Here is a 72,089-nt window from a genome sequence, read left to right as displayed (position 1 = left end):
CATGAACATTATTCCTCCAGGCTCTCCTCCAGGATCTCCTATCCTCCACCATCCCCTATCTTCCACCATCCCACATTCCTCCAGGCTCTCCTATCCTCCGCCATCCCAAGCCCACACCCACTGCCCCAGTGGCTCCATCCAGCCACCTCATTCTCTGCCATCCCCTTCTCCTTTTGCTGTCAATCGTTCTCAGCATCAGAGTCTTCTCCAGTGAGTTGTTCCTTCTCATTAGGTGGCCAAAGTAATTGAGTTTCAATCATCGAAATAAAGATGCAGAAATGCTTTCAAGGCACTGGGGATGCCCTGGAGAAGGATGCCATCGAGTAAAGCACCCCCAAGCAACCATGGGTGAGGAATCACAAGGGCACAGTAAATGCTTCATGTAGAAAAGTGCTTTGAAATGGGGACTTCTAAAGGAAAGAATGGGAAATCAATCAGCTTATACAGAATATCTCCCCTAAATGAATCCCTTATGCAAAAAGGATATATTTGTAAATAAGTTTATGCAAGATATGCAAACACTGTGTGTAACTGTATCTTTATAATGAAAATGTATATCTTCCAAGTAATAAGTGCCATGTTTGCTCTGCATATTTCCTACACCACAACAATGTTAAGAAATACGTTATTAACAAGGCATGCCATATGGTGCAAAACAAACAAAATCATGTGTGCTATGACTTGGAAGTGAAAGAATAGCTCAGCTTCTGTTCCCAAAAAATCACTTTCCATTTTATGGTATCTGAGAACTGGGCCAAAGCACATGGGCTAAAGTGAGCCTGGATGTTATGGCTGCACTTGGGGTCTGCATTGCTTACTATCTCTGCATTCCCCCTGAATTTCCCTTCTCCCTTTGCATGCATCACTTGTCCCCTTGACAGTTCTTCACCATTCAGAAGTTTTCTTCTACTTTTCCTCTGCATTATCATCTTCTCCATGCTTATACTATTCTGGCTTTCAAAATCTGTACTTCTAGTAACAGTTGATGCATCTGATAGAGCTTTTCAAATGCTGCTGCTCAATAAAGGACCTCTAGCTTGTCTCTCAGAATCAGGAGTAATTCACAGGGGCATTGCTGGGTCTCTCAGAAGGTGGCCAATTGGTATCTCAGCATTCCTTTATCATTCCTGGCCATGAAAGAAAATGTGCCTCATTATTAACCTGATAAAGTTAATAAGGTAAGCTGTCCCGAGGCTATGCGATGGGATGGCATACAAATACTCTAAATAAATAAACAAGCAAACAAAGGGCTCTGTCACCACTGGAAAAGGCATTTGTCCCCATCTCCTTTACTTGCCCACAAAGATCAGCTCATAGACTGCTTCAGAACATTGGTTTCTAAGGGGTTCAAAAGCAGACCTGGGTAAATCCAGCCCCTGTGCTGCTCCTGATGAGAAGAATGTAGAGTGAGTATCATGCCATGGAAATGATTTTTTGTCAATGGAATGGCATCTTATGCAACAAGCTGTGTTGAAGAAAGCATGAGACTCCAACTGGGTTCACACAAAATGGCAACTCATCGTGGGTAAATAACCATGGTGGGTTGCCAAGCCATGGGAACACAGAGTGCTTCCCACAGGTGGCAACAAGCCACCCTGCCAACTGCAACTTCTTGTAGGGTTTGTGGACCCACTATGTTGCTGTGGCATACAAACCCAGCCAAGTGACCCCACCATTTGTGCAGTATTTTAATATTTAACATTTAGTCTCAATTTTTATACTGCATTTTACCTGGTATTGCTGCTGTACCTCCGGACTGATTTGCTTGCAGTTGCTGTGGGCTTATTGTTGCACTTTTACCTGGGGTTCTTGTTTTGTTGATTATTAGATATTGTTTTGTTTTTTGTTATATGTCTTTTTAACTTTGTTACCCACTCAGAGAGCCTTTTGGTTATTGGGTGGTATAGAACTGAAACAAACAAATGAACATACTTTGCATTGCAACGGAGATTGCCAATAATCCCTCATGCCACTGTCCCTATCTAGGGCCCAGGACCAGCATCGGCACCCTGCATGGATGGTATCTGCGTGTGGAACGACAGTTGTTGAATAAGTAAACCACTTGTACATATAGGATGGTCCTGCTTCTTTCCCGGATCTGTGTTCTCCTTTTTTGTCCCTTCTGCATCTTTGTTTTTCCAAGTTCTACCAGTGCTTTCCATGCATAATCATTGATCCTGCATAATGGCGCCTAAGCAGGGACCCTTGGATGTAGAAGACCCCATTCTACATCCTGATTACCCTAATGGATAATCCAACTTTGTAAGGAGGGTGATTTGTTAGAGAGAGGGAACAAGGGAACAATATCTGTGCCAAAGCAGAGTCTAAGCATCATCGACCACAAAATAGTCATAAACCAGCATGAGCAGAGGAAAGGGTTTTCTTTTTTAAATGCACTTTATCTGAGATACTGCAGGCATCTTTATAACTGTGCCATCTTATTACCAAACATACTTTTTTGTAGAGGGGGGATGAGGGGACAGAAATATGGCATTACTGTAAGAGGAGCAGAGAAAAGAATTTTCACCTTGTTCTGAGTCAATTAAACTTTCCTCATAAAGGAACTTTTCCTCCAACCAGTCAAAAGAAACAACATTACTCCAAGAGTGCTCATGTGGGTGCATGTTTTCCTTGGTGTATATATCTCTCTCCACTTACTCCCCACTGCCACTTTCTTCCCTCCCTCCTTGTTCCATTATTTCAGGTACACAACAGCTTTGCACAGCCACAGGGCAACATTTATTCTCTTCCTTCAAACTTACTGTGTGACTGGCACTGAAGTTACTGCTGCTCTGGGCTTTATACATATTCACATTCTCCCCTCTTCCTCATGCAGTTTGCCTTTCAGAGGAATATTTTTTAGAAATTACATATTTGAGCATACTTTGGGATTCCTTCAGTAGGCATAAGCCTCAAAGAATCATAGAATACTAGAGCTGGAAGGGCCCATGAAGGCCATGGGGTCCAGCCCCCCTGCTGGTGCAGGACACCAGTTTACACCATCCCACTCAGATGGCTGTCCAGGTTCTTTTGAATGTCTCTAGAGTGGGAGAGCCCAAAACCTCTTTAGGCAACTGGTCCCACTGTCATATTGTTCTGACAGTGAGGAAACCTTTTCTCATACCTAGCCTAAACCTGGGTTGTCGCAACTTGACTTGATTCTTGCATGTCACACAGTCTGGTATAAGTGAGAAAGTACTTATAGAGGCATATCATGTCTTTCCTCAGGCTGAATCCAGTTCTCTCAGTTTCTCCTCATATGGCAGTGTTTCCAAACCCTGATATTTTTTGTTGCCCTCCTCTGGACCCTTTCTAATTTTTCTGCATCTTTCTTGGTGCCCAGAACTGGACACAGTATTCCAGATGGGGTCTGACTATTGAGGAGTATCTCCTTGTTTCTTAGTGGCTAAACTTTCTTCCAAAAATCGTTAGCACAGGACACCCAAATTGGCTATTTTAATTCAGAGTGAATTTTTCTGCAACAAGGAAAGATGCTACTATATGATCACTTCCATAAAATGAGAGCATCCTCCATTCCAATAACATGGCACTTATGTTTCCTTTGTGAAGAATATAGTTGTTCCTGATGACCAAACAATAAGGGTCAGTTAATTAGGGTCAAAAATATAACATAAACCTCTGTGAAGAAGGTCAGAATTTGTAAAGCTAAGCCTGGAGGCAGATGTTCTGACACCAAATGTCCTAAAAGGAAGTGTGGGTCAATACAACCATGTAAAAACATAATTGAATGTTCCCTGCTATTACATTTTTTGGTACTAATCATTGCAAAAAGCTAACATTTAAATTTGCTGTACTTGTTGACTGTGGCAGCTGGTTCCAACTAAAGATGGGCTCACTTTATATTGTTTGCACATACCTACAATAGTCTTTTTTATATCTAAAACAACTTATTGATTTTGTCTGAATCTCTTATGGTCAGGCAACAAACAGGAGGGAGATTTTTTGTCCTCATCATTTGTCACCAGCTATTTTTCAAAGCAGTTTGCACAACTATCTCTTGCTATGTTTTTGTCAGCTTTACAGAGCAGCTGATATTTGTCTTTATCAAATGGGAAGAAGCAAAAGAAACTGAGTGCTGAAAAACAATATTTCCTTTTTGAGCAAAGAATTAAATCTTCATAAAAAATGACTACTGTCTTGACCATCAGATAGACTGTAGCTAACAAAACAAATTAATTAGGAAAAGACATTTGACTCTGATGTTGCGTGAAGCTGCCAATTTATAATTTCCTCTATCCAGAGTCTGGGCACCAGGCTTTTCATGCAGGAGGTGCTGCAGAAGATTGCTGATGGGAACACTGGAAAGCTATCACCAATCAGGGTAGGTGGAGCAGTGATGCAGAACAGTTTCATGTGTTTGTCAATATAAAGCAGAGAAATACAAATACAGACCTGTGTGCCACCCGTTTTCTTTTAGAAAACACTGTGAAAAGCAAATTTGGCAAATAAAGAACAAACACCAGCTAAAGTGTTGGACTGTGGCTTGAGAGATCTGAGTGCAAGGCTTACTCAGCCATGAAGTTCACTGAGTGATTTTGGGCCAGTCGCTCACACTCAGCCTCACCTACCTTTCAGGGTGGTTGTAAGGATAAGATGGACAGGATGAGTAGGATTATGTATGCACCTTAGATTCTTTGCAGGGGAAATGTAAGATAAAACGCAAGTGGGAGGGAGAGAGAAATATGTTTACTGAGATTTATTCATCATCATCATCATCATCATCATCATTATTATTATTATTATTATTATTATTATTACATTTCTATGCCGCCCCTTGCCGAAACCTCGGGGCGGCTTACAACACGATAAAATACATTGAAATACAATAGCACATAATAAATTACCATTAAATACAAAAATACAAAAAATACATTGATTTACAAATATAAGATTAAAATTATCAGTATAAATTAAGTAAATAAAAATATAGGAGGAGAAAGAGAAGGAAGAAGAAGTTGCCCTGGCCAGATCATATGTTTTAACAATTAAAATGATGTTTAAATAAAAAGGTCTTTACCTGGCGCCGAAAAACCAGTAACGACGGTGCCAGGCGGACCTCTTTGGGGAGTGAATTCCATAGGTTGGGTGCCACCGCAGAGAAAGCCCTCCTCCGAGTACTTACTCTCCTAATTTCTTTCATGGAGGGTTCCTGGAGAAGGGACTCTCCCGCAGATCTCAAAGGGCGGTCGGGCATATACGGACGTAAGCGCTCGTTCAGGTAGCCAGGACCCAAGCCGTTTAGGGCTTTATAGTTCATAATCAACACCTTGAATTGGGCCCGGGCTTCAATGGGAAGCCAGTGAAGCTGACGGAGGACTGGAGTCATGTGAGCATAACGCCCCGTCCCCATCAGCAACCTGGCAGCTCTATTTTGCACCAATTGAAGTGTTCGGACTGTCTTCAGGGGAAGCCCCACGTAGAAATGGAGTCTGGTAAAGTCTGAGTTTCCATCATAGACCAGCAAGGATTTAGGAAAAGTAATAAGACTTACAAAACTTCCTGCAGGATACAACGCCATCATTGCCTTTGCATTCATTGCTTACAGCAAAAGCTAAACAAAAGAAAAATCAATGGTGTTATTAGTAACGGTTGTACAGTGTGTTGACACATTGCAATACAGGCTGCACACCAGGACCTGCGGATCAATGATGCCTTTAAGTGATGTGCTATTAGCTGAATGAAGGGAGTGGATGCAGTCTTCAGTCTTGCAATGCCAACCTATCATCATCCTGAGATTTAAGATTTCAGCAGGGGGAAAGCCCTCCCATGAATGGTGACTCATGGTTAATGACTTTGCTGCTGCGTGCTGAAGACTGATTCACACAAATGCACAGATCCCCCAAAGGCTTGTCACTTAAGCGACAGCTCTTCATGAGTTTGCAGGGAAATGTGTGAAGTCAGCCATCCTCACTGAGAAGTCTTGCGTTGAAAGGGCTGTGACAGATTTGAGTAGAATACTGATTTGCAACGGCTATGGCTCACATGCAAATCATAACGTATAATCATCTACTATATAAGGGGTTGTACAACCACCTACTTCGTACCCTCTTCCTTCCTGCTCCCTTTCTTTCCTTTCTTCCATGGAGAAATGCAAGCACACTTCATTGGTTGGGAAAATTTGGCTAAATCTTGACTGAAAAGCATTACTTCTGTGTGCTTTTTTGCATTGTGGGATCAAATCCTGTGCTCCTTCTCAAAACCAAGCTGTCACTGTTTAAAATGGCATCCCTCCCTGTTCCTTTCTCTCACCTTTAGCTGTGGGCTACAGTAGACAGGCCATTTAGTCAAAATATACATTGTAAATAGTCATTGTTGGAATTCAGTTTACAATAATCTTTTGATAGCCCAGAGGGCTTCATGTGCCCTGATCATGCAGAATGTTTAGAGTCGAGATAAGGGTCTGAGCTTATCATGAATAGTTTCTAGTAGCTTGAATTTGCATGTCTGAGCAGACCTGGAGATGGGTTCAAGTTACTCAACTAAAGTGTCAATACAGGCAATTAGAAATATTGTAATCTCATTGTTACAGTGTGATTGACTGACATGTCTTTATCTGTTCTGTATGTGATGACCTCAGAATCTTATTGTAATCTCTACATTCTGTCATCAATTGCCCTGTACCTGTATGTGACTGGGAGTGTATAAAAACTCTCTAGTTCTGTTGAAGCTTTGCAGCGAGTTTATCTCTGCTAGCCCAGTAATGCATTACCGTGAGTCAACCACGGGAACCTGGGATAGACAATAAAGACACGGAGCTTCATAATGATTGATCTTTCCTACGACCCCGAGTTTTATTTCCTCTTCTCAAATTGAGATTCCAGGATTCTGACACATTTCTCATAAGAAGCAGATTTACAGCATAACTCTATGCATGTTTACTTGGAATTAAGTTCCACTGTGCTGCAGCTTCAGGCTTTTGCTGTTCATATGCACTGTACAAAGAAATAAAAGACTCCATGTTATTTTCATTCATTATTCTGTGAGCCAACTCTGCCTGGGTTCATGGACCCCGAATTCTAGTTTAACTTTGAGAATGTCTTAAATTAACTCCACAATTTGAGCATGGACAGTTTGCCACAGCTTTCCATTGTATTGCTAGCCCACACATGCACACACATTTCTGATGTACACGTGAGCATTGATAAAACACTTAAACAATTATTCTTGCTGTGTTCATACAAAGGATTGCATCAAACTATTTTGTGTGATGGTTTACTGGTGTGTCCATTTGTATGATCTCAATAAGTACTGCTGTCTCTCCTTCCCTTTCTCTCTCTCTCTCTCTCTCTCTCTCTCTCTCTCTCTCTCTCTCTCTCTTTGCAATACTTTAACAATGCTCATGTGCACATCAGTAATCTAACAGGAGAAAGCTACAACAATCCATGCATACAGAGCAGTATGTACATTTGGAAGTTGAAAACAAAAACAACAGATGATTCCTAGTCACTTCTTTCCACTTTGGAAACAGGCCTATATCATACAGAACTCCAAAATACAGGGAGAAATTCAGATGAGAATTTTAGAAACATCTCTAACCACACTCACAGCGTAGTTGCAGTGTTTTGATGATTCTGATGAGCTCTGGTTTGGAAGGGACAGTAAACTTGGGATGTGATTCTGAAAAACTTGAACTTGCCACCATGCTCTTTACTGCCTCTTGAAGCATGTTCAAACTTGTGACTGTAGTAGATTGCAAACTTTGGATGAACGTTGTTCAGTATTTTGTGTGTATTTTCCCAAATGAATGCATCAATTCTGCACATTTTAAAAAAAGTGTTAAGGTTTCTCCCTGTGATTGAAGTGTGCTTGTGAGCACTTTTGCATATGCATTTTTCAAAAGTGTATATTCTCGAATCCCATGTATTTTGTTCTTCAAATCTCATTGCAGGCTTGGGAATATGTGGACTTGGACCACAGATTGTGTTTGGGTCCATATTCTGTTCTAGGATGTGCAAACTGAGTAAATCATAATTTTTAAAAAACAAGCACATTTCCCATACATGCTTACTGTTTATCTCAGAAGTCTTCAGACTAGCAATCTGTGAAACACAGGAAAAGGAATGCGAAGTTAAAAGGAGGAATGGGAGTTTAAGTAGCTGGGACCTTCATCTCCCTCTAGTAGGACTGAAAGGCAAAGGAACATCCTTGATCCACTTTATACATGGAGGGTTGACCCTACCTACCCCATCATCCCAACGGGATTTATATTTATACAGTTGTTATAGCTTCATTCCTATTTTAAAATGAACCCAATGTGGTCACAGTTCATTGCCATTTGTTCCCTAGTCACCCTCTGGTGCAAACCAGAATAGTAAGGGAGTGGAACCATCTTCCAATTATCTATCATCTGCTGCTCCAGGAATTTAAAGCTGAAGAACATGACTTTACTAGATTCTTTGGACTCAGCCAGCAGCCTCCAATGCAGCTCTTACCACCACCTCACTGCAGAAGCTTCAGAGGCCCCAGAAGACCTCTGCATGTTGCTGTGACAACAGCTCTTCCTAAGTGAATCCTAGGCAGCATCGTTCTCCCCTGAAAGCCTTGACCTACCCGCATGGCTGGAAATAAGCTTGTTTCATCGATATCGACTCTGCCCTTCTCTTAAGTGCAGCTACTTCAAATTGGCTCCTCTGGGAAACTTAGGACAAGCTAGACTGGACAAATACATATAGCATACAGTAAAATACAGAACTGTCAGTCAATGTTAAGAGATATCTTCAACTATCTTGGTCTGAAACACTGGCCTGCCTGTTAATCAAAAGGCCTGGCAGAAAATAATTCTAGTGCTGAAAATAAGCCATGTTGGTGCCAGTCTAACCATCAGGGGAGGGCACTCCACAGCCCCTTTGGAAGTACAGAGGCTCAGATTTGGAATCAGAGAGGAACAATTCAGACCGCAGAAACCTGGGGACCTTGATGTAGCCTGACTCTGTAACAGGTTCCATGACAGTGGCAATGTAACTACAGATCTGGACCAGGTTCTAGATACATGTCATACCTTTGATTTAGGGTCTAAGACTGTGGGAATAAAAAAACAAGAGAATTCAGAGGAGGAGGGGGATGTCAGAGTGAGGCATCAAGCCTAGAAAAAGAAGCAGTGCAACCATCGGTAGCATTCTCCATGGTTATGGGTTAAAAGCTGAAGTAGGAATGATGATCATAAGACGCATTAACTAAGTCAACCCTGGCATTTAAAGTAGGCCTTAAACTGATCAGACCTCATGAAGATCAACAACTATTATACTTGGATATCTACCAGGTTTGAATTCTTGTGGTCAATCTGTAAACTCTTGTTTATGATAGTTTGTTATCATGTCAATCTTTTGTGGGGAACAGCAGTGCTGAATGAATTTTAACTTAAGTTTGTCTTTTCAGAGTCAAGTTGTGAAGAAGCCAACAGTTGGTTAAGTCTTGCAAGCAATTTCACAAGTAATCAGAATACATATCTGTGTAATCTGATCAAGAGAAACAAAAGCCTGAATGCAAAAGGACTCTAGTGTTGAATCCCTTGAGGAGCTGAGGATCCCAGCTCTGACAAGGTCTGAGATTGTGTCTGACATGCGGTGAATCAGTTGACAAACCAAGTAGCCCAATTCTGGCAGGGTCTGAGATAGTGTCTGACATATGGTGAGGAAAGATCCAGGGTGATTCCTGGAAAGATTCCTTTTCTACAGTGGAAAAACTATTAGAATATTCACATATTAATAAGCAGGTGATAGGCATTATGCTATCTTCTCTTCATGCCTTCAGAGGCACACAAGACTAAATGAAGGGAAAGAACAACAGGAAGGAGGAAATTAAAAGTTTTATTGTTACAAATATTTTAAAATAATTTTACCAAGTTCTGTCAGATACACTATGGCTGTGTAGCACAGTAAATAATCACTTTTTAAATAATCTAACCCAGGATGGAATCTGGGGTGAATATCTTATTGTTTCTAATAATGGCAAACTGCCATTCTGCAGGAAGACCCTGTCAGACAGATCAAGAAACTTATGAAATAAAATAGAACCAAAATGAAAGATACTGATGGATGGACCAGTGAGATAATCAGTGTTTAATTACCTTAATAATGATGACATTTTTCAAAATGAGGCTGAAATTGTTGATGCTGATGAAGGCTCAGTGACAGCAGAGACAGCTTTCATACATCTTTCATACACCATACATCTTGCTGTAGATTCATGGAAGCAGCAGGAATTATAAAGAGCCAACTTATATCAGAGAAATGACAGTAAGTCAGCTGATGTTTACAAAATGCACTTCTGCTAGAAGCAATTCCTTATTTTTGTGATCAGCAACCACAGGTGAATAAAGAAACTGAATATCTTGGCACAGGAAGCATCAGAGTTGCTTTTTAGTATTTGTTTTCAAATTGTGCTGAATTGCCTCACTCATCCTTCAAAGGGCACTACCAACAGCCATTCCAATCCTTCCATTTGTATTCTGTAGTGTCTTTTCAGGTGCTAAACTGATGGGCAGTTTCATAGCCAAACTCATTGTTTGTAAGTCACTCTGGAATTCTTCTTGGGTGAGGAATGGCCAAGTAGCCCCAAGTAAAAGTTCACAAAGTTTTGGGTCACTAGACTCTCCTTTTTCTGAACTTCTAGCTTCAGGAAACACTTTACATTGAGAATGGCTGATGGTACCCCAGTTTGTGCTAAGAAGGGTCAGGTCTCTCTATGTGTTCCAGTCAAACATTCATAAAGCCTTGAGGCTTTTCCCAGCTTTTGGCATGATGTAATAATAATAACACCAACAAGAACCACCTTCACCCCAAGAAAACAAAAACGAACTCTTGTAGTACCCGTTGCACTTTTTGGCCCTGAGGGCCCAAAATTCCACCTGGGATAAAGTAGATGTCTGAGCATTGTCCAGTCACTAGAGAGGTAAGGACCAGGGCTACATTCCACAATTCCAAGCAAGATACTGATCTCCTGCACATCATGTTGACCAGAAAGAGGATAGAGAGAGAGAGGAGAGAAGGCCCTCCATCAATTGCCTCTCCTTGGCCTAAGGTAAGATCTGGGCTCATGGTAATAGGAAGATGGCAGAGGAGAGGCTAGGATGAAGACAGATGTAACCCATGCAATCGTCATGTCCAAGTTCTCATAACACTTTCCATACTTATACATCTGCTCAGGAACCCCTTACACATGGACTATGGAAACCCTTATACATTATGGAAGAAACCTTTTTGACCATGATATTCAAAGCACAGAAATTCAAGACTAAGGGGCTCAAAATGGTTGCCTCTTGTTCTTCTTCAGTTTCCAAGGGTAAAGGTTTGGAGGACCAGCTTTTCATAGATGCCTCCATTCATGAATGAAACAGAGGGAAAGTTCGCAGTAGAATATCCTCCACTGTTTTATTTTGTTGGTCCTTTATTTTGTCCCAGGTGCCATTTTCCCTTCCCACAATCAGAATACAGAGTATCACAGTACAGAATACGGAGAATACTCTGTGGAAAATATGGACTAGAGCCAAGCTTTAAACACAAGTGCTACCATAAGTGGTGGCAGCAGCAACCCCAGCCATCTTAGGAAAACAATAAATTGTGCTACCACTGCAGTGACTAGTAAGTCCCACGCTAAGAAATAGTTGGAGAATTCCTTCCAGCCCCTTGCAACATTTGGTGATATGGTGCCTCTGATTTATCTGCCCACAAATTGGGTGCAGAAGTTCAAGAGGCCATTTACACATCACTCTACTTCTTTTATCTGAAAAAGAACCTTATTTTTTATTTTATTTATTTATTAAAACATTTTTATGCCGCCCAATTCGCCGAAGCCTCGGGGCGGCTTACAACATAGATAAAACAATAAGTTAAAATCCATATAAAATAATCTTAATTAAAACACACATTATAAAATAAGCCGCCCTGGCCAGATAAAATTCAATTGTATTTAGCATTTAAAATGTTGCTTAAATAAAAAGGTCTTCGCCTGGCGCCGAAAAACAAATAACGACGGCGCCAGGCGGACCTCTCTGGGGAGCGCATTCCATAACTTAGGTGCCACCGCAGAGAAAGCCCTCCTCCAAGTATCCACCCTCCTAATTTCTCTCCCGGAGGGCTCCCGGAGAAGGGCCTCTCCCGCCGATCTCAGGGGGCGACTGGGCAAATATGGATGTAAGCGCTCCTTCAGGTAACCAGGACCCAAGCCGTTTAGGGCTTTATAGGTCATTACTTAGCAGAATAGAGACTTCCATTAATTTCTTCCCAGTGTGCCTTTGAATATCCTAATGTTTGAAAATAAAGTACCAATATCAATGAAACAAAGTGCCATTTAACATAGTACAATCCATTTAGACTAGTCCTCATCAATTTAGAGTTTGTCAAACATCTACACCCTCATTAGTCCAAAGATGCCATGTATATTTTTGCTATAAATGACTGCTCGAAGGGATAATTATCAGGCTGCACATTTGTATTCCTTTCATTTTCTCGTGATGCTGAAAAGCTTTTAAATTCAAGTAGGCTTGACAAGTGTTCTCTTAGGAAGCAATCAGACACTAGGGAGCTCTGGCATTAGAAACAACAACATATATATTCATCCAACAAACCTTGCTGATTCAGCATTCTGATGAGAAATGCTACATTTGTAAAGGGGCAACTGACTGTCCGAGAGGAAAGTTTCCAAAGCAAAATATGCTCGGTCTCACTATTTCTCTCATACCCAGTTCTTGTCCATTTTGTGATCTTTGCTTACTCAGATGGGAACATGTTCAAATCAAGTAGCAACCAAGTGTGAGATCTGAGCAAATGTCCTGCATAGATGAAACAAGAGGTAATTCAGTCTACAGAAAAATGTGTGCAAATTAGGCAATTCGTGCAAAATTTAACACAGGAAAGTTGCACAAATCAAACACAAGCACTGCTTCAGCAATATGTGAATATTTTGTAGTCTCACTCATGATAATGTTTAGAGCTTGGAACATGGTGGTTCATGTGTTTAGAAGGCCAACTCACAGATGCCTGCTGTGGCGAGTGTCTAGAACAGGGTATGTAAAAGTGTTTTTTTAGTTCACTCTGTTTCAGTTGATGTTTAGGTCCTAAAACCCTTGGGTTGAATTTATGTTGGTACATTTTTCAGACAGTCTCTGAGGGGAAAATGGGTGGAACATGCTTTAACAGCTGCATGGAAGCCAAATACAACACGGACTCACCATGTTGGAAATAACTATACCTACCTGGCCTGTACATGTGGATGAAAACATTGTTTTAGCTGGTTCAGATGAGAATTTTCCAAAATTCACAAAGTTGTTTGTATTTGAAATTTTCAAACAATCAAGTGAAGGGGAAAGCAAAACCAAAAAATTCATCCATCCTTCATTTGGAATAAATCTGACAAAATTTCTCTTCTGCCTGTGGTCATATGGATAAGAATGAAGGTTGGAGATTGTTTAGATCCCACTTAGAACCTTTATGACTAGATTTACAGCTTGGATGTGTTTATCCCTTCCAGTGTTTTTAGGTCTCATTATTATGAGCAGAGATCAAATAGCTAAGCAAGAAAAAAAAAATCCTATAGAAAAAAAAACAGATCCATCTTGCACAACAATAACACTTCAGTCTGGCTTCACATTTTCTATGTGAAGGGATTTGATTAAAGTTTTAGGACAGCAGAGTATTCAGTTTTGCTATGAATTCATATGTTCATTATTGTGTAGATTTTTATTAAATTGCATTACAGTTTTAATAAATGGTATACCATTGTATGTTCAGCAATTTAAAACTTAGTGGAAAGTAGCATATAAAAATGAATGAATGAATGAATGTAGAATTGGTGGAGGGATAGAAATATTGCATTCCCCCAGAGCTCGGTATTGGGTTCAGAGCTTTTCTATTTATTCATAAATGATCTGGAATTAAGGGTGAACAGTGCAGTAGACAAATTTCCTGGTGACACTAAAATACTGAGATTACTTAAAGCAAAACAGAAGGCACAGCTTCCTCTTTTCTAATACAAGAATTTGGGGTGCCATCAGATGTAGCACTAACCACCAATTTAAAATGGGGTTGGATAAATTCCTGCAGGATAAGTTTTTCAGTGGCTAGTAGCCATGATCGCTCCATCTTACAACCAGGTTGAAGGAGAGTCTTTCTCTGAATACCATTTGCTGGGGAACATGATCTGGAATGGGCTATTGTGTTTGTGTCCTGCTTGTGGGTTTGCATCGATCCTCCGGGGGGCCACTGTGGGTCCAGGGTCAACCCAAAGTCACAAATCTGAAAAAGGGAAAAAGCATGAAGGGCTGTGACTGGCATTTGAACAGATACAGTATGTTGGTCACATTGGAGCCACTCACATGCTGTATATCCATTTTAAGTCGCTTGCAAGGAGTCTGATAATGGAAGTTTTTCACATACACAGCCAAAATGACCTGGAAAGTATCTGATATAGTCCCTCTGAATTCAACAGGTTCTGGTTCACAATTGATGAGTATTTTCCCATCACAGTTGTGACACAGACCCATTGTAACTTATTTTATTTTATGAGTACCTAAGTTTAAGAGTTCAGCAACTTGCCCAATATTCTCTCCTTCCCCATCCAATTTGTGCAGAAGATTCAGCCAGTTTTTCCAACCTGCTCCCCTCCAGTTGTTTAGGAAAACTCCCATCAGCCCCAGACAGCATGGCTAATGGTCAGAAGTGCAGGAAATTGACAAATACCTGGAGGGCATCAGGTTGAGGAAGGTGTGGTAAGGCTAAAAGAGAGTGACTGGCCCAAGGTGCATCAGTGAGCTTCATGGCAGGGTGGGGATTTGAACCCAAGTGTCTCTCCCCCATTTCCGTAGCCCAAAATTCTAGCCACTACACCATGCTGGCTCTCACACTAGAACATGGTAAAGTTCTTTTAAGTGCCATCTAGTTTGATGTGAGTTTGTCAAGGACTGAGTCTGTCAGAACTATTACCCAAAAGTTGGAAGGTCTTTCCTGTGAAGCCTGCATTTGGATAACTAAATGCACTGTGCTACTCAGAAAAGAGCTGTTGACTTGAAAAATATTTTTAATAACAACAAAAAGGTAGGTGGAAACTGTTGGACAGTATTAAAGTTTCACAATGCCAGAGCTTTAGGTGAACGCATGGCTGACTTTGCCTTAATTCTTTTTTACTTTTTTAAGGACAGTGTGTGTTGCAATTCCTGACGATAAAATTACTTTTTACTCTAAGGAGCTGGTCAGGAAGTGGAAAATGTCAACTGGGGATTAAGTAACATGTCATATTGTATTCTCTTTTCCATAGATGAAAAATATACTTGCTCATACACACATTGGAAATGTGAAGGAATTTAGCAGCTATTTCTTGCTTGTTATTATAGCAAGCAATACAATAGCAGCTAAAGAAGAAGGAACAGCATTTAAACTTAACACACCTCTCTATGAGCTGAAAACACATTTGTTTATTTGCATAAGCCAGAAACAGAAAAGAGCAGCTGCATTCATTGGCTAATTGCTATTTGATGACAACACTTGTATCCCTTTGCATCCCACCATCACAGTGACAAAAATTAAAGGGTCCCAGGTGCCATTCCCTGCCTCTAGGTAGGGCTAGGAAAGATCCTGCCCAAAACTCTGGAGAGCTGCTGCCAGTCAGTGTTGACAGTCCTGGGCCTGATGAGTGAACACTCTTACTTAGTGGAGCTATGGATCTAATCTTCATTTTGCAGCCATGACAAGCTAAGCCTTCTCCAGCTATTTTTCTGCCAGCATCATTTCAAGCTGATGTTGGGGCTAGCAGGGTGGGTGTCTGCTAGATGGTAGCAATCGGGAGAAGCTGTATTTGTTACCACTTTGCCCAGGAAGCCCATGTTTTCATTTTAGCCCTATTTGGTCTCCTCTCCTGAAAAATCAACAAGGTCATCCATAAAGGTGAAGCCAACTTGGCAAAGTAAGAGAGGATTTGGGCTTGGCTCCGGAATATATGTAAGGAACTAGAAAACTCAAGCTATGTTCCCTTAGGGCCGGGCACTGCTTCCCCTGCTCTGATAAGATTGATAATGAATTCGGGAGATTTGCAGGCATCTCAAGCAATGGTGATCCTCACATCCCAGCTGCCTCCTGATCCTGGAAATCAGATGATGCCTGAGAATCAATCCAGTGCCATCATCAGCTATTAGGTTCTTGCATTGGCTATACTCACTAAATTTAGAGAATGTATCCACTTAACCATCCTACTTCTACATCAAAATTCCTGCCTTCTCTCTACCTGCCTCAAATCATCTCACCCTCCAATTAAGGTCCTTCCGGGCCTTTGGACTTCATTATCAGACATTATCAGACAACACATTTGAACACATGTCTGGATGCAAAATGCTCTTCGTTAGAAACAGTTACAATGAGCAACTTTGTTGTTGCAGGCCTAGAGTTCTTTCCTGCAAAGTGAATGTAATCCCAAAACAGTCAGCAGTGTGTAAATTCATTTAAGCCTAATCTGTTAAGGGCTTCCCAATGCTGTGATACTGGAGGGGAGACTCTGAAAGCTGAGGTCCAGCCTGCCACCTCTGCAGTCAGCACAGAAAGAACCATGTTGACTGCCTCCCCACCAAGTTTCAAATATACTCTGTAGGGGAAAAAAGGGTGCATGATAATGGTGGGGAGGGAAGCTGCAGTCAAGAGACATCAATCCCTATCAGTGTGCTTGCCTTCTTCCTTTCCCAGAAGCCAAAAACAGTTGTCTAGATAAAAATCAGGGTGAAGATGGCTGCTACCACACCTCATTCAGGGCACTTATACCTCTGGGTTCATAGGCTTATATGCATCAAGAGCAGGGACAATAGAACTGCACCCTAAAAGCCAAATTATTAATTTCCATCAGTCCAGGGAATGCCCCCAGTTTCTTTTATGGATTCTTCCATTTCTCTATGGAAAAAATCCACATCAGAACTGAGAGAGAGAGAGAGAGAGAGAGAGAGAGAGAGAGAGAGAGAGAGAGAGAGAGAGAGAGATTCCCTACCCCTTTGCGTTCTGCAAGATACCAAACCATGCCTCATATCACAAAGGAACAAAAGACACAGAGGACAGGACCTGTCCATATTTGTATATTACTTTGGGCTTTATTTTTTGACTTGTTTTTCTGCTGATTTGAAGCAAGGATCCAGTGACCTAAGAAACATTATCCCCCCTAAATAAGATTAATCTAAGTTGTTTGACTGAGAAAATGGATTCCCTGTTTTGGCTAATTTGCCCTCTATTTGCTTCTAGACGAAGCCAAATTATTTAAAAATTGTCAGTACAGGCTTGGAAGAAAATTATTTAGTACACATTGTACTAAATAAGTCCAAGAAGAACATTATGTAGTACACCTTGTTAAAAAAAAACAACACACACACAAGCTAATTTGCACATCTCTGATATGTAGGTTGGAATACTGTCATTGTCTGGATGGTGCACATTTCTGAATTTTGTGAAGCCACTGTCAGCTTAGGAGTGCTCCTCGACCCGGAGCTTTCATTGGAAGCTCAGGTGACAGCAGTGGCAAGGAGCGCTTTCCTTCAGCTTCGGCTGATTAATCAGCTGCGCCCCTACCTGGAGTACGACTGCCTGGCAACGGTGACACACGCGCTGGTGACTTCCCACCTTGACTTCTGTAACATGCTCTATGTGGGGCTACCCTTGAAGACGGTCCGGATACTTCAGTTGGTTCAAAATAGAGCTGCCAGGTTGCTGATGGGGACGGGGCGTTATGTTCACATGACTCCAGTCCTCCATCAGCTTCACTGGCTTCCCATTGAAGTCCGGGCCCAATTCAAGGTGTTGGTGATGACCTATAAAGCCCTAAACGGCTTGGGTCCTGGTTACCTGAAGGAGCGCTTACATCCATATATGCCCGGCCGCCCCTTGAGATCTGCGGGAGAAGCCCTTCTCCGGGAACCCTCCATGAAAGAAATTAGGAGGGTAGGTACTCGGAGGAGGGCTTTCTCTGTGGTGGCGCCCAATCTATGGAATGCGCTCCCCAGAGAGGTCTGCCTGGCGCCATCGTTATTTGTTTTTCGGCGCCAGGTGAAGACCTTTTTATTTAAATGTCATTTTAATTGTTAACAATATTTGCTTATTTATCTGGCCAGGGCGACTTCTTTTACATTGTTCTTTATTTTATATTGTTAATTTTATATTGTTATTTTTGTATTTTATTGTATTTTATTGTGTTGTAAGCCACCCCGAGGCTTCGGCAAGGGGCGGCATAGAAATGTTTTAATAAATAAATAAATAAATAAATAATATAAAAATACATACATTAGAGAACATTGCATATTAAAAGTTATATATTGGAAAAAGTTATATACGAAATACACAATAGGGAAAGCCGCATGTGAAAGTAAACATGACTTTTGCGTGTACTTTAAGATCTGCAGGCTAATGTAGAGATTCAATTCACGACTGAATGTGTGTGAAACTGACACGGCTGGTTACAGACTGATCCATCAGTTCCTAGATCAGTTTCCTCCTAAGCCTCTTTGGCATTCTGGAATCTGATGAAAGGAAGGTCAAACAAACACAAACTGTTTTCCAAGTGCACAGCAATGGCTGATCTAGTAGACATTTCCTAAGTATTCAATGTAGACCAGAGCAGGAAAAACGTATAAGTGAAAATCTGCCAGACAAAATAGGAAAAGATTATCAGATCATAATTACAGAAAATGCAACCCACTTCTTCCCGCTTTCCCATTCCTGGGATCCTGATCTACTCTGAATAATGTATAAAGCTAATAAAAGAAAACATTTTTGATATGCTCTTGTATGGTATTTATTATACAGATCTATTAATGATTGGCTTCTTCAGATGCTAATTAACAGAAGTGTCTAAAGCGGGATGGAGAGGAAGTTGCTTGGCATATGAATTGCTATTTCCGGAGTCTTGCTGGCTTGAGGAAGCCAAAGCAAGAGGTATAGCAGCTGTCTTCCCCACCCCTTTTTTCCACTCCCCACCCTGGTTGATCCCAAGTTACTTAACTAATTAGCACATATATTATACATTATGTACATTTGAATACTATAATAATATAATGTATATCACTCACACACTTACACACTATAATAGAATTAATTTTAATGTTTTCTTCATATCATATTTGCATTGCATGTTATTGTTATATTTTATCCCCTTTGGTAAAATGATCAGAGAGCTTTGGTATATAAGTTAAATTAATAATAAAAACTGCTACACCAACTGCACACACCATTGGCTCAATCTAGGCCTTGCTAGGGAAGCAAGGGAGCTTCAAAACTGAAGCTTCCCCTACCAGCTACTTAAAAGGCTAACGATACCATGGTATCCTATGGTTAGGAATCTGAGTTTGACCAGTCACCCCACAGGCACATGGAAACACCATCAGTTTATCACTGCAGTCTCCTGTTTTCAAGAATGACTGATTTTGCCTGGGTTGGTACATGGATAAGAAATTATGAGCTGGAAGGTTTTATTGAAAAAATTTAAAGTATCAAACTAAAAGTAAACAAAAACCCCAGTTTCCAATCCCAATTTATAGATGTATGAGTTAAGACCCAGAAGGGAAATGTAGCCATTTGACACACAGGTAAAAACATAGTTAAAAGCACAGTTATATACAGTGGTGAGAAATTCTTAATGCTGGGATTTTACTACTGCCCACAAACAAACAGATGCTACTAAATGGACAGGCAGCATCTTAGTATGCATGGAAAATGCAAAGGCACAGGGTTAGTAATTCATACAGTTGTAAAAAAGTCATTCTTAAACTATTTGAACAATTTCTGGAGTCATCAAACACAATCTCACTGCAGTAAAGGACAGTCAAATATCGTACAGCAGAAACTCATAAATGAGCACAAAGGAAGAGTTGTTGGAACAAAATATGATCCAATCTGGAATTTTAGTTTCCAGATTGTCTTTTTGGCCATTAATCCAATGCAAGAAGTCCAGTAAAAAATACTGCTATGTCTGTGCTGACAGAAAACCTGAAAACAGTTCAGATTGCACATCCTTATGGCAGTAATAGATCCTCTAATTGCACACATGGCCAAAGGCTACAGAGATCAGGGTGCACATCTCCATGGGCATTGAAAGACACCCCCACCCTGTTCAGTGCAGTCCAGATAAACATTGTGATGCTGATAGGAATGCAGAGTGAGATGCTGGTCTACAAGAGCAGCTCAGAGTCTTCACTGGATCCACATGATTCACTTGACAGGGATTTCAGCAACCAGACCTCATAGAATAACTAGCTTTGACATAACCGCTAACTGGTGAAAGGCTGCTGGAGCAGATGGTGAAACAGGACTTTGCACAGCTGACTTGTCACTCTATCTGTGAATATGCTGCTGCACAAGGACTTCCCAAGAACTGTAATAGTTTCAACATCATTCAAGTAGCTAATAATAAAACAAAGCTCATCTTTCTTTGTTTAAGACTAACAATGAAAGTATTGCCTTTTCAGCATCATTGAACAACACAGTCTCCTAGTACTTTTTTATTTCATTTAACAAACTCAGACGAATGAGACAGCTCTTCTCTCTGCTTCATCTTGAGTGATCACCATGGAATCAGCAAGTTGGTGGTGATGTCTGTGAAATTAGATAGCCCTTTCAAAGCAAAGTCTTCATTTCATGCAAAAACTAGACACTCCCACATCAGAAGTATTATATCCAGGACAGCATGTATAATGCATTTACTGAGCAGCACATAAAAATAAATTATGATAATGGGTACACAGTTGAGTTTTCCTAAGAAACGCAGTTCATTTTTTAAAACCTTAACCCTATCCCTTACTGCTTTCAAGACACATATGAATAAATGTAAACAATAGTTTCTGAAATTTGAAAAGTCAGAAGGATGACTTAATATGCAATCCTGTGCATGTTTTGCCTAAAAGAAAAGAGCCTACAATTCCCAGTATGCCACAGCCAGCAGGCAGTCATAGGTGGTGCACTGTGCAGAATTTCTAGTGATAAGGAAGGAGCTTCAACACTCTGCATGGCACCTTGTCCTTTCCCATAACTTGCAGCAACAGAATAAATCATGCAAAACAAGAAAGCAGCATTCAGATTTACACAAACTGCATAATTCATGAAAGGCTCAGAATTCAGTGTTTCTGGATGCAGAATGTGAATTCCTTGAGAAGAGCATTCAGGCTGACCTGAAAATATTTGTCTGTAGGGAAAAGACGGTGCATGGAAAGCATATGTTCCTTTGAATTTGGCTTGCACAGTAAGAGATCACAGAAGTACTTTGAGAGACTGAGGACAATTCAGGGAAGCGTTTCCTCCTAGGCAAATATTCTGATGCCCAAATTGCTTCCTTCTGAGAAACAGCTTCATTTCTGAACACAGTCACACAAAGAAAGGGACCCCTAGTGCTAATAATTTCATGTTTTTTTTTTTATTCATCCAGTTTTCTTTCCCAAGTGCAGAGTTTCTAACTACATGAAAAGGCCAGAACATTTCAGTGATGAACAAAGCTCCACTAATTTTCAATCCAATTAGCCCAGCACTGTCTGAACTATTTGCTCTGCCTTATCAATGCCTATTCCGCCTGCATATTCTTAAGTCATTGTCCCAGAGGAATCTGACAATTGCCTTCCTTCTCTACAACCTCTAGAATTGTCTGTCTTGTATCAATAAAAAGATGTTTTGCTCTTCAATAAAACCTGTTCACCTAACCAGCAAGCATGTGAAATTAGCACATGAATACCTGGTTTTCAGTGGCACTAGTTTGTTGGATTAAGCAGCTATCTCCATCCGGGCTCCCACCAGATGTTTCAGTTTCTATACCCCCAGCCAGCCCTGAGTCAGGTATTCTCAGAATAGCAGTCCTAGGAAAGGAAAAGAGTCAGTGGGTTTCTCTGGGTCGGTGTAAAACATGCATAAGCATGATAGGACAGAAGAGCTGCAAGTGGCTAGGTCCAACGACGGCAGCTCTGACGGACAGCCCAATCCCATGCACACTTAGCCAGACTAAGTTCTGGTCCCTAATGAGTGTGCACATGACCAATTGTGACAGAGATGCATGACTGCATCCCCATCTCACTTTGAAATAACGCAGCAGGAGAGGAATGCAGGAGAGGGTAAAGTAGCCTTAGCTCTGTCTTTGAGTTCTCCATCTGTCCTTCGTTCTCCATATTTAGTCTATCACAAAAGCATTCTCCCTTTATAACACTGCAAAAATATGCCTCCCCTTGTCCTCCTTGGCAAAGACTCTGGCCTGTGCCCGAGCCATCTCTCACCTACACTGCCATAATCATCACTCTCTGATCTCTTGTTGTCTCACCTTGGATCCCTCAGGTTTCTCCAGAACATTGCTGCCAAAATTGTTCATCTCTCGTCTTGCTTTGCTCACATGACTCCCCTATTTAAGTCTCTTCCTGTGTGTTCCCCAATCCTGCATAAACTCTTCATCCATATTTTTAAAGATGTTTCAAGATCTTGCTCCCCTTCCATTTCGGTGCTCTTATATTCCAATACAACTCAGTGTGGCAACAGCATCAGTGTCGTGTCCTGGTTAGACTTTTGGTCTGGAACTGGGAAGATTCGGATTCTAGTAACCAATCAGCTATGAGGCTCACTGGGTGACTTGGGAGCAGACACTGACTCCCAGGCTGATCTACCCCAATGGGTTGTTGCAGGGAAAAACTGGAGACGAGGACCATGTGCAATCTGACCTTTCCCCTTCAGCCCCCACTCCATGTGGAAGACACGGGGAGGCAGTGAGAGATGGCAGTGCCAGGAAGTAAGAGGTGGTGTGCGAAAGAGAGAGAGAAAGGGGGTGACCAAGAGGCGGGGGGGGGAGGAGAGGGTAGAGTGGTACCGTTTGCAATTAGCTTGGTCCCAGCCTGTTCCGGCATGCTTCAACCTTCAACAGATTATCTGTGAGGAAAGCAACCTACAGTTTAGAGAAAGAAAAGATTCCCCACTTCTGATGTAGGCAAAATTCATAATTCAAAGAGAACTAGGCTGAGATTCCCATTGCCCTGCTCACTTCCAGGTGAGCAGCACAGATTATTTCAACCCTAGGGCAAGATGTTGGCCATGTACTTGACGTGATCTAAGAAAACTAATTTTTGCACTGGGACATTTCTCCAACACCAGTCTGACCACTCTGAGGACACTGGAGGAGGCTCTTTTCACCTGTTAGTCACTGCCATGGACAGCTATACTGTTGCGTACAGAGAAGGAGGCCTTTTCTGTGGGAGCCCCACATCTCTGGAATCAGCTCCATCAGGGCCTTTCCTTGCAGGTCAGGAAGCCTCTGATAACCTGCCCATTTTCACCAGTCTGCTTTGTGAGCTGCAGGTTTTATTGGTGTTTCTCTGCCTTTATAGTATTTCACTGAATATCCGTTATCTTGCACTTGTTTAGGGAATGCTTATTTCTTTATCCTGCATAAATCCTTGGGAGTGTTCTATACTTACAGGTGACCTAAATATGGTTTTGAATGAATAAAAAAATTCAGAGTTTCTTTGCTTTCTCCCAAGGCTGTCCAAAATGCATCTTGGTTACCAAGGCTTTTAGATAAGAAAAAAGATTTCAAAATAAACAAAAATACAAGAATAGCTGGAAAGAAGCAGCCACGTGGTAGGACTCTGAGCTGCTTTTCTGAGAACAACTTCACAATTATATACAATGGAAATAATCTTGATTCAGAAGCCAGGTAGGGCTGGCGGGCTCAGGAGAATAGCTTAATGCAAATAGGCTGCCGTAACAATCAAGGTATTTCAGGGACATTTGTGAATGAAACACATGAGCAAATGATAAATCTGGAGGCAGTAGAAAGCGCTCCGAGTGAGCAAGCATTTCTTCCTCTGTCAAAACACCTGCCAAGAGAGACAGCTCTTTGAGCTCCCTAACCTGCCATTTGGTTGAAGGATGCAACACAGGGGAATTAAAACAGCTTGCAATAAAAAATCAAACCATATCAGGCCTTATCTAGCTTATTTACTAGCAAAAATTTCTCCCTTTCCACTGAAAAGCAAAACACCAAAAGGGTTAGATTTAACTTGGAGTAGTAACCAGGCAACTTTCTTTGGGGACCGAGTATTGGAACATCCACCTGTAGGCCACCACATCTGAAAAAGCCTCTTCTTGGTCACCACATCCACTGGTTGCAGCTTGATCTCAAGAAAGATGTTCCTTTAAGTAGTAGCAGTAGTATTACTTTTCTATACAACCCATGGCCAAACCTCTCTGGGTGATGTACAACATACCAAGTCACCCATCCAGATTTCAACCAAGCCTGCTTAGCTTCCAGGATTAGGCAAGATCAGGTACTTCCGGCTATATGGAAGCTGTAGTATTTAGGACTCAAACTATCCATGGCACCAGCCCCAGTCTCAGCCCCAGTCCAAGCCTCAGCCCCAAGATCTGAGCTTGGAAATGAACTGGCAGCCAATACGGTTCTTTTAGTACTGTCAAGTGAACTGTTCCTGTTACAACTTTCACAGCCACATTATTTCCAAACCATCTTCAAGAGTAGCCCTGTTGCAGTACCCAAAGCCAGAAGACATAAATAACTGTGGCAAAGGTATCCCTGTCCCAGTCTGGTTGTAGCTGGTATGGCAACCTTAGCTCAAAAATGGTGTTCTGTAACACTTAAGAGTTTTAGTGATAAAGATGGATTGTGGCACCCCCAAACTGCATATCTGATCTTTCAGGAGTTCAAACCCATTCAAGACATGGTGAATCTTCCTGAAACTGGGAACTAATCACACACAGCCCTGTCTCATTGAGTCCAAGCTTCAGCACTTTCACATCATCACCCAGTTCGGAGAATCAGGAGAAATAGAGCAGGATGTCATCAGCATACTGATGCCACTTCATCTCCAGTATCTAGATGACCTCTCCTACTAGATTCATATAAATATTTAACAGGCTAAGAGATAGTTCCCCAAACAATCCCATAGCACATGTTCCAATCTCCCCAACACTACCATCTGGGGAAAAAAAATTCTTCAAGTAGGGGCAGAATCAACCAATCATTGTGTCCCTGAATTGCATATCACAGGGTAAATCCAGGAGAACCACATGTTTGAGGGTATCAAAGACTACCAAGAGATCTAGGAAAATCAACAGAACCCATTCCCTCTTCCTCTCACATCGCATAGGTGGTCCATCAGGATGACCAATGCAGTTTCTGTACCAAAACTGGGCCAAAAAGGTTCTCCACATAATCCACCTTGCTTAAGAGAGCCTGGATCTGTAAAGAACCCACCAGCTTGACTACTTTGCCCAGAAATCATATACGTGTAATTGCTAGAATCTTTAGTTTTTTTAAAAGAGGAGTTGCCTCTTTTCAATGATAAGTTGCCTCCTTAAAATGATATCCTTGACGCAGTCGATCAATACCCTGCAAGTCAACCAATAAAGAATTGCAAGAATCAGTTACAAAGGTAGTAGGTTGCATGCCTCAAAGACCTTGCCAATATCCACAAGCCACAACAACCAAGCCTCATCACAGAAAAGTGGACCAGATGGTGCTGTGGATACATCTAGAAACTGTATTGCAATATCTGTGGCATCACAGAGTGGACTCCAGTAATTTTATTGTCCAAGTATTTCATTAACATGACACAGCAAACTTCTGAACTGAAGCCAGCTATGAACCATGCAGCAAAATGTGCTGGATGGCAATGTAACATTGTGATGGCAATGGAGGAAATACTAATACTTCACCATTGTCACACCCATCACAGGTTAGGCTCATAATAAAGTCTTACTTGTGTTTGATCATATTTGCTTTGCATTTTTCACCACCAGCTTCTAGCTGTTTCTCAGCTGTCTCAACATTCCAAGTTCTTCAGTAAGCTACGAAGGTAGCTGGACTCTATTTTATGGGAGCAGATGCTTGGGAAAGGTGTCAACTGCCTAAGTTGTCTCTGCGTTTCATCAGAATTGCCAGTAATACCCACTGGAAACTCCACAAAGCCCCAGGAGTCCCTTGGCTTCCATTAGCCTTTGGCAATCAGCTCACCACCCTTGCAGAGGGGAACTGCCAGTGTCAGCCTAGAGTTCTATTGCAGGGGAAAGGAACATTTGGCCTTCCAGACATTGGGAACCTTTCTAGCCCTGAAGCCTATCTGGAAGGTCACAAATTCCCTATCCCTGCTCTGTAGAATTCTGTCTGGGAAATAATGCTACCAGGAACTAAATTTTCTTTAGCTGGAGTCACCCGTACAAAGCAGATCTCTGAACAGAATATCTCCTACAATAGAATCTTAGCACTGATACCAAGTAAATTTGATAATTGAGGCCATGTTTAAATTAGGCCCTCGGTGGCACCATCCCTGTTCAATCTTCTCATTCAAAGCTTTCAGTTTTAAGCCACAGAGTCCACTTGACAGTTGCCATGATAACTCATTTCATCACTAGGAAATGAGTGATGCAAACCACACACAGATTCCTTGTACAGTCCTGTTCCTCAGAGGTTCCAGCAAAATGGATCTCCAGGCCAATGCCTCTTCCTTTTCACTGTCCGAGACGGTCACCCTTAGTCTTTCTTGCATTTATGCCCATTGGAATTATTTCCCTGGGATGCAAGCATAAAGGAGGGGCATCTGGTGACAGAGTAACAGGAAGGGCCTGAAAATTGTCATTTGCCCAGACTTGCTCCGACCCTGGAATCTGACAAAAACGGTTGGAAGAGTTTGTTCGGTAGAGAGGGACCGGGTGTTCCTGGGTGGTGGGTGCTCACAGAGGACTGACAATTTGTACTTCCACAGGTGAGATCTGATGAAGGAATGGCAAGAGGAGACCCAGGTCTGAGGAAAAAGGAAGGTTGCCATGGCTAAGAAGTGTGGGTGCCTGCCAGTTGCATGCACTCACACACAGTGCAAATCGGTTTTGCCTTGCATTTTTTATTCAGCTTTATTCGGTTTCCTTAAGGGTCTTAAAATGGCTGGATTTGATTGTTTACTATTGGTGTTACTGTTTTATATAGCTGCTTCAGTTCCCTCGCAATTTACTGATTCTATCACCCATAGAGCCACAGACATTGCTATGGTAGCTAAGCTTGCAATTACTTAATGTGTATTAAACTGAATAGTGATACATTCATTTGAGATGCTGTAAGTTGGTTTGGGCTCAGTCTTATAGAATGGAGGTAGATGAGAGGATATTTAATAAGGAGACTAGTCCATCCCATAATGTAATCAGTGGAGTTATGTGGTATTAAATTGATCACACACACACACACACACACACACACACACACACAAGGGGGGGGCATCAATTCAGATGTCAGTCTTTCTTTCTAAACTTTAGCTCATTCCTCAAGGCTATAATAATTAATGATTAGTTCAAAAGGATTTGTAATTGCTGTTTCTTTTCTAATTGGTAATCAACTTCTATCCCCTAGCCTCTGATCACTGCTTATATTACAGCTAAAGATTCATACGTGTGGTCTCCTGCCTTTGTTTAACATGCGTGGATGCCACCTTTTCCACCTTTAGCAGCAATATGCTATGCAGTCATTACCAAGCGATGATTTACTTATGAGGTGCCTTGCTGCTTGAAAAGAGGCATCCCAGACAGCCAATGCTAATAAGAAGAAATTAAGGTACAACCAATAGATAACAAGTTTATTTAAAAATAGGGTAGGTAGACATAAGTACAGAGAGGGGAGAGTTAGACACTATAGTTACCTGGGTTCCAGCTGCTGCTTTTTAGAGGTCCTGTTCTGGAGCTGGAGGAAAATTACTGTTCCCTGGAAGCATCTTACTTTGCACCACATGGCCATCAGCAACCAGGATGATGAGAGGTCGGAAAACCCAGTGCAATGGGGGAAACAGTCGATAGTGTAGTATAGTCAGAGTTCATAGGGAGAGTATACTGGAACTTTTCTTTTTAATTAGCAGGGATACTGACGTAATCTGCCATCCCTCTTGAGACTTCCCCGTAGGCTTAACTGCAATTCTCCCACTAGCTGGGGAGAAATGGATTTGCACAGCAACAATATATTGAAACTTGTTGCAATGCAAAGAATTGTGGGGTAACCCCAAGGGCCTGGTCTAGTGAAGGCACCTCCCTTCTGATTTGAGGATACTTAGGAAAAAATTAAACCACCTGTGTCATAGATGATGCATGGTTTATTCAACAGAATGACAGTATAGGGATGCGAAATCAGCAAGCAAAATAAAGCTTCTACTCCCTTTCTCTGTGGCTGTGTTCATTCCCTGAATAGGCCAGCAATAGCAATGCCTCATGGCTCTCCAAAGTTGCCTAGATGGATGAGAGGTCAATTTCTCTCCTCAGGCCAAGAAAGAAAGACAAAGACAAAGATATGGGTTTTTTATAGCTCCACTCTGCCACTGTTGCAGAGCCAGGGTAGTATAGTGGCTAAGATTACAGGTCTGGTACTCAGAAAATCTTGGTTCTAGTCCCTGCTCAGCCAAGGAGCCAACTGGGTAGATTTGGGCCAGTCACAGACTCTCAGCACAACCAAAGCCACGCTGAGCTCTTTAAAAAGAAAAAGGGGGGATATTTTATTTATAAATAATAAATAAAAGCCCACAGGCTCTGGTACACCACAAGCTCTAGCACAAATTTAACAAGCTTCAACAGCTTACACAAATTGAATCACAAGACCTATGAAGCACTTGACTTGATGCTCCATAATGCTTCATGACTGATGAAAGTGGAAGCTAAAATGTAACAGGTTATGCTTTTGTTATTAGTGGTGTACTGATGTGGGGTTTGCATTCTTTTAAAGGAGCCGTGAAATGCTTCAGCTGCTGATATTTGTACAGCAAGATGGTGCCATTTTCCCAAAGACAGGGCAGATCACTGGTCAGTTGGCAATCTTACTGCCTGAACCAGTTCCTGATGCCTCCTAATATTGTGTGTGCCAATTGTGAACTAGCCTAAGTCAATGAAATGAAAATGTACAGACCTTCATCCAAAGTCAGGAAGACTGATGAAAGAGCCAGTGATGACAAATGTAGTGTGTGCAGTCCAGTGAATAGTAAATGTTCTTTCTAATGCCTGCAGCCCTCTTTGTTCAAAGCATGCACTAAAGAAATCATGCTTCCTTCTCTTATTTAGCAGCTACAGGTTGAACAATAACAGGGGAAGACAGAAGCTTTCTTTTAATATCTCTCAGAAGAAGATCACTTCCTACCTTGACTGTCCTAATCACCGCAGGGTGGAGAGCCATGAAAAATGAATGGAAGCTTCCCCTGAGGTTTCAGTGGGTTAAACAATTAGATGGTGCAAGGCTTTCTGCAATGGGGGCAGCATAAAAATGCTATAAATAAATAAATAACATGCAGCAGACTTCAAGCCCAGCTCAGGAAATACATTAGCATGATTGTTAGAAAACAATAACAAGAAGAAGAAAACCTGAAGACTAGGACTGTAGTTGAATGGCTCTGTACTTTTGAACAAAGTCTGAATAAACAGCCACAAACCAATCAAAGCTGATTTCTCCTATTTTAGTCTGTGAAATTGATGCATGTTACTTGCAATTCTGTAACAACAGGCTGTACCAATCCTTCAGTGGCTGGCATTTCCATCACTAGAACTGAACCAAGCAGATTCTTTTGCCAATAATTAATATATCCACTTACTAGAACAAGGTGTGATTACTTTTCAGCATGCATGTCTAGGATTGGGTATTACAAATACTTTGCTTGCTTGTCCATTTTTAAAAGTATATGGAAGGGGAGGAGAAATGCACGGCTAAAAGACTGGGGAAATTCGCCATAATCATTCCATGACTACATGCAGTGTTAGAAAGGACGGGGACCTCACCAAAGCATCCTGTGGATGAAGGGCAGCGTGCAAAAAGTGCCTGCTAAGGCATATCATGCAGGGGTGCCCAAAAAAGGAAAGGCAAGAGCGAACCTCCAAGTTATTTTAGCAACAGCAACTCGCCCACCTCCCATTGCTGGAATTAAGAAAACTTGGAGTAAAAGAGTGGATTTCCGTGGGAAGAATGGGCGGGTACCTTGGTTTAGTTCTGGTATCCGTCCAAACAAAACCCCTGGGCTCAACATTCTTTGTGTCTTTTGCAACTGGTCCAGCCAGGGAAAGCAGTGCTCTAGTCGATCCCAAAGCACCGAATCTACTCTCTGCCCATCCTACTTCCCCCGCCCCCACGGAACAGAGATGTAAATTCAGAAGGGAGTTTTTGCGCTGCCGTTCGGTGCACTGATCCCCCCCACCCCGCGATCATTTTATCCTTCACGGACACGGGAAGCGCAGGCTGTTGGCCAACGTTAGCTCAGAGGAGGGACCGCATGAAGGAGGAAAGTGGCGTGCAGGGAGGGGGAGGAGGGAAGAGAGAGAAATCTTACCAGCCTATGGAGTCCACCAGCCCTGACGTGGGGTCCACAGACGCCTATAAGAGTGGATTCGGCTTCTGATTCCCCCCCCCCTTTTTTTTTTTCCTGAAGCATTCCCGATCAGAGCAGATAAACGCGCCCAGGCGCGCGCGCTCTCCAACTCCGCGCGTATCGCTTCGGGCGCGCTCTCCCCTTCCCCCGGTCCAGCGGGCAGGAGGGATTGCCCGTCGGCGCTGGGAGAAAAGCTCCCCGAAGGGCTCCGAGATGACTTCGACCCCCACGACTAACTGGAGCGGGGCCGAGCCCGGCGACAACGGGAGCGAGGGCTTGTCCCCGCCAGCTGGCAACTTCTCTCCGCCGCCGCCGCCCTCCGCCGCCAACTTTTCCAACCAGTTCGTGCAGCCGGCGTGGTGCATCGCGCTCTGGTCCTTGGCGTACGGCGTGGTGGTGGCCGTGGCCGTCTTCGGCAACGTGGTGGTGATCTGGATCATCCTGGCCCACAAGCGCATGAGGACGGTGACCAACTACTTCCTGGTCAACTTGGCTTTCTCCGACGCCTCCGTGGCCGCTTTCAACACGCTGATCAATTTCATCTACGCGCTCCACGGCGAATGGTACTTTGGCGAGGCCTACTGCCGCTTCCAGAACTTCTTCCCCATCACTGCCGTCTTCGCCAGCATCTACTCCATGACCGTGATTGCCGTGGACAGGTGAGGGGCTGTTGGGTATGCGCCGTCCCGTCGTCTGCTCGGACGGGGCCTCGCAAGCATCTTGGCTTGTCCTTGGGGCTCTGCGTGTTGGATTTTCTCCCCTCCCCATTGGAACGGCGAACGGACCGTAACCGTATCGCTGCGCCTTTAGTCGCCTTTTCCAGCTAAGAGCAGAGAGGCTGTCTTGGCGCACCTGTCCCCAAGGGCTGTTTGCTCAGTCTAGTGGCTTCTTTCCTAACTGCAGCTGGCCACGTGCCTCTAGGCGAAGCGTACAGGACAAAACCTGCCCCTGTTGTTCTTCCCAGGACCTTGACGAGTCAAAGTATATTGATTCAAAGGTATATTGCCTTAGTCCAGGGAGGATCCATGTAAGCACCGCAGGTTTTAGCCATCCTCAGGCCTATCCCCTGTCACTTTATGCATGCACGCGTGCCCACACTAGCGCTTTGCTTTGCTCTTCTTTTCAGCTATCCTCTTGCGCTAAATGTGTCTTTCTGTGTCCCTTCTTTTGGGGCTGATGGTTTCCTTCATTCCCAAATGGTTTCATTCGCCTCCTGGCATGCTCACTAACGACCCCCCTCTCTCACTTCCACAGAGTCTGCTCTGATCATGCGAACCGATCTCGTGAGCAGATAAACCTGTTCAAATTTCCCTCTTCTCTCTGTTTTCTTTTGTTCATTCTATTTTAGCAGCGCTGAGAAAGCTCCATCTCCAGAGAGGGGGTTGCTTTCTCCCAACTGCATTTTAGGAAGCTTATCCTCGCCATGCTGGCTGGGGAAGGTAGGAATTGTAGTGTGGTATTCCAGGTTGGGGAAAGTTGTCATAAACCAACTCTGCTTTTTCTTTTCTCCTCCATTGACATTTGTTTAGCTTAAGTTCATCCCTTCCCTGGGTCTCCTGCCATGAAATTGTTACAATGTTCAAGGCAAAACACCTACCAGCATTCATGAAAGTCACTTCTGATGCCTTAAATATTCTGAGGATTCAGCTTATGCAGGAGGCTGAATCCATCCATCCTTTTGGCTTCGGCTTAGTTAGACAGCTTTAATGCACAATCATATGCATGTGCACTCAGAGATCAATCCCATTAACTTCTCTAGTTTTATTCCCATTGAAGTAAGATCGGTTAGCCTTACATCCATTGTAGGAAAAACAATGGAAAAGCTCATAATAGAGAGAGATCTAGTGATGCTAGATAGGGAAAGGAGGCTGACGCCACACAACACGGCTTCCACAGAAACAGGTCCTGCCAGACAAACCTTGTGGAATTCTATGACAAGGTTTCAAGATGGCTAGATGGAGGGGATGCAGTGGATGTGGTATACCTGGATTTCAGCAAGGCCTTTGACAAAGTGCCCCATGATATCCTGGTGGAGAAACTGAGGAGTTTTGGGATACACCAAAGCACTGTCCGGTGGATTAGGGCATGGTTGACTGACCGAAAGCGGAAGGTAACCATTAGTGGGGAATCATCGGGATGGCGGCCAGTGACAAGCGGGGTCCCCCAGGGCTCTGTCCTGGGGCTGATCCTGTTTAATCTTTTCATTAACGACATGGAAGAAGGGGTGAACAGTCTGCTAATCAAATTCACAGACAACACTAAAACTGGAGCAGTGGCCACAACTGAGGAGCAGGTACTCCAGATCCAAAAGGATCTGGACAGACTATGGAAGTGGGCAGGAGACAACAGGATGGCGTTCAATGTGGATAAGTGCAAGATCTTGCACTTGGGGCATAGGAATAGCTGTCATAAGTACAGCTTAGGTGACAAGTGGCTGGAGAGCAGCACTTGTGAAAGGGACCTTGGGGTACTGGTTGACTGCAGGCTAAACATGAGTCAGCAGTGTGATGCGGTGGTCAAGAGGGCGAACACCACCCTTGGTTGCATAGCCAGAAGTGTGGCTTCTAGATCAAGAGAGGTATTACTACCTTTCTGCACAACTCAGGTATGCCCGCAACTGGAGTATTGTGTTCAGTTTTGGGCCCCTCATTACAGAAAGGATATAGCCAGGTTGGAGTCAGTGCAGCATAGGGCCACAAGGTTGGTGGTCAGTTTGCAGGGGATGCTGTATGAGACGAGACTGAAGGAAGTGGGTCTCTTCAGCCTGGAGAAGAGGAGACTCAGAGGGGATATGTTGGCAACATACAGGTATGTGAGGGGATGTCACATGGAGATGGATAGAGGCCTGTTCTCCCCTGCAGAGGAAGGCAGGACACACTCCGATGGAGCAAAGCTCAGGGAGCCAAGGTTCCATTTGGATGCCAGGAAGCACTTCCTGACAGTTAGGACCCTGAGGGTGTGGAATGGCCTTCCATGAGAGGTCATTGAGGCCCCATCGGTGTGGGTGTTCAAGGATAGGCTGGACATGGTGGGCATGTTGTGAGCGGAGCCGGCTGGTGCCAGAGGTCAGACTAGATGGCCCGGGAGGCCCCTTCTGACCCCCTCTGTTTCTATGTTTCTATGAACTGAATATAGGATTGTAGCCGGAAGTGTCTGTAATCATTTGAGTTGCATTAGGATCTGAGGGTCAGCTTCCCACTAGGGCTTTTACTGGGCAATTACCCTGCCTCAAACACCTCCAGGTCCAGTTGCCATCCTCTTCCCCACGTGTGTTTTTGTACAGCTTTTCCATCTTTGTTTTTTGTCACACAACATCCTTCCAGGAGGAAAAGATAGAATGGCATTTTGGGCAAGACCTTTGGATCAGTAGTGCTGGGAGCCTGGAAACACCCATTGGCAAACAGGACATAATGAATGCTGTGATGCTTTGCTTTACTGATTTTAAAATGAGAGGAGTCAGGAAGGTGTACCTGCTTTCAAAAATCTGGAAGGGTTTCCAGAAATTGAGTGTTGAAAGTGTGCTGTCTTTATTCCATAATAAGTAACTTAATAAGGAACGTGCATTCTATTTGTGCTCAGAGGCAAGCTTTTGAATTTGCTGCAAGGATGTTTCTGGAATGGATGTTAACATATGCTGATGTTCCATCATGTAGGGGGATGTGTTTTATACATGCTAAGAGGCAGGCTTTTATTATTCCAGAGACATGTGCTGGACCTGGAATGTCACCTCTGTACAAGGCACTGTGTGTAAAGCATCAGACTAGGACTGGTTTAAATCCATGCTTGGCTGTGAAGTTTACTGGGTGATCACTCATCCTAGCCTTCCTCAAACAGTTGTTGTGTGGCTCAGAGAAGGGGAAGAATATACACCACTCTGATCCTCTCAACAGGATGGAGAAATACTTGATAGCTACACATTTACTCGTATTGTACCTTTCACCTCTTCTTTTGAAAGACTGGTGCAGTTAGACATTGCAACATCATGATACAATATGTTCCATGGCTTCATTATTCAATGAACACTTCATCTTCTTTTGTTAATATGTGGTTCATTAAGAGGAGTGATGGGTTAGTGAGACTGAAGTGTAGGCAGATATGAGCTGTGTTAAGAGATGCCAACATTACATTGAAATAAGTACTCAATCAACAAGTTTTCCACTGGTTTCAGCACTATCAGAGTCTTGTAAAACATTCAACTTCCCTAAATATACCTACAGTTACATTTTTCCTAAACAAGGGCCCTGTAAAGTCACCCATAATTGAAGTGACTTTTACTGTAGTGGAACTCTAGCTCTGTGTTGCTGAATGCCTGCATGACTTTTTTAAAGCACCTTTGCAATGCTGAAATGAATAGAGAACAAAAGAACTGAAGTGTGGGATTAGACAAAAATCCATCAAGTTCTGCAGTTCAGAGTTCCTAATGTGGTTATACTGTCAGATCTTCACAGATGAGTAGCTAACCTCAGCTGTGGGAAGCAGGTAGGTGTGTGACACTGGAATGCAGTTGTCTTGCAAGTTCCGCCTTACTTCAAAGCAATGCACACATGTAAATAACAGACGTCATTTAAATGCACATTCATCTCCCTTGTAAGTAACACTACAAAAGTTATCCTGGTGCCATAAGATCATTGTTAGTCATTTATGTCAGATTAATGATCAGAAGGAGTCAAAAATACAGTTTATATATACTTCCCTTCCCAGTTAGTTAGAAATTAATTATTGTTCCCAAGGAGCTGCTGGAAGAGTGTTTTACAATTTTGATGTACCAGTTCATGAACGTAATATGATGTTGTGGGAGGGAATCCCATCTGGAAAGGGTGGCAGCCTTTGAGATACAAGTTCTTGCTAAAGATCTTGTATCTCAAAGGCCTTGCAGATTAAGTGACCAAGATCTGGACAAAATTCTACATACAACACACAGTATATGCTGGTCCACAGTCCCAGTGGTAGATATATTCTAGGCAAGTTATCCTGTAAAACTAAATAAAAGCACTGGGAGAGCCTGAGCAGTGCTTGGATGGATTCCTGATCTGCCTTTTCTCCATCATAGAATTCAAGGCAAGACATGTACTAAGCTAGATAAATGTTATTCATGAAGAATCTTCGATTCCTGGGCAAGCTGGGGTCTGGTCACTGCCTGGAGAGAAATAGAAGTTCCATGCCCATATGCAAGTTTAAGTTTTATGATGGAAGAAGATAGAAATGATTATAGCTTTTCTATAAAATGCCCTACCTGTAATAATGATTGCTGTTTACAAACATCTCTTGGTGTTACTTATAAGTTGCCTCGAAAGGATTTGTATCCTGAAAAGTGGCTGTAAATAACTGTCATGAATAAATGTATTATTTTGATGATGGTTCTATCCTATGCTAATGATTGTGAAGGCAAAGCTAAGGGCAATGGAGTGGAATAGTTGACTGCTCCCTTGGGCAAAGAAATATGGAGCATTTTTTGGTCCCATGTTTCTCATTTGTTCCAGAATTTGTCATGATATCATTTCAGTATCATTTATTTTCATCTTGCAAATGCTCCATAAAAAGCAGGTCTCCACGATTCACTTGAGTGCTATTCTTTTCTCTCTCAATGAGTCATTTCTGAGCCTGCTACTTGAACCCAGAAATCAGACTGTGGTTTGCCAGAATAAAACTTTCCTCAAGGAGCCGTTATCTCCAGTCAAAGCAAAACCTTCAATGTAGTCCTCTGTGTGGGACAAGTAACATCCACTGAAATGGTATGTTATAATAATAACTGCTCTAAAGATAGTCACCTGGCTTCCTGCAGGTTTTGCCCCAAGCAAGTGAACATAAATAGTGCCGTGGACAAACAATTTGGAGATGCTCCAAAAATACAGCTCTCACTTCCATAGTTCCACTCTGTACAACAGATGGCAGTAAACCTGTGTTTGCCATAGAGCAGGAATGAGGACTCGGTGGTGCTCCAGATGTTGTTGGAGTCTGCTTCCCATCAGCCTCAACCATCCAGTGGTAAGGGGTGATGGGCATAGGAGTTATAAAGGTCTGGAATGTCCCCTGTATATTGGACAGGGAGCCACAACCAACGGCTTGGGTTTGTGTTCAGTCTGTTATCCAGATACTTAACCTGATGGGTAGCTTCAAGGTTCCTGCTCCCTATTCTTAGGATTCTTGAGCTGAAACTAGATTGGTCCTTGAACAGAGTAACCCTTCCAATAGAACAGGTCTGACATCATAAGTAGGCATGGCTGGGCAACTGCGGAGGATCCACAGCCCAGCAGGAGCCCAGAGACAAGAGACCCCTGACTTGGTCCTATTCACCCTAGCAGCCTGCCTATTCACCTGCTTGACTCAACTTGTGGTGGTGAGGAGGAGGAGCAGGAGATGTCACTGCCTGCTTGGTCACTGGCTTCCTGTCTGTCTTGCTAGCAAGGGAACAGCTGGTGGAGAGAAGGCGGGTTCTTTGAGAGAGAGTTCCTTGTCCAAGAACCTTCAAAAACTTGGCACTGACACTGAAAGCAGCCCTGCAGTGAACTACTCTCTATAAAGTAGGACACATGACCTCCCTAACCCCAAGAAGATGTGACCGAAAATGTGCTAATGTATTTGTGGCAGCATTTCTCCAAGCCCTTGGGCAAAGGACTTTCTTTCTTAGCACCTGTTCCACAAGCTCCTTTTCATTGGAGATGTCAGGGGTTGAAGCAGGACCTTCAGCAAGCAAAACAGGTGCTCTACCCTATATTCCTCCCCTAGAGGAAAGATACTTGCCACAGCACTAGAACTCACTAGTGCCCTTTCCATCTTAAGGCTAATCTTCTGCCGCTTTACTGGCATTTGAGTGCAAATGAATATGCAAAGCTCTGTAAATCCTTGTTTGGCATTCAGATGAGTGATGTTTTCAAGCACCTGGACAGCTTTACTGAACTATTCCTCTGGATGCTGGCACAAGTAGCTAACAAAATCAGTGGAATAAATCGAGTGCTCCATCAAATCGCCCATCCTGCAATCAAGCTGAATGGTACAGTGTGCACCTAGGACTGATTTTCTTTCAGTACAGATGCAGTGTCATCTGGTTCATTAAGCCTACAGATATAGTGTGGTCTATTTTACTACAATGTGTTGGCTATTGATGCTAAAATAAGGTTGCAGGATGGCCCTGAAATTTGCAATGGGTCAGAATGACAGTCTCTCTAGCTCAGGAATTTTCCCAGTGATAATAGCCAACCAGGTGTCACACTGTTCGTATTTCTTCCCTATTGTTGATCCAAAATAGAATTCCCTCTATTAGGGGAAATCATGTTCAAAAATCATATATTTGGGAAACATGTCTAAGAGGGATTTTTTTAATTAAATTTTTAGGCTGCCCCATTAACCACACAGCTAGCTGGGTGGGTTACAGACACAGATATTATAGAAACATAGAAATAGAGCGAGTCAGGAGGGGTCTCCCGGGCCATCTAGTCTGACCTCCGGCACCAGCCGGTTCTGCTCACGACATGCCCACCATGTGGACGTTATTATGAACATAAGAAGAGCCATGCTGAATCAGATTATGGTCCACCCAGCCCAGCACTCCTTTCACATGGTGACAAATCAGGATCCTGCAAGCAGAATGGGAACAATAGTTCCCTCCTTCACAAGCTCACCAGGAACTGGTATACCCAGGCATACTGCCTCTGGGATGGGAGGCAATTAGTAGCCATTCATAGACTTATCCTCCATGAATTTGTCCAATCCCTTTGTAAGTTCCTGGACTTCCTTTAAAGATTAGGAAGGGAGAGAGGGAGGGCTGCTAGCTGAAATGAGTGAAATTAGATAGCATGCACTGACTTATTGTGAAAAATACTAGGCAAATCTTTTCATTACTGCTAATGTTTTCTAAGTAGATCACATCTCTGAACCCTACCTAAGAAGCACAACATGCAGCATTAAAGTTCATCAGCATTAATTGCTCTTTTATGTTTTAAAAGCAAATGAATTAAAGTGGTATGAAGTACACCAGCAGAATTGATGGAATCATGTTTCACAAAAAGTAGTCCTGCACAAGGCATCAAAATACTTCTATAAATAACATTTCTGGAGCGGTAACATTCCTGCACTAAGCAGAGCAATAGCACGAATACAAGCACCAATAAAGCACAGGATAAAGAGGAACAAGATGTATTGTTCACCAAGCCGAACAGATCATGGTCGTTTGGGGTTTATCACCTAGTCCAAGGCCAACTACAGGATGAAGGCGGCACTGGCAAGATGCCTTCTGCTGCCCTCCTTTCTGCTTCTTACACCTCCCTGTAAGCTTACTTGGGGACAATGGCAGGAGGCACAGGTAGCATTCCAACCAGGTCTGCACCAACTTCCAGTGGAAGCTGCCGTTTTCGTTTCCCTGATTTCTAGGGCTGTCAACCGACTAGAAAACTCTTCTCTCTGGCATTTATATCCCATGTGCAGATTTTTCTATACCTCAGTAGCATTTAATCAGGCGATTTTTCCCACCTAGAGTGTGAGACACCCTGTCCAGGATCATTCTGAACATCTCATCTGCTACTTATATGCACTTGTGTACATTTGTGGTCCTCCAGATGTTTTGGATAGCAACTTCCATCCACCGTAGCCACAACTTGCCCATCTCTGGTATAAACTGTAGTCAATGAGCAGTGGTTCTTGGTGTTCAGGCAGGAATTCCCTATCGTACCCCAATCCTACCTTGAGATGAATGGGAGTGAGCCTGGGGCATTCTGTTCATGCTGTACGACTAAGTTATATGTCTTCCCTAGTCTTGTAAGCTACTCCCTGGACAGTGTCACCAAAGCTGCCTTGTGTAGCACTATGGGGGAAGAACTAGTACATCATTATCTAGTACAAGTGATGGCGATTCTGTGGTGGTTTCGGCAGTCTCCCTATTCAGTCCACAGTAACACTTTTTGTGCTATCTGGAGGCTGCAGAAGTCTTTCCAAGAGATGCCTGGGGCTGAACTTCTCTGCTGCCACATAGCTTTTCCTCCTTCCATATTAGCAGGCACAGATGGAGGATATGGAGGATCTGCAGTATGTGGCTTCATTGGGACTCACTGTTGAACTGCAGCAATCCAAAACCCCTCAATTCTGTTCCCCTCAATGCCTGAATTATTAAAAATTATCCAGGGAAGGATGCATTCCACTAGTACAAGGGAAGTCTTTTGCTAACTCAACGGGTACAAGATTGCAGCTTGACCTATACGAACACTTCGGTTAATTAAAGAATAGCAATATCAGTTTCCAGAGCCACAGCTGGAAGCCACAACTGGCAGAAGAGGAGCGATACCACTTCCAGCGATAACTCTAAAGAGCATTTGTATTGGCAGTGGTGTGGGTTTCTGTGTGAACCATGCTGCTTCATAATGTACTACCCGCCAAACTTCTTTGTCAACTTCTAATATATATTTTACCCCCCTCCTTTTTAATCCCTTGGAAATGGCCTTGAGGACTATACATTGCACATTAAAAAATGTTCACTTTGGGACTGGAGACTGTAAATTGCTTTCAAAATGGAGTGAATTTATTCCTCCTCAAGTCAAAAGGGACCCTTTTGATCTTGCTGCTGTCACCGGGTGCCTGCACTTTACAAAAAGGCTTAATGGACAATTTGTAAAAGCTCAGTCCTCATTGGATACTTGCTCTTGCCACATAAGGCTCTAAAGCCCCATTTTAAGAGCTTAGAGCAGGGGTCTCAAACTCGCGGCCCGCGGGCCAATTGCCGGGATGGGCGGGGCATGGCGGAGGGGCCCTGTGGCCTTCAAAGCACCAGCGGTGCTTGGGCCGGCCTCCGGGAGCGACGCGGGATGAGCGGCCCACCACCACCGCTTGATGCGGCCCAACCTCACCCAGACTCTACTTCCAGCAGCCCCCAGGTAAGTTGAGTTTGAGATCCCTGGCTTAGAGGCTCTATCAGATTTTTTCACTTATGCAGCCCATCTGGAAATGTAGGAGTTCCATTGGGCCATGTACTCTGTACCACATTTGAACATCTTGATTTCTTTCTTTGCAAATGAACCTGGCTTGACTGGGAGCAGCCCGCACAGTGTTACAGTCTCCCACTGCAGCCAGTGTCAGAGTTGGGCACATTGTGCCCAACCAGCCTGGGTGAAGTCAGGCCTGCGGGCACCCCAGGCATGGCCCATGCACCATGCAAACCTGTAGCCCCTTCAGGGAGAAGTTTGTTCATTCCCTTAAGGGGGCTGCCCCACTGCGGGTGGAGGAGGCGGGCAGGTAACTGTCACTTGGCATACTAATTTCTCCATGTTTTGAGCTATATAGACTGCAGAGCTATGTCTGTAATTGTGCCTGGTGCCTGAGGGTAGAGGATAAAGCTCTTCTCATCTCAGCTATGGCTGAGGCTAAATACAGCGGCTGAAAGAGCACCCCCCTCACCCCGTCCTGGCACCTCAGCTGTGGAATGCCCTTCCTCAGGATGCCCATTAACCCACTTGGGCTGTTCAGCTAAGATAAGTTTTTAAGTCACCGAGTTAGCTTTTAATGGCTGATGCAGGTATTTTCGGGGGGAGTGGATAATGTTGCTGTTGTCTATCCTATATATTTTTAAGAAATAGGCAATTTGTGAGCCACCCTGAATGGTGATATATTTTGGAGGTTTTGTTTGATTTTACCATGGAAGGGTAGGAGTGACGTTTTCTAAACTAAACGTGTCTCTCCAATATAGAAAGAGAAAAGCCCACCGTGATGATCTGTTGCTGTCCAAATAGCTGTGGAAGAGAATTAAAGACTCCATTGCTTGGATGCCTGATAGCAAGAGCAAGTCAGGGAACAGAATCCCCTGGAAAGGCACCTGGGCTATACACCAACCTTAGCTGAAGGACTGAGTGGGAGGAATAAACCAAGGCAAGCCTGATTGTCTCTTTTGTAAACAAACCACACCAACTAGCTTATTCACAGTTGACTTAGTGTGATGGGTAAACCTACCCAAGGTTGCTTGCCTTCTACTCCTTGCTCAGTTTAAAATATGGCTCACTACAAATTATTGACTGCCCTGAACTACACTACACTGGGAGCTGAAAGAAAGCACCAATGTTTTTGATTGCTGATATATTAATTCATCAGTGACTTTGGCAAGAATAAATCTTAGCATATTAAATCATAAGAATGTTTTTAAAAAAGGGTGATCTGTGCCTGTCTAAGCATATTGGGGTGCAGTCCTATGATCTCCCAATATACTGGTCAGAACATCAGTTCCAACCTTGCAAATACACTTAGGGATCAGAGCCGGGACTCACACCTTGAAGGATACTTCCTCTGTCTTCACAGCCAGTGTGGTTCTTTGCACGCTGGCTGGGGTATGAAGATGGAAGACCATCTTCAGACAGGGAGATAAGGCGAAAAATCAAGGTACTTTCTTGCAAAGAATGCTGGCAGTGCCTCAACCTCTCCTCATGAGGATGAGAAAAAATAGTCAGATGGCTGATAGGCAATATTAGATTGCCATCTCTATATGGCTTAAAGAATGAGACATTCCTAGTCTCCCACTTCCTACTGGATGCCTGTAATTCTCCAGGTTTAGAGGGTTACTTGGAACTAATGGCCCCCTTAGTCAATATACCCTCCGCTGTAGAACTTTTCTTGTTGAGAAATTGATCTTACCCTTTCTGTTGGGTTTGTGACTGTCTTCATTTGCAAATTGAAGACATGATCCAATCCAGTCCATGCCATGCATACAGTGATGCATTCACATGGCCTGCCGAAGACAGGGAAAGGTTTGTGCAAATGGAAAGGAAGCAGAGGAGACAGGACAGGATCACCAGTTCTCCAGCTCTTTGCTTGTCCATTCTAGAAGAAGTCCTTGAAGATCACACTACTCCTAATAGATATTACCTGAGTACTGATATGCAACCATAATTCAAAGAAAAGCTGCTTTCCTATACCATTGCATTTTGAAGCAGGGATAGGCAATACAGGGACATACCTCACTTTTCTTACTGGTCTCTGAAATCAGTTGTAAGCAAAATGCAGACCCCCAACTGCTGCCATCTTCATATTCCATAAACTGCCTATCAGGGATCAGAGAGATTCTTAGTACCTTTCGACAGCAGGTGGCTGCAGGCCAATCCTTTCCTCTGCATCACACCCAGCCATGAAGGACCTAAAGGGGAGGTGCTGTAAATCAGTAAGGCTGCTTAATGAATTGTCGCTCGGACCTCACCTGTGATCTCTCCGCTGGGAAAGGCACTCCCATGGCAGCCATTTTTGGTGATGCCCATGTCAGTTTCTCACATTGCCAAGGGCACCCACAGGCTTTAGGTCACATTTTGTGAATCACCAGAAAGCTTTGGCTACTGAACCGGGCAGAAATGTAATACATAAAAACCAAGCAGATCTTATACAATGGCCTACTGGTGAAGATGCTGAGGGTCGGGCACTTCGGTAATCTCAAAGCCAGGTTCCCAAAACAGGCCAAATGTTTATCTAAATCTACAACAAATGTTGCAGGGGAAAATCAGCCCCCAACCCCATCAAGCTACTGTGAGATTTATGGCTAAGCTCATGGAGTTTAGGGAAGGCTGAAGGGAGTAATATTTTCACCTGTGCTATTCAAAATATCCTGCTGTTTCAACCCTGGACGTCTTGGCTCTATTATGCCGCTGATCCTAAGCGTGAGTGGTACACCGGAAAAGAAATGCCACCAGGGCAGTGGGAGGAGGGCCATCTTTGTGAGCTACATTTTTCTGCACCCCACTTCTAATTTATGTTTATTACTTCTCAAATGGCATCAAAATCTACCAGTCTGGCATCTTCTCACCCTTAACTGCACACATGCATAGTTTTATGTATATTGGTATGCTAAGATTGAAACAATATAATTTGGCAGATGTTCTTGATGTCAATATTGCAAAAACTGTGGGAAACCAGAACTGAATATTTCTCCTGGGTTCCTTCAGAAAGGCATTAACTTCTAGTATTCTCTTAAATGGTATTTCCAAATAAAAGCTTGCTAAAAGATCTCTTTTGCAAATATGCCACTTAAAAACTTTTTTTCTCTGTATTTCACAAGACATCATTTTATGGACAATTAGTTTTATTTGTCTCCAATGTACACAGCATATCGCAAACTTTTCCTTTGCTGATCTTTGCAGTAAGGAGGCTGAGTAACATTTGCTTTCTGCTAACTAATAAAATTAGGAATCTGAATGCACTAGTCTTGGTCAGTGATTACAAGAGGCAACCAGGGACTGTGTGTGTTTAGCAGGAGGGGAAACCACCTATTCAATTAAAACACACATCCCAAATGAGGAAAAAATGCTTGTTCAACAACTTATCTCAAATACTCGTGAAACAGAAGTCATCTGGGCTGATTTATATTATGACTTAGCAGTTCAAGGTTGTTCCACATGGTGCCACTTTTATATATTAAAATACTACTTGAAAAATAATCTTCATTTAATAAGAAAAAATGTTCATTGCATTACAGATGTACATTTAATGTTTATTTATTATTAACATGTATATCCCATCCTAGAAACCCATCAAGGCAGTGTGCAAATTAAAACATTATGAAAATTAAAAAATTGAAACATCAAAATTGCACTTCTAAATGGATATACTGAAAATACAGATCCTTACAGCCTTTCAAAAGGGCAAGAGAGGAGATACCAATCATAGTTTGTAGGGAGTTCCTTCTATAATAGGGACAACACAGGAGAACCCTTTAACACATGCATAATGAACAGGCCTCCATGAATAATGGCAGATTCATAGCAAGACAAGTAGTCCTTAAATAGCCCTGTCCTAAGCCATTTAAGTCTTCAAAGGTTAAAGCTAGTACCTTAAATTGCACATGGAAAGCAATGGGCAACTTGTATTGTCTCAATACCATGCACCAGTTAGCACTATAACCGCCATATTTTGTACCAGGTGAAGCTTCCAGGCACTCTTCAGAAGAAGCCCCACTTGGAGCACACTGCAATAGCCTGAACATGAAGTAACCGAGCCACTGGTGGGTCAGACCCCTTCAAGAAAGCTGCAGCTCGCACACCAAGTGCAACTGCACTCATTTGCCACTGTTGCCACCTGCAGATGTAGACTTGAATATTTGCACCTGAAGTGTAAATAACTATTTGCATAGTCTTCTGTATTTAGTAAGGTTTACTAAATAGTGAATAGTGGGGATGATCTCCTTGGCTTAAGGCCCTTTAAGAAATATCACGAGTGTGTTGTAATCTAGTGTCTAGGCCAGTGATTCACAAAGTGGGTGGTGGGACAGTGGAAAGATCCAGGAGGCAGTGATTGGTTGCTTTAAATTTGCAGTAGAGCAATAGGCCTAATCCAGAGAAAGAGGAATGGGATGCTAGGGTTGTTGCCCAAGAAAAAAGGGGGCAGCAGCCCAACAAGGTTTGGGGACCCCTGGTCTAGGCATAGCCACAGAGATTGCCTTCTCCAGTGTTCACACCCAGTGCACTTGAGGCAGTGATGGGTCACACAAGGGGGATCTCCCAGTTGTAGGCTCCTGTGAAAAGAGATCGACTTAAGTGACCTCAGACTGTATAGAGTTTTTGGTTGCGCGCACACACACACACAGAGAGAGGTAGAGGGAAATTAAAATTTATATGTACAGGTAGAAATTTAACAGTATTGCTGTTCCTGAAATAGAAACACATCTCAGCACAGTGAGAAGATGGTGATCAGGGAAATATGCATCAGCTTGGCCTGCTGTCCAGCTTCCTGCCGAAGGGCACCTTGAAGACCCCTCCAGCTGCCCTTCCATCTGCTTCTTTGTCTTTAAATTGGAATGGGACTGCTCAGATTTCAAAGAGGAGGCTATACTCTCAACAATCCTTAAAAAAAGGATTCCCTTCTCTACAGTAGGACACATGACCACCCAATTGGCATAAGTCACCATCTTTCTTATTTCTCCAAACAGAACAAGAATCTTGAATTCTTACAAAATCCTTCATCATTTGTTTATTTTCCCTTTAAAATAAAGAGAGAGATAGAAAGAAAGACTTTGTTCTATTCTAACAGCATTCCATTCTAAGAACATGCCACATACTGAGTTACTCTGGTATAATGGTTCAAATTTGCAGGAGTGTCCATTTCCAAATTTTCCTTATCTGAAGTTATGTATGACACCAGATAAGGTCAACTCCCATTATGAAATTAGATGTTTGTATTTGAGAGTCCCTGATTTCATGGCATGTGCTCAGTGGAAGTTTTTACAGCATGGTACTAACCACTGTAAATGGATTTATCATGCCTGTCACCCAAGACTGGTAAGATTCCTGCCCTCTAGAAATAAGAAGTCATATACACAAGGCATCTGTGTTCTACTTCAGGTATAATGTTGGTCAAGTGGACACAAAAATTAAAAATAGAAATCATTGCAAATAAAAATAAGCAAGCCGCCACACTAGCACATATGAAATATAGGTGCAAGATCATATAAAATGCACACATCCTAAAATGTATTTATTTATTTCCATACCACCCAATAGTCAATTCATAAAAAACACAATCCACAAATTCAATTAAAAACAATACAAACAAATTCCAATATACAAAATCTAAAATGGATTTTAAATCAATCTGAGCAGGACAACACATTTAATACAATTAGAATTGAATGCCTCCATTTCCATTAAATGCCACTGGATATCTCTGAAAAGAGGGCAGTTTTATTCTGGCACCAAAAGGATGGCAGCGTTGGGCAAGTGAGGTGATCATTCCAAAATCAGGGACCACCACTGAGAAGACCCTTCCACTTGTTGCTACCTTTGGAGTTGGCACCTGAAGAAAGGCCTCAGATGTTAATCGCAGAGTTTTAATTGATTCAGGCTGGGAGAATATGGAGAGGCACTAATCTCTTGTACCTTACAGACTGCTCAGAATAGCTGAATTCTGAGGAGCGGGTAGAGGAGCAAGGAGGTAGGGGTAGAGGAGTTGATACTTTCGAGGTTACCTGGTGAAGTTTCTCAGAAGCATCATGGAAGCTTGCCTGTCTTGGATAGGGTAGAAGGTTTTTCAGGGTGGCAAAGGGAGCAGATGTAGGAAAACCCCATGTCCCACTCAGGAGATGGCAGTCTGACTTTGAGGTCTCCAACACTCCCACTATCTAGCCCTCAAATAGCAGTCGTCACCCTGAGAGTGAAGTCAGAAGCTACTGAGGGCGAGGCAGAGGGGAAATTTCAGATTGGATTCAGCTCTTTACATAACCAGATGCTTTGTAGTCTTCTTTGTTCAATCTTGAATCTTCTTTGATTTATATGGTACTGTAATCAGACCACTTCTAAGGTTTTCTTTGAATTTCATACGGAGAAAGAAAGACAGAGGTGACCTGCTAATGGTGCTTTGTCAGGTGCTATATAGTCTATGTATTAGCATCAGTACCTTGAATCAGGCTCAGAAGCGTACCAACAGTCAATGCAGGCAGCCAGAATTGGTTTTCTATGTTCTCACCTTCTGGTCCCAATCGTTAGTCTGGCTGCCACATTTTGCTACAGCTTCTGCACAGTCTTCAAGCCAGCCTCATACAGAGTACGTTGCAATAATGCAATCTTTCAAAGCAGATCATACTGAATCCAGGCTATCCTTGTACGGATAAAGGCATAGCTGGGCCAGTGAAGACACCTGCGCTTCAAGTGACAAATCTGGATCCCAATCTGCTCCTTCAAGGGAAGTGCAACCTTGTCCAGAGGTGGAGCACCCCATCCAGTCAGAGGAGCTTCCCAGCAACAGCATCTCACTCTTGTTTGAATTGAGTTTATTGGCCCTCAGCCAGTCCATTCTTGCAGCCAGGCATGGATGTTGCCTGATGGAAACTCCAAGATCACTCAAGAAGCTTGCCCAGAAAAGGAACATTTTCCACTGCTAAAATTGTTAAGATTTTCTGAGTCCAGGGAGACTTTCTTCGGTCATGGCCTCAGCATCACTTCTTTCAGATGGCTCAGGGACACTCCCTCTTTCAAGGAGGCATTATGCACTTCCCTGGCCCAGCTGACTGTTCCTTCCTGCCACTTTTTATAAGCCAAGAGGAGCAGGGATTCTGTTTGGATGAGGGTCCATGAAGATGTTCGAGCACTTTGTCAATTTCCTTGAGCTATATCAACTGAAACTAATTCAAGGAAAATTGACCATGCTGTGTGTTGGGTACCTCACATGAGTCAATTGCTATAACCTTGGAGTGTAAGACCTGATACATGCAAAAGTTTTGTCCTGGAGGGTCCTATTGAATTCATTGCAGCAGGCCTCAGACAGGTCTGCAGTGTCCTTTGGACCAGCACATAGGACCCTTAATGATCTTCCTTTCACAGAGAGAACCAATCAGATGTTGTTTATTTGCTGTCCTCATTGCACCTAAGTATACTTGATTGTACACACATACCAAGATTTGATTGCATCCACTTGTTTTTCCTCAATCTGCATTCAAGCTGTTGCTCTCAGCTTCATGGTACCCCACAGAGCTGAAGGAGTTCTACCACAGAGAGGGTGCTTAGGAAAGATTATGTGTTCCAGGGATCATCCAAGGTTTTAGCAGGAATGCCAGCCATATCAGTGGGAGAACTTCCTAGAGCTCCCTGGAAACCATGTGCATCTGCTAGCCTTTGCTGGTGGACCATCTTATTAGGCCCTCCACCCTTGCGGGATCAAAAAGCTGCCATCAGTGATGATCTGACCATCATCAGACAAAGGAATGATTCACAGTCTTCCACATACAGGTCACCATCTCCATTCCTGGCGGGCGGGGATGGGGGGAATAGATCCAGAATGTGCCCTGCTACATATGTTGGAGCAATGTCATGTTGGAACTGTCCCATGATTGTCATGGAGGCCATGGAGGCCATTGTCATGCAGGCCAACCCAGACAAGGTGCTCTCAACATGTATGTTGATGTCGCCCAGAACCCACAGCCCATGGGACCTCGGCATCGCAACCAAGACAACCTCTGTCAGGGAGGCTGCTGGGTAGCAGAAAGGGTGGGACAGCAATAGAATGCCCAATCTAACCCTGCTAGCTAAACATGTGGAAACACTCTAGGGCAGTGCTGAAACAGGCAGGCACTGGAGAGAAAGAGAGTTCTTAAAACCACAGCAGCTCCCTCCTCTGAGCCCTCTAGTCTGCCTTGAAAGTACCACAGTGAGAACAATTGAGACAGAGGACCTCCTCTGTTCACTCACCCAAGTCTCAGTCATGCAAGCCAGTCCAGCTGCCTCATCCACTGTTAAATTACGGACAAGGGAGGTCTTATTCTGTACCAAACTTGCCTTTAAAAGCAGTATCCAGAGACCCAAGGGCAGGCTGACAGGCCACCCACTAAACCTGCAGGTGCGAGGAAGACTGGAAGACAGCACAGGCATAACTGCCGTAGTCACAGTCCTCTTGCCTGCCTAGCCCACCTCCCAGTGCCGTATTTCCTGCTACCCTTCACTATGCAGATTAAGACCCGCCACTTGGTCCCATATTGTTCCTCTCAGGCATATTTGAGCCCTAAGCAGAAACAACTACCTTCCCTCCTACAAGGAAGATGATCCTCATGTGGGACAGGAGGAAAGCTTTCATCTAGATGTTATGGGGAGGGACATACACTGTCAATAGTTAATGGGTGCATCCGGAGCCGTTTGCAAATTATTTTATTATTTCATTTCTGTACCACCCCACATCCAAAGCTTTCTCAGAACTTTACAACGACGTATAAAACAAAACAATAAATTACCATATAAATAACATAAAACAACAATGTTACAAGAATGTAAGGTTTATGGGATATTCCAGGGGCAAGGTGGGAAGACCACTACCACCAAGATATGACATATCCTGGTGATGCCTCAGTCTCCTTCCTTCCCCTTACAAAGTAGTCCAGTGAGACCGCCAAACTCAGCCTTGATCCCTCCCCTGCTCTGCCCATAAGCCTCCAAGTTCAGAGGGCTGCAGGCTTCCCCACTGGATTGTGCCCCTAGCCCCTTACCTCTGTGTTATCATGTGTGCCTTCACTGTATCAGGACTATCCATTTCTAACTATAAATGACTGCAATTTGCTCATTTTGGAAGGGTAAAGCATCAAAAATGTTTTGCCTGATTTATAATTTTATATATAACGTGGAGAGTTCAGGAGCAGCTGCACCTGCAAAGCAAGGGACCAGACGGTCCACAAGCTAGCTGTAAGAGATGGGGTGAGATCTCTGGAGGGATTGTCTCTTTTCATAGGACCCACACAACATTTTGCAGGCCTCACAACAAAGGTATGGCCCCCTCCCACACACATACCGTAATTCCATTTCTTAATAGAATCTCAAGATTATGGAAACAAAACATTCAGATTTGTGGAATTATATTATGTCCCATATTGGGGCTTTTCTCCCATGTCCCCAAATAACCCACTCCTTCCGTCCATCCGTCCTTTCTTCCTTCCTTCTTTGGGTGGAAGGAAGAGGGTGTTTTTATTTAATGCAGCATTCTCTCTGAAGCAAAACTCTACAAAGCTGTCAATGCTCTGATTTTTTATTATTATTATTTTAACGTGCAATGCAGCTGCAAAGATCTGATAAACACCCATTCATTCTAAAGATTCATTATCCTGCTATTTTTCCAGTGCAAAGCAAGAACATTAATTATTTCCCAAAGTCCATTTCTATTGAAAGCTCACACAATATGCAAACAAGGTAGGTGACTTAACTGTTCTTGCACTGCAGTAGAATGCTTGGCTTTATAATCAGTTGTGACAGTACAAAGGCCAGGGCCCCATGGACCTCTGGGTCTTGGTAAAGAAAGTGTGCCCTTCCCCCACACCCCACGTCCACAGGCTCTGTCTCTTCACTATAACAAAGATCAGCTATTGAACTAGCGCTTGCACCAACTGTTCCATTCAGTCTAGATTCCGCATCAAGGGACACGTGGAGAAACATCCGTGCATCTCTACGTAGTTCACTTCAGCACTTAAAGCAGAATCACTGGGAAAGGTTCCCAGAAAAGCTGGAATTATATGGAAAATGGTGACAGTTTCCATGTGGATCTGTGCCATAAGTTGCTAGCCTGCTGGCAGGGTCCAGAACGCAGTCTTAAAATCATTAATCCAAAGCACGCTTCCATGGAAGTAGCTTGGACCGAAAACCATGAGGCTTATAATAATAGCAGTATTTAGCATTTATGTTTGCACTCTTCCTTAACAGCCTGGAATGTATTATCTGAGTGATCTCTATAGCAACTCTGTAAAATACCCCCAGTAACCCTCCTTCTAACACTGCCATTTGGGTGTATTCCTGGAATCCTACTTGAACCTGGATGCTCAGGCTTGAATGGTAACCAAGAATATTTCTGCAGCCAACAGCTCCCTTTCTAGAGATATGAGATTTGGCTGCATTGATGCAAGCCATAGTGTTGTCCTGTTCAAGTTATTGTAATATGTTCTGCGTGGGCCTGCCTTTGAAAAATGTCCAGAAACAGCAACCACTTCAAAATGCTGCGAGCAAACTATCAGCCAGGGTCATTATTTGGTACAACAGCTTCATAGAATTGAAAGCCTTTTGTAACACTGAAAGAATGGAATCTACCATAAGGGATTGCTTGGATTTTACCATCCTTGGCAGATGCACTTTTCATTGTCCCACATCAGAAACTCATTTGGTGGGAACACAAGAAAAAGCCTTCTTGGTGGCTATTCCCAGCTTCTGGAATTGCCCGGAAATGAAGTTTGCCAGGCTAGCTTCATTCTTACACAGGATATTTTTATGCAGACATGTTTGAGGCTTTTACATTGATTTTGTTTGCTGAAATAGGCTGTAGCAGATGTGCTGCTTTTAATTTATGAGTTTTCAATTTTGTGAAGTTTAACTGGCTTGGATACTGTGTTTGTGACAAAGCAGAATATAAATCTAATAAAGAAGGGAGCAGGGAAACTGGCTTATACCAGATCAGATGATTGTCTTCCTAGCCCAGTACTATGTACCTTGACCAGCAGCAGTTCTCTGACAATTTAGCAGAGGACTTTTCTCATTGCATGCTGTGGGATCTTTTTGTAGTTGACCCTGCCAAGGACTGAATCTGAGACATTCTGCATGCAAAACATATGTGTAGTACCCCTGGAGCAACAGTGACTCTATGGGAACTGCACAGCATCTCCTCTGGATGTGGTGTATCTCAGAGGCAAAGTGTGCTCCAAAAATAGAAGTAACTGATTTAGGGCCTGGTCAAGGTATGGAGTTCAGAGCTAACCTCAGAAAAAGCACCTGAGTCACCTATGCCTGTGAAACAATAGGTGGCCTGGGTGCACACTCAGCTGAGGAAAAGCATGCCTGAGGTTCTCCTAGGCAGTATTGGCACCTGCAAAGGAAAGTGAAAAAACACCTGGTTTAAGGGAGTTCTCAACTCCAGGCTAGGATTTGCCATGGGTAAATTGAGAAGCAAGGACCTTTAGGTGCCCTACCCTTGAATAAAAGCAGACACAGAGGGTCAGTGACATTTGTAGGTACAGCAGCACTGGTACCAGGCACTCCTTTGTTTAGATGACCACTGAACACCGGACTAATGCATGCCTTGAACCTCACAACTTCAGACCTTGACTTGGAATATACCACTGGGCAGCCTCATGACTTATCTTGGGGCTTGTCAGCCTCGATACATCAAGAATTCCAGCTCCACCTCTTCTTCCAGTTTCAATTCAGAGCCCGAGGTAGCTACCTTGGAATGCTGAATTTTGAGAGAGACTCTCTGAAAAGACATATATAATTCTCTATGGTGTGGAGAAAGTGGTTAGGGACATTTTGTTCCCTTTTTCATAATACTAGAACTCACGGACTTTCAATGTTGGAGTTGAAGTTGGAGACTGAGAACAGATAAAAGGAAGTACTTCTTCATACTGCGCATAGTAAAACTATGGAATTTGCTTCCACGTAATGTACTAACAGTCACCAATTTGGATAGTTTAAGTTGCGGATTGGACAAATTAATGGAGGATAAGGCTTTCAGTGCTGTTAGACATGATGGATATTTATCACATGCAGTATCAAAGGTAGTTGCCCATGAATGCCAGTTCCTGGGATCACAGGTGTGCATGAGAGGGGGATGCCATTGCACTCACGTCCTCTTCGTGCCTTTCCCATGGGCATCTGGCTGGGCAGAGTGCAAACAGAGTGCAAACATCTGGCTGGCCAGAGTGGTGGACTAGATAGTGCATTGGTCTGATCCAACACAGCTCTTATGTTCTTATCATATCCGATCTCTTTTATTAAATATTGCCCCTGTAGGTTTCAGACTGGACTTTAAATTGGCATTCAGATTTGAGCAGTTCTGTTATGTTAACAGATGCTCACTGTGCAAATATGCAATATACAATGTAACATAGTTGGGCATTCTTTATTAACCAGTTTCCACATGGTAAAGTATCATTATCTATCCCATCTATATTTATGAAGTAGCATTAATGTTTCAGCATTTGTGATACCAATTTGTGCTTGTGAAAATGCACAGATCCTCTCCCAAATGCACAAATCCTTCCAAAATGTGTATTTTAATGCTTTAGTCTATACGGAAGATACATTTTTGGTATTTACATTTACGTTTTCTACAACTGCATTTGCACAAAATACACAGGTCCACTGCAGAATCTCCATATTGGATACCTAGAAATACAAACTTCCCTGAATCCATTGTGGAGTTATCTGACATCCCTAACAGGAAGACAGAGAGCAGCTAATGCAGAAAAGAACCTTAAAGCTTTGTGAATGCAGTACAAATAATACAGAAAGACAGAAATAAAAATTTGCTTGTTATGGAGGATACTTAATGGTCAGTGCTAATTTTCAAAAGCACAGATTTTGATCTGGAAATTTCAAATGGATAACTTACCATCTGTAGCCTTGGCAATGGGGATATTACAAATGTGGGTATTAACTAATCATAGCATAAAATTCTAGTTATGTGTCCTCGAAACCATTCCAAACCTTTGCCTGTCATGTCAGCATGCTCAGGGCTCAGCTCAAATGCCCTGTTTTTGAATGAGGCTTTGTATATTGAACCCAAAGCGAAATGGGGAGTGAGAAGAAAAGGCTGACTTTCCAAAGCAAATATGGAAAGGCCAGGGCTGATCTAAGGCTTAGAACTCTAAGCCATTTCCGCACCTGAGGCAGCAGCGGGGCTCAAGGCCACCTGCTGCTTCCTGCCCTGAACTTTCCCTTTCTGAGTCACACCTGCTGCAGGGAAGCCACCACAAGGAGCCAATCTGGATGGAAAGCACCCAGGCTGGAGGTATCAGAAGGCAGGCCAGGTGGTCACTGTAATCCACTTAAAATTAGAAACAAAACAAAGCCAAAACCTGAATGGAAATGAAAGGATATGAGATAGATGAGGGTTGTTCGCAATGTGAGTCCTTCTTAGACCAGACGCATCAACATGCATAGGGCTTGAAGTCAGACTAATGTTGAAACATCCCTGAGACAATAGTAAATGAAACACAAAGTAATAATACATGGGGCTGTCAGAAATGAACTGAAAATTGAAACACGACGTTTTCAAGTACATATTCAGAGCAGGCTGAGTCTTCCCACCTCCAACCCAGTCCTCTAAGCACATGTAAGAACCAGTGTGGTGTAGTGGTTAGAGCGTTGATCTAGAACTCAGAAAACATGGGTTCTAGCCCCCACTCAGTCCTAAAGCTTTGGCCCAGCCACTGACACTAAACGTAACCTCCTCACAGGATCATCGTGAGGATAAATAGATTAGGTAAGCTGCCTTGGATTGCTTTTAAGAAAGAAAAGGCAGGATTATAACAAATCAAGTAAATATGAGTATACAGCAGGTGAGTACATAGCAGGTAGAACGCAGACTCGTGCGTGTGAGCTGAGCAATACTTCCCTGCTTTCATGGAGAATGACTTTTGGCGTATAGCTGTATATTCCAGCGCACGAAGCATTACTCAGTGTGCATATTACATAAGCAATCACCCAATGTGAAGGAAAGGCAGACTTCCTAGAAGGTCGGAGCAATGAATCACACAGGAAAAATGCTGAACACTTCAGGAACCTTCCATTATTTAATTTCAGACTTGTAGAACAATAGCCATTCTCTTGCAAATGACTGTCCTTAACTGAGGGTTGGAGAGATTCCATTAGGTAAGTCACTGCCTTGAACTTAGAAGAGGTGAGCAGGGCTGACATGGATGGGACATTTGGAGGGCTTTCATTGGTAGAGCCACCATAAGCTGGAGATGTTGCGGTGGCACATAACAATGAACAATTGAGGTGTGCCCAAGGTTGTCTTATTTCCCATATGGCATAGCCAAGGAAAATGGTTATCTCCCATTTGCCTTTTCCCCAGATCACTAAGATTTCTTGCATTGTCTATGGTGTTTGGTTGGTTGTGCCTTTGAACAGATACATGGCCATCATTGACCCTCTGAAGCCCAGACTCTCTGCCACGGCAACGAAAGTGGTGATTGTGAGCATCTGGATTCTTGCCTTCCTTCTTGCCTTTCCTCAGTGTCTCTTTTCCAAGACTAAAGTGATGCCTGGAAGAACTCTGTGCTATGTTTTCTGGCCTGGTGGCATGAAGCAGCGTTTCACGTAAGTCAGAGATGAAATGACAATCTATTCTCATATACTGTTTCTCCTGACAAAGTGCACAAGGGAAAAGCCCTAGCTTGAAGACAGAGCATGTGCCATACATGCAGAAGCTCCCAGGTGCAGTCCCCGGCTTTTCCATGCAGCACTGGGCAAGAATCCTGCCTCTAAAGACCCCTGTGGTGCCATTTCCAGCCACTCAGCTGGCTGGATGATGGGGCTGACTCAGCAGCATCTTCTGCTCCTATAGGAATGTGGCACCTGCTGCCCTGAATCAGACCAACAAATCACTGCATGGAGTAGTAGTGATCCAAACATTCCCTGCTGAAACCTGAAGGGTGAGGTTAAGGCAAACAAAATGGAGCAAAGCCGTTCCCCCTTCTTTACCATTTCCATGGCTGTTGACGCAGTATGGGAGCAGTCAAGGCAAGGAGAGCTTTTCCAACAGAGAGACCCCTTTGTCAAGCTGTCAGATGGCACATTCCCTTAGATTGGTTTTTCCCAGGCTGGAGCCCTTCAAATGGGTTGAGATACAACCCACACGATACATGATCACAGGAGTTGTAGTCCATGGTGGATGGTGGGTTGGTGAAAGCAGCTAAAGGGAATCAGGACCCAAGCCACTGGCGCATTTATCAGTAAAGCCCAGAACTTGACACTGTGCTTGCAAATGGATTGGCAGGTAGTGCAGATGCCTCAAAAGAAGCAATGCCAGGAAGTCCTACTAGCTGAGGCAATGTACGCACCCAGTTTTGGAGGGCCTTTGGGCAAAACACCCTCAAGGGCCCCTCTCCTTTCACACTCTCACCAGCTGCTTATCTTCCTTCTCATCAGTTGCTTGCTAACTGTAGGGCGCCATAAATACAGGTGCATGCAGTGCAGTAAGTCAGCAACGGGAAAGTGTGTGCAGGGGGATCCTAAGTAATTTGTTGCCATTTTTTGTTATCTACTATAGCATGGAGGAATGACTGTTCCCCGTGCATGCTTTTCCCTATTCTAGTCAGGTTCTGTTTGGCCTGCCAAACAGCAAGCTGGGGAGCATGATTGAATAGGAAGTGAGGCAAATAAGAAGGGCTGCCCTCATGAAATATCCTTCCTGGCTAGATCATGCTCCAGCCAATCCACCAAGAAGCTATTTGGTAGACTGGCCAAAGCACAACTGAAATGAGAGAGAACATGTGACTTTCCCTCTGTTTGGCTGATTCGTGGAGGGAGGGAGGGCAGGAAGGAGTGGGATGCACAGGAAGATCTCAGCCCATGGGGCAGAGCAGTTTTAGCCTATCCCAAAACCATATGCGTTTGTGTGGGGGCATGCGCTTGTGTGTGCGTGCATGTGCATGGGAAAAAATGGGAAAATGAAGGAGACCCTGGCCATATCCATCACCACCGCTGGCCATACCAACTATTAATTTGTGCCTCCTGGCCCATACCCCATTGTTTCATGCAACCTTAGAGGCAAAAAAAGAAAAATTGTTGATCCCTTCCATATGCCACTAACTCTGTAAGACACACACACACAAATACATTCATACTTGTGTGTATGTGATATCTCACCCACTCTCAAGATGCTTTTCCTCAAAGAAAATGAAATGAGTCATTTCTTTTTATGCATAGCCTTTTGTATTTCCATCCCACTAGATGCAGGAATAATGGAAACGAATGGGTTTAGGAGTATGGAGAAATGTTCCAATATTGCTGATGATGAACGGCCGTATAACAATTGCCCTTGTTTCTCCATCCTTCATTTGAAGGAAACAGATTGCTTTTAACAGTGCAGATAACAGCTTCTGTTCTGAAGGCTTATTCTGCAAAGAATGTGTAGTTTCAATGTTTTCCTCTTTCAGGTACCACATCATTGTGATTGCGCTAGTCTATTGCTTTCCATTGCTTGTCATGGGCATCACATATACAATTGTTGGAATTACCCTTTGGGGTGGAGAGATCCCAGGTGATACATCTGACAAATATCATGAGCAGCTGAAGGCAAAGAGGAAGGTACTGTTAAACTAAATTTGCTTAATTGTGTTATTCATATGTGTAGCTTCATGGTCGTTTATTAATTTTAAAAAATACTGGCTACTTAGGAATGGTTGGATCATGCCCTCTTCTTCCCCAGCCACATATTTCTGCATCCAAATAGCATAATAACCCTTGATTTAAATAGATTGCTTCTCATTTTCATTTGTTTTTCAGCTATCACGTTATTTAGTATTCTGGCTTTGCAAAGTTTGCTGTAGTTTCCAGGTCTCTGTCATACTTGTAAGCATTTCTATGTAAAGGTAAAGTGATCTCCCAAACATTTGGGAATACTGGGGTGACACAAAGTTTATGGCCTATGACTAAATTCAGTTTGCCTTTGAAGAAACCATTTGGGATGAATGCCTGATCAATCCCCTAAATCACCAAGCTCGGTGCAGGTCACAGACCTCAAGTGGCATCCCATGGCCTATAAGGGAAGGGGCTACTACTACTGTTGGATTTGTGTGGCAGCAAAAGCAATGCAATTTTACAGCAAAAAGGACATGCCATGAGAGCTCACCTTTGGCAGTGGCGGCATGGGTGGATTAGGTAGGTGCCTGGAAGTTGTCCAGCCCTGCATTAAATCCATCTTCCCACTTTGATAATAATGTTGAACTTGATGTTATGGAGGACGTGTGGCTGTCACATTGTAGGGATAGATTATGCTATTATCACATCTTCCTCTCTAGGCAATAGCTAGTCATGTAAAATGCACAACATACAGAGCTCCGTTTTCAGCAGCATGCATCAATTCCCAGGATGCTCTGCTTCTGGCCCATGCAACTCATTCCCTAATTACTCTTAGAATTGCAACCCAGCTCTAATTGATCCCATATGATACAGGATCTTGGGTTCCAGTCTTAATGCCATTCTGACTCGAAGTTCTAATGAAAGCACTCCCAAAGGCTTTTGTTAAAATGATGGCCCCCTTTATCAATATGACTTTTGTTTGTTACTTAATGACGTCCTATTTCTCCCTGATTGAGCACGTACTGCCTGTTACATCATTTATCAAATAAAATGTTTAGCGAATGGTCTACTCCCTATTTTTCCCACCACTGAAGTACCTTCAGTTTTGGAAACAGTGTTCAACCCTTTCTGTTTGCACATGCATTTGATGACTGGCTGGAGCGCAGCATATGCCAGTTCTGCAACAATATTATTTAAATCTATAGTGCCTGCATCCTTGTTGTGCTATTTGAATTAAAATCATGCTACCAGCTGCAAGCTTCTGATAGAGGGCAGAAAATAAGGTTACATAAAGAAAAGATGGGGGAATCTGTACTGGATTTATCCGAGTTCCCATCTTTTCTGTAGAGCTAACCAAAAGGATTTCAGAAGTCCAACAGACTGGCAGGTGATGGAGTCAGACAAGGGACCAACTGCCACTGCCCCCTAGTCTTTATGTTAGTGTAGTTAAATTACATAAGAAAGTTGAGGATGGAGATGGGGAAATAACTCAGTAACACAAGGAGGTTACAGACTGATGGAAAAACTAACCAGGAAGTGAGTCAGGACAGCAGCAGAATCAAAAATGTAAAAACAGCCAAGAGAGGAGTCAAGAGAGAGGAGAGAAGGGACACATTAGAGGAGTGTGGGCAAGCTTGCCTATATGTTTGGCAAGTCCATTTTATATATATAACCCTGACTGGCTACTGATTAGTAGGAAGAGAGGGAGCTACTTTACCCTGAGTCTTTCTATCTAGCCCTGTATCACTGGCACTGACTGGCAGGGGCTCTCCAGGATCTCAGGCATCAGTTTCTTCTGCCCTGCCTAGAGATGCTGGGGATTGAACCCGGGACCTTCTGCATGCAAATCACATGCTCTACCATTGAGCTGGACTCAGAAGGTCAAATTCAAACATACAAATTTGGTATCCATTTGACTGTGAACATTCAATTGTACCAATTAACATTTGCGAATAGATGAAGGTAACATCAGGGTTAATAAATGCTGAATGTACCATTCAAGAGTGCCATGTTTAGTTCATTAGCATTGTCTACAGCTAGTGGAATTAGGAGCATCGTGTATCATGCCAGCCATTAAAATGTTTCAGCTGTCTTTGGCTTCCAAGACAAATACTACAATGAAACAAAAGTTAGATAGATTCTTTACAAGGCAGTTTTCTGGGTTATTGCCACCAGCTCCCTTTCTGCTAGTGAAATAATTTCTGCTACTAAGGATTTGCCAAGGGTATGATTGTAATGATGAAGAGGGAAATCACTCGTGACACATGGTGCTTGCAGAGAGCAAGCGCAGAAGAATATGTATTTGAAAACCAACCTTGGAACAAAGAAGTCTCTTATTCTCACATTAAGAAAGGGAGGAAAGCTGCACTTGATAGTGAAACAAATGTGATACAGATGCTAACAGATTTTGAGACCCACAAAATGGAAAACTGGCATCACCGTCAGCTGCTAAAGAAGCAACTTAAATCGTCCCTCCACTGAGAATGAGCTCATGTATCTAAGGTGTTAAAGCATATACTGCTAGAACAATATAGTTAGTGGTTACGGGTGTATGAGAAATTTGTTTCAGGTCATTTTTATCAGAAGTTACCCAGTTTGCACCTTCTGAATAAAACCCAGGCTCAGCACATGCCATGGTGAGAGTCTGTACATTTCTGAGCTCGAACTATTTGCTTGACTTCACAGCAAAGGATACAGCACAGATACTTGTTCCTGAACAGTTAGCTCCTCTTCAGTGGGGTCCTCAAACACAGGCTGAACAATCAACTGCTGGGAATGTGCTAGCACCAGAATCCCTGCATCTAGGAGTGGCTTGCACTAGAAGGCCAACAAGATGGCCCTTCCAGCTCTATGATTCTATATGTCTGTCACCAAAACAACCATATAAATGTAGATAAAAATACAAGAGAAACCATAAAACATGATACAAAATATCAAGAATATGAGACATTAAGAAATTATCTCAGATCTTCAATCCTCCCAAGGTTGTTATCACTCTTTCAGAAGCATTGATTTGCTATTGTTAGTATTTATCTATAGATTTATCTGATAAAAAGTCATCAAGCTGGTATACACCAATTTAAAACCATCAAACAATAGACATAAGAACAGAGCTGCCTGAATTTTTAGATCTTGTGCTAGCAGAAGAGGAGATCCTGCACAGAATAGAACCTTACTTGCCTTTCTGTCTAGCACAGGGGAAGGAGTCAGGGCTTCTAATTATTCCCCCTGCACATTTCTCATTTAAGGATCTGAAAAGGGAAAAAAATATTTTTCAGAAATCACATTTCTTTTCTCATTGCCATCTTCAATTTGAAGTAAGCTTGTTCATTCCTCAGTTTCTGCGGTTGCCTGCCACTTGCTCAGCTACCAAAGGCAATGAGTCATATTTCCTTGTATATTTTCTACCGCTAACAAAATAGCAATTTATTAAATTTCCAACATGTGTGGGATGACGTGTCATTGATATATAACTTGCTAATGAATGGGCATTAAGAGTAGAAATGCAAATATGAGCCATGACATTTCCTACTGCTTTATCCTAACAAAATTACAACTGCCAAATGACAGCAGACAAAGCAGAAGAACTCGGACTAATACTGCCTTCACATTTATTCTGTATTCCAAATAAATTAGAGCCTTGTGTCAGATGGGTGCAATTTTTTCAGTGTTGAATAGCAGTGGCATCACCAATGAAACCGGTCAGTTCACAGCAACAGCTGGGATTGTTCAGCTTAGAAAAAAGGCAATCCAGGGGAGTCATGACAGAGGTGTACAACATTAAACATGGTATGGAGAAAATGGACAAGGAGACTTCCCCCACTTCACACAATACGAGAACTTTGGGTCATCCCAGGAATCTGATGGGTGCGAGATTAATGAGAGATAAAAAGAAACACTGCTTCACACAGCACATATGTACACGCTGACCATCAGTGCCACAGCAGGGAGTGATGGCCACCAATTTGGGCAACTTTAACAGAGGAATAGACAATTCATGCAGGGGAAGCCTGTCAATGGCTAATAGTCCTGTTGGCTATATGCTGCCTCCAATAACCCAGGAAGCATTCCTATGCACACCAGTGGCTGGGGAAAATGAGCAGGAGGGTGTCTCACACTTATAGGTCTTCTACAGGCAGCTAGTTGGCGACTACGTGAAGAAAAAGCTGGAGTCGTTTGACCTTGATCTGATCCATCATGGCTGTTCACATGTTTTACACCTTTGTTCCATTAAACATGCTAAACTCTTATGATCAGAAAAAATGAGAGTATCTCCTGTCAGTATTAGCAGTTGCTTCATACCACCAGTGATCTGCAAAAGTCCAAAGGAGAGTGGCCACATGCACATTGCCCCAAAACAAGGCAGACATCTCGAAAATTGATTGACAATGACATAAAATTGTCTAAAATTAATAATTCCGTGAACATGAAATTAATTTTTTTCCATGAAAAACACAGGAATTGGCCCTTAATATCTAGTAAGTGTGGAATTTGGGGCTCTAATCCTTTTGAGTATCTCTCTTTCACCCTCACACATTCACCAGTGACCTAGACAGCGGAGGTGGGATTTAAACTGTTGTAAACCACCCAGAGATCTTGGTCATTTGGCAGCATAGAAAGGAAAATGACAAGCACAGCACTTGCCCAGTGCACTATACCAGGCTGACCTTGCTCTTGCTCCTGGCCTCATGACTATTCCTTGACTCCAGGTTACACCTGGATTTTGCCTGTTGACTGAGCTTCTGCTGCCAGTACAGACCTCTTCTGACTGGGCAGCAATAGCTGAAAAGAAAATCAACACTAGGAGTCAGGAAGGGAGGAGTAGCATAGAAGCACATTCTACACACTCTGCATTTTTAACCTGCTTTCAGATTTTTAAGAAACTTCTGTTCATTCCCCAGGGAAAGTAGATCTGGGGAAAATGCTCAAGAGCTTCAGTGAAGCAAATGTGACTTATTACCTAAAGCTTGATCAGTTTGATTGATGAAGCCATATGGTGCCAGTTCAGTGCAAGGAACAGCCCATCCCATTGGGAACAGAGGTAATGAAGTGCAGCAGTGTGATTTACCATGAAAATTACTATATGATTTATGACAAAAAATAATTTCCAGCAGCACTGGGTATTGCTTTTCAGTCCACTATAGATGCTTTCCTGTAGACAGGCAAGTCAGCACTTCTGAAACAAAAGTCGGAAAAAAGATTTTTGAAAGACTTAGTATAAGGGAGATTGCAACTAAAATGAAACCTGGAGTCCATGTTTACCAGCTCAGGATCACTGAATCCTGGAGATGAGCTGAATCAAGATTTCGACAAAGGATGGTCACTGAAATAAGAGAAAATGCATCATCAAAAATTAGAATGAAAGAAGTGACAGCTTAACATAAAAAGTACATCTGCTAATTTCTGCAGATGAATAGCAGTGTGTCAACTTTTACAGAGCCCATTTTTATATTTAAAGAGCTTCCAGAGGACCTCTGTTTGAAGGCATCCTTTCTTGGAAGGCTGTCCTCTCCGATTCCAGTTTAAAGATAACCATTGCCCATCAGAAACTAGCACTAGGAATGTGTGAGGACTCCATTCTGGAGTGGGAACCCATCAGACTCAGATTCCCAGACCCAAGCCTGCTTTCCAACAGCCATGAGTCCCACTCCTTGGCAAACACAGCAATCCCTGCTGCGGCATAGAAATGTTATAATAATAATAATAATAAGGCTGTGGCCTCTCCTCCCAGAACATTGTCCTCAGTTTCCATTCCAACTGGTCAGCTATCTAAATGCAGGAGAGGGGGAGAGAGAAAGAGAGAGGGAGAGAGGGTGGGAAGGAGAGGGAGAGAGAGCTGAAAGGTTCCCTTTAAAAATTATTTGTTTTGTTTTAATAACATGAAAGAAAGGTTGTCTCCCACCTGTCACTAACCTTACTAATTTTTTTGGTGTCAGCTTAAGACTGTCTTCTACAATAAGGCATTCAATTAGTTTACTGGGACTTTGACAGTTTAATCAAGTTCCAAGATTTTACCTTGTTTAAGTTTTTGGCATTTTTGTATGTATTTTAAATTTTGTATGGCAACCTTTTATAATGTTTTATAATGCGGTTTATTTTATACTGCATTTTAAAAGTGTTGTTGTAAACCATGCAGAGATCTTTGGCTGTTGGGCAGTATAGAAGTTAAATAAAGGAATCAGTAAATAAATATTACATCACTATCTCACCTTCCGCTCCTTTTGCACGGCAACTTAAATGATCTTCCCTCTCCGCTGGAAGTTGTGAGAAGTTAGGATAAGAGGCAGTGACTGCCCGCGGCCACCTAGTGAGTTTCACAGCCAAGTGGGTGCTAGAATCCAGATTTCCCAAGTCCCAATGTAACAATCTTACCACTCACAACTGCAGGTGTTATTTCAACATTTTGTGTATTGAGTTGTGTATTAACAGCAGCCTTGATGCACTCACTCGCAAGGGACAGTCACTGAAGTGCAGCAGGACTGAAAAAAGTCAGACTGTGATGCCATATGTTTAGTAATGTAAAAAATGTGACCAGGCAGTGTGGAGAGGTGCTGCTTTTGTGAGACATTAGCTTGTAAAGTCTAGTTCTGGCCTGAGGGAACATCTTGTTTTCAGCCAATATGTTGTTTCTGTAATTTCTTTTATGATTTTGCTGATTTGATCAGATGTGAATATCAGTGATAGAACAGCAGGTTATGCATGAACCAGAGCTAAACATTTTCTCAAAGAGTATGCTGCCTGCCCTTTCAGGAAAAGCATAACATTTTTTGTTGGTAGAAAATATGATAGGGAAATGAATGTTTTTAAAATATAGTGAGAAAGAATCAGTGGTGGTAAAGGCAAGAGCATTTTGGGAAATAATTTGGGGCAGTTATTTATGGAGCTAAAGCAGTACTATTATTCCTGTAAAAAACTAAAAAAAGGAAAGAAAAAGAAACCTAACTGTACTCTGCAGTCCTTGAGAGAGTCAAACAGCATTCCATCTCAACCTTGGCCTAGAAAGGACTAACTCATCACGCAGGTCGAATCCTCTATTATACCTCTTCCACAGCTCAGTAAATCTACTTCTTATCACTGTAACTTCCATCAATTCCCAGGCAACGACACTTGCCTTGATCCTCATCAATCTCCATAATTTGGACTGTCAACATTAGCTCTTCCTTGTTCTTCTCTCTGTCTTTCCCACTCCATTCTGTGTAACATCCTCTGCAGCATGGAGTCAGCTCTCATCCTTGGCATCCCACCCACACCCATTGTTGGAACATAGTCCTTGTCTTCAAGTAGAACAGCATCAAGTGGACCAGAATTTCTCATGTTCCTATTAAGGCTCTGGCTCCCAGTCCCCCAAATTTATAGTTCTGAAATGCTTGTATAAGAATTAATTAAAACAGAAGCATAACCATAGCAAAACAGGATTTGATTTTTTTTTAAATCCCAGTGACTAAGCAGGAGTAAGTTGAGTCATTGCATCCCAGATATATTTGAGTGTGGATGCTTTCCTGTCCATTTTATATGGAAAAATGATTACAGCCAGTGTACAGCGGTGGTTAGAGTGTTGGACTGTGATTTCGGGGATCCCAGTACATCCCCATTCATCCATGATGCTCACTGAACAACTTTGGGCCAGTCACTGACTCTTAGCCTAACTTACCAGTCAGGACTGTCGTGAAGAGGAAGACAATTATGCAAGCCTCGGTTTTTTGCAGGAAAAAGGTAGAGTATAAGCAATATTAAATACAACAGAATAATAATGATTAACCTGTTAATCACAAAAACATATTAACCTATTGCAGCGTCTCCAGAAGTAGTAGAATAGTAAATGTGGAAGTGGTGTAACCTATAGCCACAGCCAAGGAGAGTACAAACATTCAAGCAGCTGCTTTGATCCAGCTCAACAAACCAGTTCTAAGCTTTATGTCTATCAGAACCAGATCTTTTGTAATGCTAATGCTCTTAATTTCCCATTCAAGGCCAAGCCTCCCCAAATATTTTGCATTACAACACAGAACAATATATTGTTCCTGGCAGAATTCATTCTCTCCTCCCCCTGTCCTCAGCTACAGTGAGAACTGCAGCAAAACTCAGGAAACAGGGAATTCTGAGGGGGCGGCAGATAATGTCTGATAAAAAGTGCTGGAGCTGACCTCTAGCTCCACAATGCAACTGGTCTCCAGTTTTTCCTCTGCATCGCTGGTACCACTGCTTAAATCAGTAACTTTCCCCACTACTGCCACCACCATATGCCCCTTGGAAGTTGCTGAGCCAAAGCTGGTGAAGGCCACCATGTAGTAAAGTGATGTTGTCCAGGGCACCTTTTCTGCTTAGGAAAGATGCAGGGTAGGCAAAGCCAGGAGTCGCAGCTGATGCACGGCAGAGTGGGACCTCCATGCAGCAGCCAAGTCAGGTATCTGCTTTGTGCTCCATGTGCTGTCCCAGGGGGTTTCAGATATAATACTGGATATTCCTCTCCCACAGAGCAGAGCCTGGAGAGGGAAAGGACATGGGAGGAAACCTCTACAGGCCGGAAGAGAACCCCTGGTGGGCTGGATAAAGCACACGGGCTGGAGGTTGACCACCCTGGCATAGATCATACGCATCAACAGCTCTCTTTCCTCTCCACAGCTGGAAATGAGGCGGCAGCATCACTCAGGGGACTGATTTGTCCTATTGGCCTTTAGTTAATGGCTTCCTACTTTTGACATTCACAAAAAACCTGAATATTGTAACATTGCGAGGAGTTATCTCAATAAATGCAACTTTTATTATTGAATTTCTAAATACCCTCTTCGAAATGAGTTGGAGGCATATGTTTTATTTTGTCAGTCCAGTTCCATATAAGAGCATAACAGAAGCAGAATGTTAAATGTGCAATGACCCAGAGTGGGCAGGACAGAGCACTGAGAAATCAGATGTCTGAGAGACTCAGAGCAGTTGTTAAAACCTTTCCATTATATTATCCCATCCAACTTGCAGACAGATAAGGCCCATGGGAAAACCAAGACATGAGCAAACCTTTCTTAATGCTGCGCTTCATGACTTTGTGGCTTCTTTGCTAAGAGGCATCACCCAGAGGGAGAGACACTGCAGTGGGGAGAAAAGGAAAGCAACGATTTGTAACATTTAATACCCGTTTACAGTTTCACGTGACAAAGGAAAACAGGAGTCTCTCCAAAACAGGATTGGGTGAGTGGGTGGATTGTTTTTGGTGGAGGCTCACAGGCCCTTGGAGGTGTTGGGAAGCCTTGATGGCAGCCACAACAAGGATAACCAGGCTTAGTCAGGAAAGACCCCTTTCGCCTTGAACCTCAGAGGTTTTATTGAAAGATCACCCAGGACCCCTGCAGTTACTTGCGACAGCATGCTACTCTCACCCAACTCCAAGCTTTTAGAACATACACAGAGTGTTTTATAGATTCTGACTCATGAGCCCAGCAGCTGAGCAATTGATGACAAAATAAGGTGATCACATTCAGAAGAAGGTGAGAGGTCTGCCAAGGGAGATCAGTACAATGGCATTCGATTGCATGATATTAATATAATGATCACTGAGGCACAGGGATTATTGTGAGTCTTGGCATGCAAATAAGGGTGATTGCAATGCTGTTAAGCTGGCAGCCTTATCAAATCTAAAACAATAGCCCTGGCAGCTTCTTGGGGAAGTCATCAAGCCCCACTTCTTAAAGGAACAGCAAATACTAAACAGTAACCTGGCTTGGAATCGGGGTGCTTTCTGAGAAAGGAGTGCAGGCTTGATTGTATAACACAAAGGCACATATAAGCAACATTTCTGTACCAGGATTTCTCTGAATTTTCCCAGCAGAGGTCACCTGTTAAGGGGCCCATGCCACCAGTGGGCTAGGTCAAGGTGAGCAGTGGGCAGGAACAGAACCAAAATGCACTCACGCTCCCTGCCTTTCCCCCACTCTTTCCCTTCTCTTCTCATTGATGTAGGAAGGGACAGATTGTTCTTGCCAGAGGTCTGAACAGAGCTGTTGCCGGAGGATTTTGAAAGTTGATGGGGGATTGCAGGCTGCCCACCTCTGCTGTAAAGGATTCTCATTGCTAATTCTCTGCATCTTCCTTTCCTAGAAACGTCTCTGGGCACAGGAGAAGATCACACTTGCAAGCACCGCACAGCATCTCTTTTAGTGTTTCTTCTAGTGCCCATCTTTAAAAAAAGCCTTAAAATCTCAAGACTCTGCTTCAAAGAAAACCATAATTTTGTCCTTCTGTTCACTCTGTACTAACCCAAAGCTGTGCTTTGTAGCTGTCCTCTCCTCCCGCGAGTGCCTTTGGACATTGAATTCCATATTCTCTTTATGATAATTGCTTTTGAAGCAGAGGAAAGGAATGAAGTTCCCAATCAATTTAAGCATTCCCAAAGTGGGGCAGTTTGCTGCTGTGTGCAGCTAGCCTTCTATTTTATTCATCCATTCACGCACTCACTCGATTTGTATCTGGCTTTTCAACCAAGTGATCCTCCAAGTGGCTAGACAAAATGTTTAAAAATTTAAGAAGCAATTTAAAAATAAAAAATAATCACAGAAGAATTGCTGTACTAGATTAGACCAAAGACCTTCATAGACCAGCATTCTGTTACAAGATGCATCTGGAAAGCCCAAAAGAGCACTAGTATCTGTTGATGGACATATCCCCCATTAATGCAATTAATCCCCTTTTAAAGCCATCCAGGTTGGTGACTGTCACTATATCATTCCTGTACCTTTCCTGAATCTTCTACCTGTCAACTTTATGGGGTAGCCTCAGAGTCTAATACGCGAGAGAGAAGAAACCTTCTCCCTGTGCACTTTCTCCAGATCATGCATAAATTTTATACATCTGCATAATGTCTCCACTTGCATTTTCCCCTAGACTAGAAAGCTCAAATTAATATTATTGTGTGTGTGTGTGTGTGTGTGTGTGTGTGTGTGTAGTTTTAGCAGCTGCAAGTTGGCAGCATTAGCAGCTGCAGGAGGTGCAACAAGGAATTAAAAGTCAGTTGTGACTGTGAAAAACAAACTTCTTTTCCCCCCAGGTGGTCAAAATGATGATTGTCGTTGTGCTGACCTTCGCAGTGTGCTGGCTGCCTTACCACATTTACTTTATAGTGACTGGCATCTATGAGAATTTGAACCGGTGGAAATACATTCAGCAAATCTACCTAGCCACCTTTTGGCTTGCCATGAGTTCTACCATGTACAATCCTATTATCTATTGCTGTCTCAATAAAAGGTAAGGATAACATCCAAGTCCATGAAGTTTTTACTTCAAGAGTCATCTGTCAGATTGTGGGGCGTCTTGGTCATTTTCTCTTTACTCATTCATATGGTCAAGTCAAAAAGAAGAAAGTCAAGAGAAGCAGGAAAGTATCTGCTGTGGATTCTCCCATTATATAAAGCTTTGGATATTCAAACATCTTAAGGGAAACCCACAGAAAGTTACACTTCTGTCCAGATTCATCCGATGAACATAGAAGGGCCATGCTGGATAAGACCAAGTGTCCATCTACTACAGTGTTCTGTTCTGCCGACCAACCAACTGGCTGCAGGAACATCTATAAGGCCTTATTCCTCTCCTCTTGTCCTTTTCACACAAAGGTTAGAGCCCATATGGTGTGGAAGCAGGAAGCCAGTAGTTCTTCCACAGCTACACAGAATGAATGCAAGATGTGGGATCGAATTGCAGGGTCCCTGCCTTTGGGCTCTGCATGTTGAGCAGAACTCCCCATTTGAAATGCCCCATTTGGATGTGGGTGGTGTAGATGGGGCCAGTGGGACAGTGTGATGAGGCTGGTGGGACAGGGTTGCCTGCATGTTATCCCACCCTCCATTCATTTAGGATATTCATGGACTGAGGAGTGGGAACCTTTGAGCCAATCTCCCAGTTCGGCAGTGTCGCGTGTAGCAGCCTGATAGCCATTCTTGGGCCATAGAACTTGAGACCACGAACTAAGGACTGCATGTTTGAATGCTCCATCAAGGAAAAACAAGATAAAGTACATGTCCCTGCAAACGGAAAACTAACTTGTCGAGGGGCAGGCTATACAAGAAATGCATATTGCAGAGGTTAATCACCCTTTTTAGCTCCACTTTTCTAGAGATCAGTGGCTCTTGAATTCTGCTAGTAGCTAGTGAATTCTGGGTTCGTTTGCAGCCAGAATCATTTTGGTGATTCTTTTAATGTTGGCAGAATTTGTAGGTACTGAACAATATGTAAATATGAGCAGGCTCATTAATTCACTTATGTCTGTTAGATTGCATGGTAAGGGCACAAACACACATTAAAATCAGCGTGTATGCCATACCATTACTATGCCAATGCCGGGAATGGGCAGATGTCAGGCTTAGAAGACCAACTTTACTTTTTGCAAGAACCTGAAACTCTGTGAACCAGACTCAAGTGGAAATACTGGCTTTAGGGCTTGGTATACAAGTTGCCTCTGTCCACCAACTCAGCCCAGGAATTTGTTTTCAGGAGAAGAACATTGCTTACCGCTCCTTTCACATACTTGTCTCCCCCATTTCAATACCTTGTTTGGGGGTGGAAGGTCATTTTTGTTGATTGCTGTTTTTAAAGGACAGGAAAGCCTTATTCCTTTATGAACTCTTACTGATCTACTACAAATTACCCAGAGATCTGCCAATAGATCCCGATCCACTTTCTGTTTATTCATGACGTGTGCAATTGCATGCGCTGTATGCCTCTACCCTCATTTCTTTGAATGTTCCCAAACTGAAGCTGCAATTCTATGCACATTTACCTGGAAACCAACAAAAGTTGAACAGCTTGAACACAGCCAGGCATATTTTCAAGTAAGCATGTGTTGTCTCAGGCTGCAAATCTACCAAGACAAAACACCTTCATTCACAGAATGAACCAGCACCTAATTCTGTAATGAGTAATTATTACAGAATTTGTTTTGAGACCTCTTTGGGAAGAGTGCCTGCAGAGTGTTCCAACTGCTATAGTGTGCGTGCAAATATTTTAAGATGATTGCTGATCGCTGATGAACACACATTCTACCACTTTTCAGCATCTTGATCAAACACCTGTTCGTTGCAATCTCAGTTAATATACACCATGCAGCTGGTATGAAAATACTGATCTTTCTCCCCATCTTCTCATTAGCACAGAATATGGGCTTATGCATTTTTAATACTTTAATATTATTAAGTAACTAATTTTCACAGTGAGCTTTATTGCCCAGTACTTTTGTTCACAGCATTTTTATTTATATCAGTACTGTGCTCATTCATTATCCTGAATAATAAAGGTATGAATATCCATATATACTCTGTTCGAAAGAGAAGGTTCTGACCAGCTGGACTCTCAGCAAGGAGCTAAATGAGGTGACACCCAGGAATAGATAGGCCACCCTGTTTCCGGACAATGTCAGCTTCATGTACCTGCGCCATCCTATTTTCTACTGATTTTTTAAAAAAATCTCACACAAACATACAGAGACAGAATGACTTTTAAACTGTATGTGTTTCCCCTCAAAATACATGTTCTGTAGGCACTTTTTGCTAAAATAAGTACTTTTATGTGCATTTCCTACCTAAATGCACATGTTTTTACTCATTGTCACACCAAGAAATATGTACGCACAAAACCCATGGTGTTCTCTGAGTATGTCCATGACTCCCTGATATCCAGAGAGTTTGATACATGCAGATTTTTTTTTAAAAAAGCTCAATTTTCATCAAGTCATGATACAGTCTAGAAAAATACATTGTTTGGTTCTACTGGCCCCAAATTTATCAGACAGAAAGAACTAAAATATAGTTAACTACATTTCTTGCTATCACTAGCCTTACTGCCTGCACAGGATACATGAATTGGACACCAATTTCCTGTGTGTTGATTTTCTCGAAAGCAGACATTGGTGATGCTCTCTCTCGCTCAGCAACAGAGAACAAATCTGCTCCATCTTCTGCATGATAGCCTTTCAGATATTTCAATACTACTATCACATTTACCCTTAATCTTCTTTTCTTCAGGATAAACATACGTACTCAGTTCTTTCTACCATATGGAGATATGAGTTAATTCCAGGCCCTTCATCAACTTGACTGCTCTCTTCTGGTCACATTCAAGTTCATCCACATCTGCTTTTCAGTCCCATTGTCCCTGTGTATATTTATTCCTTAGGGATGAAAAACTTGTAATCCAGCTCTTCTGAAAGCTACCAAGTCGGAGAAGGCTGGACTACATACTTCTTAAAATGCTGTGCCCATATACAAGATGTTTAATGAACTGCTTTACACTAAATGTTTGTTAGAAAATTTGTCACATTAATCAACTACCCTTGTTTTCAGGTTCCGAGCTGGTTTCAAGAGGGCTTTCCAGTGGTGTCCTTTCATTGAAGTTTCTAGTTATGATGAACTGGAGCTCAAAACCACAAGGTTCAATCCAACCAGGCAAAGTAGCTTATACACTGTATCCAGAATGGAATCCAGCATGTCTGTAGTATTTGACCCCAGCGATGGAGAAAGCACCAAGGCCAGCCGCAAGAAAAAGGCTTCTTCACAGGAAGCCAGCTTTAATGGCTGCTCACAAAGGAGTTCCAAAGCCACGTCAACTGTGTCAAGTTACATCAACTCTCCATATACATCAGTGGACGAGTATTCCTAAAGCCTTAAGTGAATGTATAATGGATGTGGGGAAAAGCAGTATTGCTAATGAATAAGACAATGCTATTCTGCCTTAGAACCAAACATCCAAGCTTCTGGAAAGTAACCAGGCACCAGATCTGAAGCACTGATTGCATGTGTATATATCTATTTATGTCATCTTAAGCCTTCGTTGATCCAAATTGCCTTTGTGATTTTGAAAGACAAGGACCGAGCCCTGTTTACAGTATAACAACATTGTGTTATGTTGTACATTGGAATGTTCAATGACTTCTTACAAAATGTGTTGGATCCAAAACTAATTAGAGTCCACTGGAATCAATGTGAAAAACTAGCTTGAATTCCAGTTCTTCCGGCATAAGCTTTCATACAATATAGTTCATTTCAATCAAAAGCATGGAATATTATGGAAAGTTTTCAATTTATAAATAGTACATGTGCCAGAATAGATGTTAAGTCTCTAAGAAGCCTCACACGGCTACCCTCTGGTCGTTGTTCAACAAGAACTAAAATTACTTGCTCTGGATCGACCCAGTGAAATCACATTAGACATGGTGAGCCTTTCCTTTGGAATGAGGATGATCAACAGCTGAATTGGGAATGTTATCAATCAGAAGGGCCCAGTAGTTTTATTGGTTTTAG

General features: G+C 42.8%; 1 protein-coding gene across 1 annotated transcript; it reads left to right on the top strand.

The window, feature by feature from the left end:
* Positions 1–30,538: 30,538 nt before the first annotated feature.
* On the top strand, positions 30,539–71,448 carry TACR3 (tachykinin receptor 3). The gene is made up of 5 exons (XM_044428502.1): positions 30,539–30,984; positions 54,640–54,828; positions 56,670–56,820; positions 67,850–68,046; positions 71,133–71,448. Exons 1-5 carry the CDS (start codon positions 30,539–30,541, stop codon positions 71,446–71,448), a joined length of 1,299 nt encoding a protein of 432 aa, XP_044284437.1.
* Positions 71,449–72,089: the final 641 nt, after the last annotated feature.

The sequence above is a fragment of the Varanus komodoensis genome, unplaced genomic scaffold (genome assembly GCF_004798865.1).
Source record: "Varanus komodoensis strain SLA01 unplaced genomic scaffold, ASM479886v1 scaffold2, whole genome shotgun sequence".
NCBI lineage: Eukaryota > Metazoa > Chordata > Lepidosauria > Squamata > Varanidae > Varanus > Varanus komodoensis.
This window is presented reverse-complemented; position numbering and strand designations above follow the sequence as displayed.

Excerpts from the sequence above, each read along its gene's own strand:
- TACR3 (XM_044428502.1), top strand. The coding sequence starts at position 30,539 with ATGACTTCGACCCCCACGACTAACTGGAGCGGGGCCGAGCCCGGCGAC. Across the intron at positions 30,985-54,639 it reads ACCGTGATTGCCGTGGACAG|ATACATGGCCATCATTGACC; the intron begins GTGAGGGGCTGT and ends GCCTTTGAACAG. Across the intron at positions 68,047-71,132 it reads TATTGCTGTCTCAATAAAAG|GTTCCGAGCTGGTTTCAAGA; the intron begins GTAAGGATAACA and ends CCTTGTTTTCAG.